Below are 72,089 nucleotides of genomic sequence, written 5' to 3'. Positions count from 1 at the left end.
AGTCCAGAATTCCAAGGAAAGTGGGGCAAAGAATATCATAGTGAAAAAATAGAACAACTGTTTTATTATTCACAATAGCATAAATCCATCTTAAATTACAAGAACTCATATTTTCAGGCAGGAAATGTGGGAAAATACAGATTGCTAAATTGTAAAATGTGAAAAGACAAGATAAATTCAATACACAGGAAATTAATAAATGAAGACAAAGTGAACCTTCTGAAATCTCTAATATAAGAAGTCCTGAATTGGATGCCTTTGTTTCACTGAAAATCTAACTTAATAAACCTGCTTTGACAAGAGTTGATATGTAAAAGTAGAAACTTATCAAAAAGTCTCGGGAAATCACACTGGTGAATATGGTCACAGATGATAATATTCTCACATATTTGAACAAGTGGCAAACAAAGTTCTATTCAAACTATTCCAGAACCTACAGAAAACATAGATGCAGATTGGTTTCTCTTCTTAAGCAGAAATGAGCTCCCACATTGGAATTTACCAAAGCTTTCCCAAAGGGCACATGAAGATGAGGTTGTGCATGGACACAGTTTGCTTCCAAGAATGTAAAAAAGGACATTCCACAACCCTCCAGCGACCCCGGAATATCATTGAGTGGCACCCTGAATCCAGCCTTGGCTTCCTTTAGGTTTAGCTGTGAAACTACACTGAAAAATAGGATCTCACCCTTCTCTCTAAATCTGCTGCTTCATTTAGGTGGTCAGGGAAGAACCACCCATATATGTTGGCCTCTTACTTTGCCATCCAGGTGATCAATAAGGACCCACAATAACTCCTCAACCTATCCATGGAATTCCAAATCTGCAATGCCTTTGTCATGGACCAATTGGCCCTTAGGAATGTTTTGCATTTTCTCTTCAAAAAGCATTTACTCCCTCTAACTATAATTGCCATACACAATACAAAGCACTTGTTATTGCTGGAACCATGTCTGCATTTTCTGCATAGATGGTACTTATTGGACCTCTAAAACCCCACAGGTAAATGGAATCCTAATTCTGAAGAGCAATGTGTGAGTCTCCACCAATACCATTCTCTCACATCTGATGAAAGGCAAATGTAGAAGACAAGTATGGGTATCCTACCATGGTGTACAATGTGTCCCAGGTAGTCAGCTGGATTCTGAGAATATTAAAAAGTGGAAGAACTAATGAAGGTGTGAAGCAGTGCAACCTGAGGGAGCCCACTCTGATTGCTGTCTGAGGATAATATATCCATTTGCCATCTTCTGTGAATATTGACTTTTGACTAATCACAGCTCTTTGACACATAAGATATTTATAGCATGCAGAAATATTCTGTCCTAAGACAAGGCTCTCTTAGAAGGCATCCAGGGACCAAAGGTGGTTAGATGTGTAGATGTGAATACCTGGACATCTGGTTTCCACTTCAGATGAAGCTGAGGGCCATGCTAGTCCTGAAGATTCCCCAAAGAACATTTAAGGCTCAGTTACAATTACACTGGAATTCACACACTCACCTGCCCAAGCCCAAGCCTGCCACAATCTCTTCCACAAAAGCAGATTTTGTCAAAGCGCACCCAGAAAACATTCTCATTACAACCTGTGGGGAGCCATTGCACCGCGCCCTAAAGATGGCGCCAGCTCCTTTCTCCCGGAAAGACTGGCAAGAAACAAACAACTCCTAATAAGGAGATGGCTGAGCTCCCTTCTGGCTTCTGCATTGCTGTACCTATCAATCCTTGCCACTTGGCTGCTTTTGATTGGTGTGCTGATGGCTATAAGAGGGATGGGAGAGGGAAGGAGGCAGAAGAAGAAGCTTGTTCAAGGTTCCTGAATAAACTGCTTGAAGAAGAGTTCGGGTTGTGTCTTCCTTGCTGGTCAAGGGACGCGACAACTGGTGGCCCGTACGGGGAACCATCTCAAACGTGAACTCAGAACTTCCTGCAGTCAGGGCAGTGCTGGTAAGTCCCCCAGGAAAATAAGGTGGGGATCCGCGATAAGAGCGGGCAGTCCTGCGACAATAGCGGGAGGATAGCTTTGCGATTAAAGCAGAGGAAGTTCTGCAACAAAAGCAGAAGGAGCTCTGACCCATGGCCAGGGAAAGAGTACAATTTTTGACGATGGGTAATTCACAGTCCCATCCAATTTTTCTGGCACTGAATGCGCTGCTTTGAGAAAATGGTTTGAAACTTAAGCCTAGTACATTGCATAGGTTTTTACGTAACTGCGATACCTTTGCACCCTGGTATGGGGTTTCGGGAAGCCTTACTATCCCTTCATGGGACAAACTAGGCAGGGATTTGGATTTTGCATTCAAACAGGGTAATCTCGAAAGGGGAGTGAGACCAATATGGAAGTTAGTGCGAGCATGCCTTGAGGATGAGCGGTGTAGTGAAACTATTCTGAGCGGTCAAGCTGCCTTGGAGGAGCTTCAGGAAGAGCGCTCCGAGAGAGCTGCCAGTGAAAAAGGGAAATCTTTGAAGGAGAGTCAGAAAAGAACTAGGAAAAAACTGTACCCCGATCTTTCCGAGTTGCGCAGCCCCTCCTTAGTAAGTAGTACTAGTGCAGAAAGTAGCTCAGAAAGCAGCAGTGAGTCTGAAGAGTGTGGCGATAACAAAGAGTCTGGTATAAAGCAAGTATGGGAATTGAATTGGCAAATGAGGATTTCCAAAAATTACAGCCGCTGAGCCATTACCAGGTGCTCCAAATATATTTATGGATGGGTCAAAAACAGGCTGTGGGGTTTATATGGTAGAGGGTAATGACCCGGTATTTCATCAGTTTCAGCCAGGCTCACCTCAAGTTGTGGAATTAAAAATAGTTATTGAAGTCCTTAAGCAGTGCTCTTTTGCCTTTAACTTGTTGTCAGATTCCTTATATGTGGTGAACGCATTAAAGATATTGGAAACCGCAGGACCGATTAAACCTTCTAGCCCAATTGCATCCCTAGCGTGAGGTGATTGCTCATTGTCTGGATGCATGGGCCGCCTGGGGGAGACCCCAGGTGCTAAAAACTGATAATGGCCCGGCCTATACATCTCAAACCTTTACCACCTTTTGCCAAAAAATGGAGGTTCAACTTGTCCATGGATTGCCGTACAATCCTTAGGGCCAGGGCATAATTGAGCGAGCACACCGCACACTGAAAGAATATCTTTTAAAATGAAAAGGGGGACGTGACAGGCCAGGAGAAAGAGAGAGGAAAAATTCCACAGGTATCTTGACCTAGAGAAAAGTCTTAATTCGATAACCCTTTCCAACTTGATGGGTTTTTCTCTTTACAGTTAATAAAAACTTAAGCAATGGGCTCATACGCTGATAATCAATTCTTTTCTGTGCTGCTGTAGCTAACTTATCTAATGAGAGTTTTCATGTGTCTTGAAGGTTTCGCATTTTTCTATTGCCAGTATGAGTCTTGATTGGAAAAACTGCACCATGAAGCTGTTTACGTTATATCTTTAATGTTTGAGTGATTACCTAACTCTGATTAGATCTAGTCCACAGCCTTGGTTAAACGTACTAATTTTTGACTAAAATGGTTTGACTCTCTGATAGTTTAAATTCTAAACTGAGTCTTTCAACTTTGGGGCTTCCAGTCGGATCCCTGGAACTCTCAAAGGATGGGACTCTAAATTTGTTAAAGTAACAGCTGTTTGAGTCAATTCAAATTATACAAAGTATATTAAAATGTAGTAAATGATGTCAAATCTATGTTGTATTCATGTTTTTGCTTTTCAGGTAGAGTAGTTTTATAAAAATGAGAGTAAATTCTGTGTATACAAGCCTTTCTGTTGTTAACTCAAGTAAGCCAATACAGATTGGTTCAGAAAATTGGGTTAATGCAAACGCCCTTTGGTTTACTTGCTCAGTTTTACATTTACATGTCTTTGATATGCTTTAAACTTGTTTCTCTTAAGGATGAAGATCTTTTTAAAGTTGTAAATATGCACTAGTGACTGTTGCTGCCCAAGTGGTGTTATCCTTATGTTACTTAAAAGCATGGAAATGTAATTTTGACTTTTAATTCAGATAATGGTGTGGTATTCATTAATAGCTCAGTGTTTTAAGTTATCCAGGCATCGGTGCTAAGTAAAATATGGAAAACATATTATGTGTACTTCTAACATCTTAAATTTGATAAGAGAGACTTTTAAGTTTGCCAGCATGTATTCTCATAGGTTGTCCATACATGATAATTCAAGACTGTAAAAGTAACTACAGGTATAAAGTTTCAGAAGGTGTGAGCAAGTCATGAAAAGTTGTAAAAAGTTTACGATTTTAAAACATTGTATACAGAGTTTTCTATAAGTTAAATGTTAATGCCAAAATTACACTAACCTAAAGTTGAAGTCTGATCTTCTGTTATAACAATGGGATTTTTTAAAATGTTTACTAATGTTAGTAATTATCTGGAAATGGTCTCAATTGTAAATCTTAAAATCTGTTGTTGCAAAAACTGTAACATCTCTTTTTAACACTACTGTCTGTTAAGTTATGATTGATAAAAATATTAAGTATTAAAAAGTTATGTTAAATATTATTATGATCAGATCTGGTCTAAAAGTGTTAAAATCACCCTGACTAAATGTTAAGGAATTCTATTTTGACCAGATACTCTAAGTTCTCTTGGCACCTTTAACAGACTTTCTGAAAATCAAAGTTCTAAATTCTCTGGAATTTTGGTATCTCCAGAGGGCCCCTGGAGATGTCAAAAGATATATCTCTCATCTTGCAGAGATAATAACCAATCGGGCTGTTTAGATTAAAAGTGGTGCCAAGATGTGAAATGATGCTAAACTTCAGCTATAAACGTGTTTCTTTCTAGCTGCTCCAGTCTCTGGCTCAGAAGCCAGATCCTTTAAAGAGGGACTGACAAAGTCTAAGAAGCATCCCATGGTCATGATTTGCATCACCTCAATGTCCAAACCTTACAATTAAGATACGGAATCACCCGGGAACAGGCAAGGCAAATTGTAAAATCCTGCCCTTCCTGTGTCACATTTCTCCCGGTCCCTTATTATGGTGTAAATCCTAGAGGTTTTATGCCTAATCAGCTTTGGCAGATGGATGTTACTCATTTTTCTGAATTTGGTAAACTAAAATACATACATGTTTCTTTAGATACATGTTCAGGTTTTGTTTTTGCCACCCCGCAATGCGGCGAGGCTGCCAAACATCTCTCATTGCCTTCAGGCCTTTGCTGTTCTAGGAACCCCTATACAGATAAAAACTAATAATGGCCCAGCGTATTCTTCCAACTCTTTTAAGCACTTCTGTACTAACTTCCACATCTCTCATCACCGGGATTCCTTATAATCCCCAGGGACAAGGTATTGTGGAACGAGCACATGCCACATTAAAAAACTATTTACAAAAAATAAAAAAGGGCAATACGGGACCATGGCATATTCCCCACAAAAATGGCTATCACATGCTCTTTTAATTTTAAATTTTCTAATACTGGATAATCAAGGGAAAACTGCAGCTGATCTTCACTGGCATCCTGAAACCAAAAGACAACAAGTCTATGTGAAGTGGAAAGACCCTCTAACTGCTCAATGGTATGGACCTGACCCTGTTTTAATATGGGGACGTGGACATGTTTCTATATTCTCGATGGTTACCTGAGCGACTGGTGCGGCAAACAGACAATGTCACAAAGCAGCCCCTCTATCTTCATTATAACATTGCTGATTGGGATCGTTACTGCAGCTGTTATAACCGCCATTTCCATTGCAGCTGTGGGCGCTACAACAGCTGCTATAGTGCTCACAGGGACAGTTCAAACTGCTAATACCCTGAATAATTTAACGGCCTCCGTGGCTGCTGCTTTGGATACTCAGACATCCTTAAATTCACAAATAAAGGGAGGCTTGATGATTGTTAATCAGCGTGTGGATTTGGTACAGGAGCAGGTGGATACTCTCTGGCAGCTTGCTCAGCTAGGATGTGAGTGGAAATTTTCAGGGTTGTGTGTGACCTCTGTTCAGTATGATAACATGACTCAGGCAGCAAATTACTCTAAACAGTTGTCTCAGATGCTCTTGCAGAATTGGTCCGCAGAATTTGACTACACCTTGAAGCAACTGTGCCTTGCCGTGGTCACCATCAACTCCACATGTGTGGATGTCTCCTTTGCATCTGGATTGTCATCCTGGATCCGCATAGCCGTCTCCAACCTGAAGGAGTGGGCGGGACTTGGAGCTTTGACGGGGTTGCTGTTACTTGTTGTGTTATTTTGCCTGTGGTGTTTGTGCAGGATGAGGACAGCTCATCGGCGGGAATTGGCCATGATAGCTCAAGCCTTTTATGTCCTTGAGGCTGGACAATCACCGCAAGCATGGCTGGCCTTCCTTGAATGCTAGGCATGGGTGCAGGGTGCGAGGCAAAGCACTGCAGAGAGAACAAGCCATTACGTTCTCTGGAAGGCAAGTCTGTCTGCATGTGGGTTGGCATCCCAGATCCCACCCCCGCGAAAAGGATGCTGTTCCAGGTGGATGCCTGGCAGTGGGGGACAGACCCTACCTTCTCCTGTAATCCTTAGATGCCTGGTTCTAAAACAAAAGGGGGAACTGTGGGGAGCCATTGCACCGTGCCCTAAAGATGGCGCCGGCTCCTTTCTCCCGGAAGGACTGGCGAGAAACAACTCCTAATAAGGAGATGGCTGAGCTCCCTTCTGGCTTCTGCTTTGCTGTACCTATCAATCCTTGCCACTTGGCTGCTTTTGATTGGTGTGCTGATGGCTATAAGAGGGATGGGAGAGGGAAGGAGGCAGAAGAAGAAGCTTGTTCAAGGTTCCTGAATAAACTGCTTGAAGAAGAGTTCGGGTTGTGTCTTCCTTGCTGGTCGAGGGACGCGACAACAACCTCTGACTGTTCTGTTTGAGAGGCAGAGAAACAGGGACAGAAAGAGAGAGAGCTCCTATTTGCTGTTTTCTCACTAAAAGCACACCTCAATAGCAGAAGCCCACCTGGTCCTGGGAAGAAACCAAGAGCCAGGAACTCAATAGAAGTTTCCAATCTAGGTGTTAGAAATCCAATTACATGAGCTACTTCTGATGCTTCCCATGGTCTGCATTAGCATCTCAGATATTCTCAATGAAGGGACGATTTCAAACAAGCAACAGTCAGGACATATCACTGCAAAACACAGAACACAGTAGCTTTGGAAGATTCTGGGCTGGATTGATTGCATTTCTAAGGTAACTCAGGTTATACTGTGGTGACACATGAACCCCAAAGTTGTAAGAGATCAATGCAGTAAAGATTGTCATTAGTCTCAGTGTGAACACATAACAGTGCTTGCTGAGAGAGGGGGTTGTGCTCCCCCAGTGGCATGGGGAGAAGATGAGGGAAATCCACTGTCTACTTTCTTCCTGATGCTACATCCAAAGTTCATGCCTTCTCAGTTGGAAATGCAAAGCATCCACAGCCTGTAGTGGTGCATTTTTTTTCTTTCATACTGTGAATGGGGAATCACTGTCCTTAAAGCACTGGGCATGTAAAATGTGATCTTATCTGTGCTCAGAATGACATACATCAGTGTAGGGACAGCCTCATCCACAAAAATGCCCCACATTTCTGCCATGATCCACACCTTACCCATGTGAAGAAGCATTTTTTTTGCAATGTGAACAATGACTAGATTCTTCATATCACCATGTAGCAGGTGCACATTTGTAGATGACATGCTCATGCTCACCTTGAAAGCAATATTATTACAATTCTGGGTGCCTTTTTTACCCTGGCTTATAGATGGATTTGTATGAAATTTATGTCTTTATAGAATGGACCATCAAAGAAGGAGGTATTTTTCTCTGAAGGGAGTAGAGAACTTCCATTTTGATTACGGCCTTGTCTAAATAAAGTAGGAGTTTGTGAACTCAAGAGGCTTCCATAGCCTTGGAAGCTCATGACAAGAGCCTTGGGTGATTACTGACCTTGGGTGATTACTGCCATAAAAAAGAGTGTCAATTGTTAAATCTCCATATTTTGGAATACTCTTCAATTTCTTTCTTTAAGATTTTGTAATTCTCATCGTAGAGATCATTGACATCCTTAGTTAAATTTATTCCAAGGTATTTGATGGTTATTGTAGCTATTGTGAATGTGATTGATCTTAGCAGTTCTTTCTCAGCCATGGCATTGCTTGGGTATGCAAGGGCTGTTGATTTTTCTGCATTGATTTTATATCCTGCTACTTTGCCAAACTCTTCTATGAGTTACAATAGTCTCTTAGTAGATTTCTTTGGATCCCCTAAATAAAGAATCATATCATCTGCAAAGAGGGATAATTTGACTTCTTCCTTCCCAATTTGTATCCCTTTGATTTCTTTTTCTTGCCTAATAGCTCTAGCTAGAACTTCCAGAACTATATTGAATAGCAGTGGTGAGAGTGGCATCCCTGTCTGGTACCAGATCTTAGTGGAAATGCTTTCAAATTCCTTCCATACCCAATTTCCTTAGAGTTTTCATCATGAAAGGGTGTTGTATTTTATCAAATGCTTTCTTGGCGTCTATTGAGATAATCATATGGTTTTTCTTCTGCAGTCTGTTAATGTGGTGTATCACATTGATTGTTTTGCGCACATTAAACCATCCCTGCATACCAGGGATGAATCCCACTTGGTCTGGGTGGATGATTTTTCTGATGTGTTGTTGTATTCTATTGGCCAGTATTTTATCGAGGATTTTTGCTTCTATGTTCATCAGGGATATTGGTCTGTAATTCTCTTTCAATGCTGCATATTTTTCTGGCTTAGGAATTAAGGTGATGCTGGCTTCATAGAAAGAATTTGGGAGGATTCCCTCTTTTTTGATTGTTCTGAATAGTTTGAGAAGAATTGGATTTAGTTCTTCTTTAAATGTCTGGTAGAATTCTGCCGCGAATCCATCTGGTCCTGGGCTTTTCTTTGTTGGGAGGGCCTTATTACTGTATCAATTTCTGTCTCAGTTATGGGTCTGTTTAGGTTTTCGATGTCTTCCTGGTTCATTTTAGGTAGGTTGCATGTGTCCAGGAATCTATCCATTTCTGATAGGTTTCCCTGTTTGCTGGCATACAGGTCTTTATAGAAACTTCTGATGATTCTTTTTATTTCTGTGGTGTCAGTTGTTACACTTCCTTTATCTCTGATTTTATTGATTTGGGTCTTTTCTTTTTTTAGTTAGTTGGGCCAATGGGGTGTCAATTTTGTTTATTTTTTCAAAAAACCAGCTCCTCGTTTGGCTGATTTTTTGGAATTTTTTTTTTTTTTTGGATTCAATCCTGTTGATTTCTTCTCTGATTTTAATTATATCTCTTCTCCTCCTAGATTTGGGTCTGGTTTGCTGCAGATTTTCTAGATCCTTGAGATACAGTGAAAGTCATCTATTTGGTGCCTTTCCAATTTCTTGATGTAGGCACCTATTGATATAAACATTTCTCTTAACACTGCTTTTGCTGTATCCTATAAGTTTTGATACATTGTGCTGTTATCCTCATTTACTTCCAGATAATTTTTGATTTCTCTTTTAATATCTTCTATGACTCATTGTTTATTCAGAAGCATGTTGTTCAATCTCCATGTGTTTGCATATGCTCTAGGGATTCTTGAGTTGCTAATTTCCAACGTCATTCCTTTATGGTGTGAGAATCTGCATGGTATGATTCTAATTCTTTTGAATTTGCTGAGACTTGCTTTATGGCCTAGTATGTGGTCAATCCTAGAGAAGGTTCCACGTACTGCTGAGAAGAATGTAAATGCTTTCTGTGTAGGATGAAAAGTTCTGTAGATATATGTTAGATCCATTTGGGCAATGGTGATGATTAAATGTGCTGTTTCCTTGTTGATCTTCTGTCCTGTTGATCTGTCTATTTCTGAGAGTGGAGTATTGAAATCCCCCTGTACTATTTGTCGCTCCCCGTCTTCGTGGAGGAGTGACACTGAACCCTGCGCTGTTCTTTTGTCTGCTCGGCCCTCCCCGGGTTTGCTGCTGGTTCTTCCCGGGTTGGCTACCGACCCTTCCACCTCCGTGGAAGGGCGGTTCCCCCTAGCCACTTTCCCCACTTCCGTGGGGGAGCGGCACACCACCGGCCAGCTCTCTTGGGGGCTGCACAGGTGTTCCTTCAGATAGATGTTCCTGGTGCATGTTGTCTCTCTCCTCCTTTATAGTCCTCTTCCACCAATCCCAACTCTGCTACCCACACGCTGAGTACGCTGCTCTCCTCCAATCAGGAGCAGGTCCTGCTGTTTATTGGTTGAACTGGAGGCAGCTGTGTAGAAGCTGCTTCCTCCCTTCTCAGCGCCATATTGTGGGAGAGCAGATGCATAGAATAAGTCTTAATTCCAGTAACTTAGTCTAGTCCAAGTTGCTCCCAGTTGCTCCCCACACTATTGTATTGGGGTCTAAGTCTCCCTTTAAGTCCCTTAACAAATCTTTTAAATAAACCGGTGCCATGTAATTAGGTGCATATACATTGATAATCATTATATCTTCCTGTTGAATTCATCCCTTCATCATTATATAGTGCCTCTCTTTGTCTCTCCTAACAGTTTTTGTGATAAAGTTTATGTTGTCCAATATTAAGATGGCTATGCCCACTCTTTTTTCATTTCTGTTGGCATGGTATATCTTTTTCCAGCCTTTCACTTTCAGTCTGTATGCATCTTTTTTGGAAAGATTTTCTTTCTTTCTTTCTTGTAAGCAGCAAATAGATGGGTTTTGTTCCTTTACCCAATCAGCCAATCGGTGTCTTTTAACTAGACAGTTCAGGCCTTTAATGTTCAATATGACTACTGATAAGTAGTAACTTTGCTCTGCCATTTGCCAAAGATATTTTCTGATATATGTTTTGAACTTCCTGTGATCTTTAGGCGTGAGGTTTCCTTCATTTACTCTCTTTCATATTGATGTTTCTGTGTTTCTGTGTGTAACACATCTTTAAGCATCTTTTGCATGGCTGGACGAGTGGTGACAAATTCTTTCAATTTCTGTTTGCTCTGAAAGGTCTTTATTTCACCTTCATTCACAAATGAGAGCTTGGCAGGATATAATATTCTGGGCTGGCAATTTTTCTCTCTTAGTACCTGGGCTATATCTCACCATTCCCTCCTAGCTTGTAGGGTTTCTGATGAGAAGTCAGCTGTGAGTCTGATTGGAGATCCTCTGAGAGTAATCTGACATTTCTCTCTTGCACATTTTAGGATCTTTTCTTTATGTTTCACTGTGGTGAGTTTGATTACAACATGTCGTGGTGAGGATCTCTTTTGGTCATATTTATTGGGGGTTCTATGAGCTTCCTGTACTAGGATGTCTCTGTCCTTCTCCAAACCTGGGAAATTTTCTGCTAGTATCTCACTAAAAAGGCCTTCTAATCCTTTCTCCCTCTCCATGCCTTCAGGAACTCCTAGAACCCGAATGTTGGGTTTTTTAATAGTATCCTGAAGATTCCCGACAATATGTTTTAGATTTCTAATTTCCTCTTCTTTTCTTTGGTTTGACTGTATATTTTCCTGTGCTCTGTCTTCTAAGTCCAATACTCTCTTCTGCTTCACCCATTCTGTTTTTAAGGCGCTCTAATGTGTTTATCATTTGATCTATTGAATTCTTCATTTCATTATAATTTCTCATCACTATCATAGTTTCATGTTCTGCTAGTTGTTTCATTTCATTTTATTTCCTCCTTAATATTTCATTTTCATGAGAGAGATTTTCTATCTTGTCCATTAAGGATTTCTGTAGTTTGAGAATTTGTTTTTGAGAACTTCTTAATGTTCTTATCAATTTTTTGAGATGCGCTTCTTGCATTTCTTCTATCTCATCATCTTCATAATCTTGAATTGGGGTGTCTCTTTCATTTGGGGGCGTCATACTGTCTTCCTTGTTCTTGTTACCTCGGTTTTTGCGTTTGTTGTTTGGCATATTGGAGATATTCTTTGTTTTTTTCTCGTTATACTGTGACTCTAGATTAAGAGGACTGTCTGCTTTTGATGGATCCTTAGAGGCTGTGATGGGTGTGGCCAGAGAGCTCTGGTTCTACAGGGTTAAGGGTGTGCCAAAGGTGATTCACCCTGATTGTTCTCTTTCTTGCTCTGGCTCTCTCCTCTCTCTCTCCTTTTTTTTTTTTTTTTTTTGACTCAGTTGGGAAGTAATTCCACACAGCTGAATGGAATTGAGAGTAGTTGATGTATGAAATCTGGCCCCTGTGGGTATTCGTTTGCTTACCAGAGTCAGGTTTTTCTGCTTGGCTAATGAAGGGCACCCGCTTTACATATGCAAAATGGTATGCACCACTTTACTTATGTAAAATGGCGCCTGCCCTTTGTCTTGCTCGGCTTTGTAAGGTGAGTGGAGAGAGAGGCTAAATGTCCCTGCAGGTTCCCCTTATTTATTCAATTTTTTCTCTCCTCCAGCCAGCCTGGTGAACTTTCCCCAATGGGGTTTCAGGCCTCGTTCTCTGTAGGCTTTTTCTGCCTTTCCCCACCAATGTCTCGGGTTACCGAGAGGTTTTTGTCTCACCTCCCCTTCCAGTGCTGGCGTGCAGACTCTGCGGCTCCGCAGGGTCCGGCGACTCAGCTTCCACGAGGTGGGTGACCTTGCTCTCCCCTTAGGTCCTCCGAGTCACAGCCACTAGATCCGGAAGAGTTTTTCCCTGATCCTTTTCCTGAGGCTACCATAACTCCACTTTTATTATACTATCTTTTCTTGGACTGTCAGTGTGCCCTCACTATTCTGCCATCTTATTTGGCAAAGTATTAAGCCTTTTTACAGTAATGTAAATATGTTATCTCAAAAACTAAAAAAGAGGGAGGGAGAAAGAAGGTGGGTGGGAGAGAGGAGGAGAAATTAAGGGAGGAAGAAAGGGAATATCAGTTTGTTTTTAGAATTATATCTAGAAAGCACATTGAATCTGTTAAAAACTTATTAATGGGGGCCAGAGCTGTGGCATAGCAGGTAAAGCTGCTGCCTGCAGTGCCTTCATCCCATATGGATGCTGGTTTGATTCCCCCTGCTCCACTTTTGATCCAGCTCTCTGCTATGGCCTGGGCAAGCAGTGGAAGTTGGCTCAACTCCCTTAGCCTCTGTACACACGTGGGAGACCTAGAAGAAGATCCTTGCTTCAGATCAGCTCCGCTCTAGCATTTGCAGTCATTTGGGGAGTGAACCAGCAGATGAAAGACCTCTCTCTCTCTCTCTTTCTCTCTCTGGATCTATATCTCTCTGTAACTCTGTCTTTCAAATAAATAAATCTTTTAAAAAAACTAATTAATGAACATCAACCAAGTGTCTCCTATAAGCTGCAAGCTATTTTTCCTACAACAAGAAGTCATAACATGTTTCCTTGACTCAGGTGATACATTAAGAAAACAAATCATGATTTTTTTTCTTTTGATGTAACAGGCAGACACTGATTTCTTGCTGAAATAAAGAGAGATGGAATGACTGTTGCTCCCATGGATTTAAAGTGATCATGCCCTAAAAAGTTGTTGTGATGAGGTTTCTTTAGCAAGTCCTTGTCTAAAATATCATTTATTTGATGAGTGAAGTTTTTTAACTTGCATTGCCGTGTGGAATTTTAAAAAGGGATGTTTTGCTGGCTGCAACAATAAATTTCACTGTGCTGTTTTAAAAAGTAATAATAATTAAAATTTTCCAAAATTTAAATATAAAAAAGAAAGTGTAAATCAGATAAAAGATTATAGTTAAAACATAAAGGGCACTCAAAAAGTTAATAGTAAGAAAAAAATAACCCAACTGAATGTTTGCAAAGGACTTGAATAGAGATTTCTCAAAAAGAAGACCCACAATGAACAGGTAAATTAACAAATGATCTGGAAAGCCAAAACAGTGACAAAAAATATCATACATGGAGGATCTCCGTGATACATCAGAGGAAAGAAAGGGTCATCAAAGAAGGATACACTCTTCTCTGAAGGGAGGAGAGAACATCCACTTTGCTTATGACTGTGCCCAAATACTGATGGGGTCTATGGTCACGAAAGGTTTCCATAGCCTTAGCAGCCCATGGCAAGAGCCTCAGATGATCAATCACTGATGTCAAAAAAAGAGCGTTACTTTTTAAAGGAAAAATAGTAGTCACTGTGGACTTGCTCCCCACGAAGGACCTCTGTCCCTAATGAATTTTAATATGAGAATCAACTGCACATTTTCTCCCCAAACAGTACTCTATATGTTGTGTATGTGCATGGGTGCAAATTGTTGAAGTCTATGCTTAGCATGGAGTTGGTCCTCTGTATATAAAGTCATGCTAAAAATACACCATAATAAAGACAGAGATGGGAGAGGGAGAGGGAGAGGGAGGTGAGGTGGGATCTGCGAGGGGGGTAAGGGGGAAAGAACTACTATATTCCTAAAGTAGTATCTAGGAAAAATGCATTCATTAAATAAATATGAATAAATGCTCATCACCACTTATCACAAGAGAGTTACAAACTGATGCTATAAAGAGATATCACCACACACCTGTTAGAAGAGTTATTAAAAAAAAAAACATAAAAAGGGGGCTGGCAATGTAGCATAGCAGGTAAAGCCACTGCCTGTGATGCTGGTATTCCATACAGGTGATAGTTTCAGACCTGACTACTCCACTGCTAATACACCTGCCTGCTAATGACCTGGGAAACCATAGAAGATGTTCCAAGTGCTCGAGCCCCTGAACACACATGGGAGAACTGGAAGAAGCTCCTGGCTCTTGGCTTTGGCTTGGTCCAGTCCAAGCTGTTGTAGCCATTAGGAGGAGTGAACCAGTGGATGGAAGATCTCTCTCTCTCTCTCTCTCTCTCTCTCTCTCTCCTTGTTCTTTCCCCTTCCTCTCTTTCTGTAACTTTGACTTTCAAATACATAAAATAAATCTTTAAAAAACATAGAAGAAATAAATGTTAACAAGAATGAAGGTAGGAAGGTAAATTAGTATCAATATAACAAAAATTTTATGACCAAAAATAGAACCTTCATATTACCCAGCAGTCCCAGTGCTACCTGAAATTATATATCTAAAGGATGTGGAATTTGCATGTGAAAGAAACATCTGCACTCCCATGATCATTGCAACATTATTCAAAAATTCCAAGTGTGGAATCAACCTAAGTGTCCATCAATAGATAAATGTATAAAGACAATGTGGTCTGTATATAAACTGCAATATTATTCAGTCTTACCAATAAGGAAAATCTTATTATTTGACAACGTGGATGAGTGTTGAGGTCATTCGGATGCATGACATACATCATGTGCAAAAAAAGAATGTATCCTTTCCTCATTCCTAGGACTGGTGTCCAAAGTCAACTTCAGAAAGAGAGCTTTTGGGGCTGTCACTGTGGCATAGCTGGTAAAGCTCCCAACTGCAGTGCCAGCATACCATATGGTCATGAGTTCAACTCCTGGCTGCTCCACTTCCAATCAAGCTCTCTGCTGTGGTCTGGGAAAGCAGTAGAAGATGGCCAAGTAAGTCCTTGGACTTCTGCAGGCATGTTGGGGATCCAGAAGAAATCTGGAAGAAGCTCCTGGTGCTTGGCATCAGTTCGGCACAGTTCCAGCTGTTATGGCCATCTGGGGAGCAAACCAGCAGATGGAAGATCTCTCTCTCTCTCTCTCTCTCTCTCTCCCTACCTTCTATCTCGGTGGAAATCTGACTTTCAAATAAATAAACAAATATTTTTTGAAATTGAACATGCTCAATTGGACTTGCCCCAAATGGTGGAGTTAGAAACATACCAAGGGATTCCAATTCAACCCCATCAAGGTGGCATGTACCAATGCCATCTCACTAGTCCCGGTGATCAATTTCTGTTCACAATTGATCATAATGATAGGACTAAGAGCCAAAGGGAGCACATAAACAAGACTAGTGTCTGCAAATAGTAGCTGATAGAATAAAAAAGGGAGAGAACAATCCAACATGAGACGTGGGATACACAGCAGACTCATAGAATGGCAGATGTCTTAACAGCACTCTGGTCTCAGAATCAGCCCTTAAGGCATTTGGAGCTGGCTGAAGAACCCATGAGAGTATTTTAGGCATGGAATGCCAAGACACTCTGGCAAAAAAAAAAAAGAGGACCTAAATGAAAGATCTCTGCAAGTGAAATCCCAGTAGAAAGAACGGGTCATCAAAGAAGGAGGTACCTTTCTCTGAAGGGAGGAGAGAACTTCCACTTTGACTATGACCTTGTTGAAATAAGATCGAAGTCAGCGAACTCCAAAGGCTTCCATAGCCTTGGAAACTCATGACTAGAGCCTAGGGAGATTACTGACGCCAAAAACAAGAGTGCCAAATTGTTAAGTCAACAACAGGAGTCACTGTGCACTTACTCCTCATGTAGGATCTTTGTCCTTAATGTGTTGTTCAATGTGAATTAATGCTATAACTAGTACTGAAACAGTATTTTACACTTTATATTTTGTGTGGGTGCAAACTGATGAAATCTTTACTTAATATATACTAAATTGATCTCCTGTATATAAAGATAATTGAAAATGAATCTTGATGTGAATGGAATGGGAGAGGGAACAGGAGATGGGAGGGTTGTAGGTGGGAGGGAAGTTATGGGGGGAAAAGCCATTGTAATCCATAAACTGTACATTGGAAATTTATATTTACTAAATAAAAGTTCAAAAAAATTAAATAGAGCTTTGTGATTGAAACACTAGGAGGTGGGAAACTAAGAACATGTTGATCACAGCAGTCAAAATTAGGCAAGACCAAGGAGTTCAAGTGAACTGTCACAAATCATGAGATAACACAGTGAATAACATGTTGTATACTTGAAAGTTTTGACACAATAGACCTTTAAGTGTGGTCAGCACAAGAAAAAATAAGGCAGTGAAATAAAGCTGAGATGCAAAACAGTTGTATTATACCACTCAACATTGTGTACAGGTATCAAATCATTCTCTGGTAGAGATACATCTACATAATTTAAAATTATGAATTTCAAAATGAAAATACACATGTAAAATTTTCTCTGAAAAGTGGGAGAAAATAACTATGGAACACAGAAAATAAGTGGTTGAGAACCAACACAGTTTCTTTCAGTTGTCACATTGAAACAACATGTTGAGAGCTTGGTGATTCTAGTGTTCTCTTTGTGGAGGGCATCAGGCTGATGGGTAGGAGATCAGCTGTGGGAGAGGAGTAAGATTGGGGGATGAACTACTTCCTCTCTCTGGAATGTGGCTTATTCACTTATTAATAAGGAAGCCCATTTTTTTGGCAGCAGGATACCGTGGCCCTGGGAGTGACATTAGGCACGATAATGATGAGCATTCCTGTGGTGTCCGAAGTCATCTGTGACTGATGTCAGCCCTTCACCTAATGTCTACAGCATCATGTGGGAAGATGCAGCTGGGTGTTTTGGTTATTCCAACACCAACTTTTTCTAACCCTGCCAAATTCCTCAAAGCTGTCTATTCACAAAACCCTTGGCCACTGTGCATACTATTTAACAGAGCTGCTGTACCAGGATGCTATGATTGCCAAAGCCTTGTTGGACTATCATGCAACCCTAGAGGCAAAGGAGGTAGACAAGTGCAAAACATGTTTTTCCAAAGGGTTTTCCCCCATAATGGAGGACAACAGGTGCAGAGCCTCAGGCAGGTGGATCCCCTGAGTTTCTGGATGAGAAAAAATGGGAAGCATTGAAAATACAGGGAACCCAGAGCAGCTCTGATCACAGGACACTAAAAGAGCCAGGTCTCAGCACTGTGACTTGCTTTGAACTCTGCATTCTGCTTCTAGCTGTGCTCTGGTCTAGCTCACCAGACTGGCACACAGGTTCCTACAGGCAGAGGGCACACGTCAATACCTGGAGTCAGCTGTGCTCTACACAGAGCTCCACTGTCACTGCTGATTGATGAGCCCTCAGACCTGATCCAGCCCTGTGTCTCCTCCTCTCAGCTGAGACTCAGGGTTCTCACTATAGTTTGGGGAGACAGTGACATGTCATTGCCTCTGATTTTTCTCTACCTACTCCTGCAGGCTTTATCTAATTCACAGGACAGAATTGTTGAGAACTGCCATGAGTATCTGAAGCCAAGTGTCTTCAGAGATGGAGACCTAGTGCTGGGAGTGTTTTTTCCCTATACATGGAACCAGAAAGAGAGATGGTCCAATTATCCTTTTTATTCAAGCCTGGGTATAATGTGGTGGCATCTTGGTAAGTTTAAGGCTGTGTGTAAGTCTTATGTGTTGTTATGACTACATGTGAGTGTATGCTTGTGCCTCCCTGTGTCCAATCACTAATGAGATTTCTGAGAATTCTGCACACAATGGTTGTTTTTTCTTCCACTATCTTTCTGCTTCTACTTGCTTCCCTACTCCTTCAGAGACCTAGGAGAGACACTAACATTTTTGTGCCTGCTTGATGGTCAAGGTCTCTCTGATTAAGCCCTGGTGGTCTTTGAGAGAGTGAAACATTGTATCTTTTGCATCCCTTTACTTTCAGTTTATGTGTATCTTTACTTGTGAGGTGAATTTATTATGGGCCATGTAGAGTTCAGTATACTTTTTTTATTCATTCAGTCAGGGTGTATCTTTTGACTGGGGAATATATTCCATTTACCTTCAAGGCTAATGTGAGAGATGAGAACTCACTACTGCAATTTTGTTGATGGCTTACTTCTTGTCTTACATAATCTATGTTTCATTCTGCCTTTCTTTTCATTCTTTGTGTTTTGGTAGCTTTCTGTCATAACGGTGGATTTTCTTATCTTTCTCTTTTATGAATTTGCAATGTTACTGAATTTTGTATTGTCATTGTGTTTTCATGACGATTGTTATGATCCTTTAATTCTTTTTGTAAGCATCTATTGATTAGATTCTTGATTCTTTTTTAAAGATTTATTTTACTTATTTGGAAGACAGAGTTACAGAGAGAAGTAGAGACATAGAGAGAGGTCCTCCATCTTCTGGTTCACTCCACAGATGGCTGCAATGGCTGGAGCTGCACCTATCCAAAGCCAGAAGCCAGGAGATTCCTCCAGGTCTCCCACATGGGTGCATAGGCCCAAGGACTTCGGCCATTCTCCACTGCTATTCCAGGCCATAGCAGAGAGCTGGATCAGAAGAGCAGCAGCCTACTCCAGAACCAGTGCCCATATGGCATGCTGGCTCTTCAACCCAAGGCAATAACCCACTGGGCCACAGCATCAGCCCTGATCCTTTAATTCTAATGTAGGTCTCCCTTCAGGATTCTTTGTCTGGTAATGATGAATTTTCCCAGTTTAGCTGGTCTGGGAATGATTTTATTTCTTTTTTTTTTTTCAGATTTTCAAGGTTTTATTCAGACTGAAACATTTCATGAGATTTAATATGCTTTAACACATAGGTGAGGTAGTTAGGTAAACAGTACTACCCATTTTAATACATACTAAACAAAAGCCTAAGAATTAGATAAATCATAGAAGCTTGGGGTCTTCTCTCTAGTCCCAAACATGAGGAAATGGAATTTAACTTTTTAATTTTTCTTTTTAAAAAAGTATTACATCATTTAAGTTTTTTTTTTTAAACACTTGTTTTCTGGTAGTATACTTTTCTGAAGTTGGCACCCTTTTCTTCAATATGATTAACTGGGCACAACCCTTAATTCAAACTAAGCCTTGCTTCTAACCTAAATTAGTACAAAATTAAGACTTTTTTAGAAAACTAAAATTGTATTTGACATTTTTATTTTAGGCTGCAAAAACAAAAACAAGCAAAACAAACAGTAACAAAAAACTTGAAATAGGCTCATCAAATGATGTAAATTCATCCTTTCCAGAGAAGCAGAAGGTAGACCCTACCACAAAGAAAAGATGTTTAGTGGGTTTAGTGGATTTAATGGAGGTTACATTTAAAAGTACAGTAAGATATCAGGCTAACTTGAAAATCCTACGTTTTGTTGACCTCCATATGGGCAACCAATAATCACTATGAATTAGAGGTTTTTGTTAAAAATTATATGCTGCCCAGACTGGCAACAATGTACACGGCACATTATGTTAGGAAGTCAACTTTGAAAAAAATGACATACAAAAATGTGGCAATTTGAGTCCTTGGATCAAAATGGATATTTCTGCAGTTTCTACAGTCTGTTTGTTTTTCCTAAGTAAATTAAGGCTAAAATAAATACATACATACATACATAATTAATAGATTGGAAGGTGAAACCCAATTTAATGGTTTAAAACACTGTTTTATTCTTCCCAAGTGGTCATTCTTATATACTCTAGTACTATTAGCCTAATTTAACAAATGGGTTTAATAGAAAAGACAGGGGCTGGTGCTGTGGCGTGGTGGGTAAGGCCGACACCTGTGGGTAAGGCTGCCGCCTGTGGTGCCCAAATCCCCTTCTCCACTTCCCATCCAGCTCTCTGCTATGGCCTGGGAGGGCAGTGGAGGATGGCCCAAGTTCTTGGGCCCTTGCACCTATGTGGGAGACCTGGAAGAAACTCCTAGCTTCAGAATGGCTCAGCTCCTACAGTTGTGGCCAACTGGGGAGTGAACTGGTAGATGGAAGACCTTCTCTCTCTGCCTTTCCTTCTCTCTCTGTGTAACTCTGACTTTTGAATAAATAAATCTTTAAAAATAAAAAAAAACAAAACCAGAAAACAACTATTTACAAATACAAAGCAATATGGCAAAATATGTTTAAAAGATACTATAACTATATAGTAATGTCAGTGTTGCCTTGGAAAAAAGTCATTTACTTTTTCTGATGAAAGTTCCATTTTCCAAAACATTTTTGAGGATTTTTTGTTTCTAAAAATATTGATAATTATCTGCAGATACAGCTTGTACTCTGACTTGGAAAGCAATTCCAAAATGTGATGACCATATAGTCTGAAAAATAACAGTACTACTGGGAAAAACATATGGGTTGGTAAGGAAATTCATTTAAAGAAAATGAATATTTATTAAACTCCTACTTCATGTGAGGCACTACACTGAAGGCATTTATATTGTTTCATATGCATAGTAACTATACAGAGCCACAGAGCAAACACTTGGCAGTAAAAAATCTGGGATCTTACTGAGACGTGTAACTTGGAATATACTTTGAATTAAAGGAGGTTAAGTACCTAGAGATCTTCTTTGGAAGTACACATCGGAGCAAGTCCTCTATAATTGCATGATACAATTCACCCTAATAACTGCAACTGAGTCAACTAGACCTGCAGTACTGGGGAGAGAACAGAAAGCCTAAACCAGATGAAAGCTGCCATCCTTGGACTGCAAAGGTTCTGCACTGACCTCAATAAGAAAAGTACCTAAAATTTCTTAAGTACTGGAATGGTTAAACCAAAAATTATTTCATAATGAAAAAACAGGAAAAGATTATGGTTTAAACAGCAAGAAGCCAATGTAACCATTATTTTATTGAAGTGAATAAACATATATAATATGGATCAGAAAAAAAAGTTATATGCTGCCTAAAAATAGAAAAGTCCATTAACGATCTAACAGCTATTGGTTGTGGTCATACTGGAAATTCTTCACCACAAATCTGGTCTCTTTTTTTCTTAAATATGAATTGTTTTAGTATAAATCATTGTATTTCTGTAACAAATTAATGAAAGGCACAGCTAATGCAAGCAGACAAATTCATTCAACTACCAACTGAAGAAACACTTTGGTTCTTCAGGAAAAAAAAAAATGAGCAAAACAAAAACAGCTGCAATTCAGAATTGTACTCCAAAAGCTACACTTCAAAAAACTTCCAGGAGAACCAAACTATGTAGCAATGAATGAACACGCATGAAAGAATTTGAGCATTCAACATATCTTGCAGGAAAACTATTGTTAAAATGCTAGGTAGAACAAATTGATCTTTAAAGTATGAATTCCTTTCCCTTAAAAAAATTACTGAATCTACCAAGGAAATACAAAAACATAAGGCTCTAAGTAAATAATAGTTGTGTTTAGGCTATTACAGTGCAGGTTATCCTCAAGGCCACATACAACCTGCTTCACTGCCGCTTGCACTCTGCTGGGTTTTGATCCTTCTTTGGGTCATAGTCTGGATCATTTTCCTCATCTCCTTCTTCTCCCCCTTCCTCATCCGCTTCTTCACCTTCTTCATCATAATCATCATCATCATCTTCAGAAATTATGGGTTGTATGGGGTGCCAGATAGATTGGAAAAAAGGAAAGAATGTCACTTTGAAAACCATTAAGAAGAAGCAGAAACACAAGGGACATGGGACAGTTCGTACTGTGACTAAAACAGTTTCCAATGACTCTTTCTTTAATTTTTTTGCCCCTCCTGAAGTTCCTGAGAGCAGAGATTTGGATGATGATGCTGAAGCTATCCTTGCTGCAGACTTTGAAATTGGTCACTTTTTACGTGAACGTATAATCCCAAGATCAGTGTTATACTTTACTGGAGAAGCTATTGAAGATGATGATTTTATTTCTGATTCACTTTTAAAAGGTAGCTTACTGGATAAAGCATTTTTGGTTGGAATTTTGTTTCTCAAGACCTGAACATATCATCCTATTCTCTTCTGGTCAAGAGGTTTTTGCTGAGAAATCTGCTATTAGTCTAAGTGAAACTTGATGTCTATGTTTCACTGTCTTTGGGATTCTGTCATTTAACTTTTTTTTTTTTTCGACAGGCAGAGTGGACAATGAGAGAGAGAGACAGAGAGAAAGGTCTTCCTTTGTCGTTGGTTCACCCTCCAATGGCCGCCGCGGCCGGTGCACTGCAGCCAGCGCACGGTGCGGATCTGAAGGCAGGAGCCAGGTGCTTCTCCTGGTCTCCCATGCGGGTGCAGGGCCCAAGCACTTGAGCTATCCTCCACTGCACTCCCGGGCCATAGCAGAGAGCTGGCCTGGAAGAGGGGCAACTGGGACAGAATCCGGCTCCCCGACCCGGACTAGAACCTGGTGTGCCGGTGCCACTAGGCGGAGGATTAGCCTGTTGAGCCGCGGTGCCGGCCTCTGTCATTTAACTTTTGACAATTTGGCTACAACATTCCTTGTAGAAAGTCTTCATTCGTTGAAACTTGTTGAGGTCCTTTGAACTTCCTGTATGTGGTTGCTCATATAAAATACAAGACTGGGGAAATTTTCAATAATTATTTCTTATATATATGTGTGTGTATTTCAAATAATATCTCAATTATTTCATTTAAGAAGTTCTCAATGACTATTCCTATGATTATTCCTGTAACACAAACATTTGTTTACTTAATGATAGCCCATACATCCCCTAGGCTATCTTTTTTTTTTTTTAAACTTCTCTCTCTCTATTTTTGCCTGATAGGATGATGGCAAAAATCTTGATCTCAAGGTCAGCAATTTTTTTCTCCTACTGTCCAATTTTATTTTTGTTCATTGTATTTTTATTTCATTGGTGTAATTTCTCAACTCCAAAATTTCTGTTTAATTCTTTCTAATGATTTCTTCTGTTTGCTTATGACATGTTTAATATCATATATTGTTTCCTTAATTGTTTTGAATTGACCATCTGTGTTCCCTGATATCTCATTGAGATTCCTAAGGATAATTATTTTGAATTTATTTTTATTTGTTCATATATCTCCTTCAACTCAGTATCTATTAATGGAGAACTGTTTCATCCTTTTGGAGCTGTCATGCTTCTAGGCTTCTTCATCTGTACTGTGTTCCTACACTGACATCTGTAAATGCAGTGGGGCAGTTCCTCTTTCTTTGTAGAGTAACTTCAGTTGGAAAACTTTTGTTTAGATGCAATGTAGGAGGTCAGTTGTGGGGTTACTTGGGTTTTGCTTCTCAGTGAGCCCAGAATTGAAACCTCTAAGTCATCTCTTCATCTATAAACAATGTCATCAGTATCCACGGGTCTAGAGTGGTCTAGTCTGTGGTAATTCATGGGAGCTGGCCCTGACCAGCTTCACTGTGGCTTTCCTAGCCAGGAATCTGCCTGACACGTTCAATGAAGCCAAGTTCCTGACGTTCAGCATGCTGATGTTCTGCAGTGTCTGGGTGACTTTCCTGCCTGTCTACCACAGCACCAAGGGGAAAGTCATGGTGGCCGTGGAGGTCTTCTCCATCTTGGCATCCAGTGCAGGGCTCCTAGGCTGCATATTTGTCCCCAAATGCTATGTTATTCTTTTAAGACCTGAGAACAATTTGAAAGACTTAAAGAAAAAAAGCAAGTTGTAAATGATTCTTAAGATTTCCACTTGATTTGCTATCAAATATTTGGAGTTTAGACCCAACAATCTACTCTGAAATATCATTCCAGAAATATGAAGGACTAAAATTGATATTTCCTTTAAAATCTACTTGTGGATTGGACATTTAGCCTAGCAATCTGAGTGCATGCATGGCATCTATTTTTGGCTCTGGCTTTGGCTCTTGACCTGGACTTCTGACTCCTGGGACCCTGGAAGGAAGTGGTGAATCTTCACATTAACTTGATCCTGGCCACCCTTGTGAAAATTTAGGTGTTTGACTACCTGTTATTGGTTGTAGCCTCAGCCCAGGCACAGGCATTGGGGGTGTAGAGGTGTGAGGCATTGAATGGGAGGTCTCTATCTGTCACTAACCTTCTGTTTCTCTCCATCTCAGAGTTTGTTATGGAATTTAGAGAAAAATTTTATACTGAGTGAAGATAAATTATGGTGTAAATGCCCATCAGGGCAACAACAACAGTGCTACTTTATTTTAAAAGGCTAGCCCTGAAATGGTAAAGACTGAATTACTTTCTATTTATTTATCAATATACAGACAATGTAAGCATTCATATTTGCTAAGACATCCAATTATACATGCTTTACATTCTGTTTTCCCTGGCTATTGAGTGCTTATCATTTCTTTGTTGACATTGTCATTTAAGTGAGATTTCTTTTCCAGACACAGGAGGTGCTTGGTCATACAGTGTTCCTCTGTAGAGATATTGCGCCTCGCCCCCATGGCCCCAGTATGGCCCCCATCCCTGCTCTCTGCCACTGCGGGCTGCTCACCCTCCTGGGGGTCCCCTTTAAAAGTTCCACTGCCATGTTCCCACAAGGGTTTTGTGGGGTTGGGGTCTGCCCATGACCAGTGGCGGTGGCAGCACTGGGGTTTTCCCCGTGTGAGGACACGTGTTTTGTGGCTGTGGTTGAGATATTGTGTTGCCCAAAAATATCTTAATAAATGCTCATTGCTAAGATTTTTGAAATGGTGCTTTTATCACACATATATGGGATATTCATTTACACATGGCACTGACTTAGTAACTGTACGTTCTTCTGTCAATGTATTGGTTTTTGTTTTGTCTTTGTTTTAAGTTTTCTTTTTCCAGTTGCACATGGGACACAAGGCTGGATTAATGTGAAATTCTCATAGCAAAAACAAACCAAGTTTAAACTGGACAAGTCAAAAGCATTTAAGTGCATGCATATTCATATTGAACATGCAGATTGTGCACAGTATGTTCACACATTCGTGCAATAGTCTTCTCTATGTGGAGTGAAGTGATTTTCATCACCGTAAAAATTGTATTATGCAGTAAGAAATCACTTTCAAACTCATATCATGGAAGCAATCATCTCCTTCAGTTTCTAAGAGTTTACCTTTTTGAATAATTCTGACAAGTGGCAGCAGTCAATATGTGGCATAAGAGTCTGGCTTCAAACCCATCCACATTGCAGCAGGCTTTATCAATTCTTTTTTCAAACTCCATCTTACTGATTTTTATCATTTTGTTTTGCAATTTTATTCTCTTTCATTGTTTTTGTTCAACCTAATATTTTATTGTTATTTTTTAGATAACATAGTTTTAGTTTGCATTTGACTCAAAGGCTTAATGCTCCACTAAATAAAGGGTTCAACAAGTACCAAGCAAAAAGACCATAGTACTGTAGGAAAATAGGCAGGGTTATAAACAATAATCCAATGAAAAGATGTTCAGCTTCCCTCATATACTGAAAATTTTAAAATTGCCATAGAATATTAATGCTAGAGTACTGTTTAGTTCTTAATAATTCATTCAACAAGGATTTAAAACAAAGTATTGCAAAAACACTGTATTTGCAGCCCAAATGGTACACACAGACATATTTCTCTTCTAAAATTTCTGTTTTTTTTCACAGCCAAAATGAATTTTCTTTTATTTCCCCAGAACCTTTTTAATTAAGGTGTCAAAACTTCATGCATTGCAGAAATATAACGTTAGGAACATTGTGATTTTTCCCACCCTACCTGCCCTTCCACCCACACTCCTACACTTCTTCCTCCCTCCTACCCAATTCCCATTCTTATTTTTACTAAGATATATTTTCAATTAACTTTATACACATAAGGTTAATTCTATACTAAGTAAGAGTTCAACAAGTAGTATGAAAAAAACAAACTGTTCCTCAACAATTGAGAAAAGGGCTGTTCAATGGCATCACATCTCCAAGTGCTTTATCAAATTTTCATATTGTGATTATTTTAAAATTAGCTCCCACATTTAAGGGAGAATTTGTGGTATTTATCTTTCTGTCTACCATATTCATTTTATCTAATAGTCAACAGCAGGACATTCATTTTTTTCCACATTGTTACTGATATAAACTGGTGCTCCACACTCTCTTATATAGCAGCTTTACCAGCTCACATTCCCACAGTGGATTAGGGTACCTTTTTCCAAACATATTACCAGCATCTGTTTTTTGTTGATTTCTGTATGAAAGCCATCCTAACTGGGGTGAGATGAACCCTCACTGTGGTTTTGGTTTTCATTTCCCTGATGGCTAGTGATCCTGAGCATTTTTTTTTTCATGTGTCAGTTGGACATTTGATTTCATCTTTTGAAAAATGTCTTGAGTCTTTTGCCACTTCTAAACTGGGTTGTTTATTTTGTTGTTAAATTTCTTGAGCTCTTTATGTATTCTGGTTATTAATCCTTTATCAGTTGCATAGTTTGCAAATAATTTCTCCCATTCTGTCAGTTGTCTTTTCATTTTGCTGATGGCTTCTTTCACAGTGCAGAAGCTTCTCGATCTGATGTAATCCCATTTGTCGATTTTGGCTTTTATTGCCTATGCCTCTAGGGTCTTACAAGAAATCTTTGTCTATGACAATGGCTGACATCATTTTTAAGACTTATTTATTTATTTGAAAGTCTGAGTCAGAGAGAAAGAGAGAGAGAGAGAGAGAGAGAGAGAGAGAGAGAGGTCTTTCATCCAATGGCTCACTCCCCAGATAGCTGCAATGGACGGAGCTGTGATGATCTGAAGCCAGAAACCAGGGGCTTCTTCTGGGTCTCCCAAATGGGTCAGGGGCCCAAGGATTTAGGCCATCTTCTACTTATTTCTCAAACCATGGCAGAGAGCTGGATCAGAAGTGGAGCAGCTGGGTCTCAAACTGGCACCCATATGGGATGCCAGTGCTTCAGGCCAGGGCATTAAACCACTGCGCCACAGAGGCACCCCATGACATCATTTTAAAATAAGTACTTGATGACTGTATGGTGGAGAAGAGGAATTGATTAGATCAAGGTACATATCCTTCCTTATCTCTGGGAGAGAGCAATGGATTCACTTGTTCTGGCTATAGCCATGCTCACTGTGACTGTGCTTACATCTTTAGTGATATCCCACACAGAAGTTTCTGCTGTCGCATGATCTCTCAGAGCTACTCATCTCAGAACTCTGGTTCTATAAGTAGCAAATGCTGCAGAAACCTAGCACCCCAACTAATTTCTCTGTTTTATAACAAAATGGATAGCAGGCATTTTAGCCTAGTGATTATGACCATGTCCTCAATGGAGTTCCTGAGTTCAATCCCTGGCTCCAGCTCCTGACCCCAACTTCTCAGATTCAGACACTGGCAGGCAGTGGTGACAGATCAAGCATTGGTTTCCTGTCATCTATGTGCAAGACTTGGATTTATTTCTTGGCACCTGGTTCTGTCCCAAGCCCAGCCCCAGCTAAGTGGGAGATTTTTCTCTCACTTTCTTTTAATAGGTTATTTCTTTTTTTATTTTATTTATTTTATTTGACTGGTAGAGTCACAGACAGTGAGAGAAAGAGAGACTTAGAGAAAGATCTTCCTTCTGTTGGCTCACTCCCCTAAATGGTCGCTACGGCCAGCACTGCGGCGAACTGATGCCAGGAGCCAGGTGCTTCTTCCTGATCTCCCATGACGGTGGAGGATCCCAAACACTTGGGCCATCCTCCACTGCCCTCCTGGGCCACAACAGAGAGCTAGACTGGAAGAGGAGCAACCGGGACTAGAACCCGGCATCCATATGGGATGCCGGTGTCACAGGCGGAGGATTAACCGAGTGAGCCATGATGCTGGCTCTGAGATTTTTCTCTCTCTTCATAGACTTATTAGGAAATAAACATGACTAGGGAATGTTTGAAATAAAAGAAGAGTAATTGTGTAAAGCTATCTTCAGCCGCCTAGCAAGGATACAAACAATAATGTCATTTTATATTGAGCAACTATCCCTGAATTTTGAAATATTGAATTAATATCTATTTTCTTAATCAATTTACCTACACTACAATCACTCATACTTGATATGATATCTAAACTACATATGCTTTGTGTTCAGTTTTCTCTGGGTCATTTGAGTTTTCTATGTCATAATTTAAGTGGGGTTTCCTTCCCAGTACCAGAGTCAATTTATGAAGCTATTATCCTGAAATGGATACTGTATTGTACACAATCTCTTGAATAATAATCATTTTCCAATTATGCATGATGGTACTTCAAAGACTTCTTGGTGCTTGTTCTTATCAACAGCACAGTAGATGACTGTGGGTTACTATTTTCTACTCTAACACCCAGCTCCTACCCCAAATTCCTACATACTGTTACAGAGAATATGCTTATGTCAAGAATCTGTTTTAATCATAATTTACAATGCTTTCTTCCTGAAGGTCACCTTCCTAGGATTTCCTGAACCCACAAAGCTGCTAACACAATCTTAAGGTGAAATAGCTGTAGAATCAGTATTTAACTAACAAACTTATCTATAATCATCCTCAAAAAATAAAAATAAGATGGTATCATTATCACACTTATATGTAGTTTTCATGAATACATACAAATGATTCTGTAATTAAATACATAGGGCTAAATCTATCCATTGACTGCTGTTTATTTTTGACCTTGCTTAGAGTTTTTTCTATAATTCCACTTGGAGAGAATGCTGTTTCTATTGACATATAATTTGCATAGCCAATGTGAATCACTTTAAACTGAAAATCTCAGTGGAACTGAAGCACATCCATACTCATACTGTACACTCACATTGTATACAGTGTGTTTACAGATTTGTGAAAACAACATTTCTATGTAGATCCAAAACCACTTCCCTATCCCATAGATAGTCTCTTCACTAAGCAGTCAACAGCAAGTCCCCAGACCACAGGGCAAGCAACCATCCATATCCTTCAGTTTCCTTTTTAAAATTTTTTACATTTGTATTTATTTATTTGAAAGGCAGCCTGACAGAGAGGCAGAGGCAGAGAAAGAGATAGAGGTCTTCCCTCTGTTGGTTCACTCCCCAAATGGCTGCCATGGCTGAAACTGGCCGATCCCAAGCCAGGAGCCAGGAGCTTCTTCCAGGTCTTCCACATGGGTGCAGGGGCCCAAGCACTTGGTACATCTTCTACTGCTTTCCCAGGCCATAGCAGAGAGCTGGATCAGAAGTGGAGCAGATAGGATGCCGACCAGCCCCCATGTGGGATGCCAGCACTGCAAGTGTTGGCTTTACCCTGTACACCACAGGGCCGGCCCCTTTCCTTCACTTTCTATAGGTTTACATATATTTGACATACCATAGGAAACATTCTGAGACCATATTATCTATCGCAAAGTGCTTGGACACCACCCTTTAAGCGTGGTCACACATAAAAATGAAAAGGATGTGAGGTAATAGACAAGATAAATAGTTGGATGGAGCCAATCCTCAATGTATGCAGTTGCAAGTCATTCTCATGGAACCATAAATTGTTACATTTTAAATAATCATATAAAAGTATTTAAGGGGGCCAGTGCCGTGGCTCACGTGGCTACTCCTCCGCCTGCAGCACCAGCATCCCATATGGGCACCGGGTTCTAGTCCCGGTTGCTCCTCTTCCAGTCTAGCTCTCTGCTGAGGCCCGGGAGGGCAGTGGAGAATGGCCCAAGTGCTTGGGCCCCTACACCCACATGGGAGATCCCGAAGAAGCACCTGGCTTCTGGCTTTGGATCAGTGCAGTGCCATCCATGGTGGCCATTTGGGGAGTGAACCAACAGAAGGAGGACCTTTCTGTCTCTCTCTCTGAGGGTCTGTAACTCTACCTGTCTAATAAATTAAAAAAAAAATTGAAAGTATTTAAGAAAATTCTACTGAGATGTTTTATATGAAATGTGAGGAAACATAGATATGATCAGGAAATCAATGTTTAATAAAGAATACAGTTCCTGTCACTTGTCACAGGATATGTCACTTATCACAGTTCCTGTGACTTGCAATTTGCCATGGTGTGTTGATTCAAGGTTGCTGGTGCAGAATACTGAATTTGAGAAGTGTGTTGGGGAAGTGGATTAATTGTTTGGAGTGGTAGATGCAGGGAGATGAGCTCCTACAGTTCTCTGGATGTACCTATTTATTTAGCAATTAGAAACTCATGTTCCTAGCAGAGTACTGTAGGTCTGAGAGTGATATTAAGATGCAGTAATGAAGACAATGGCTGGGGTGTACACAGAGCCATCAATGAGTGACACCAGCCCTTCACTTCTTTCTAGAGAAACACGTGTAATGATGCAACTTGCTGTTTTGTTTATCTGAACACCAACTCTTTCTAAAGATGCCAAATACTCCCAAGCAAACTATCTAAATAACCACTCTTGGTCCCTTGTACACACAGGTTTACAGGTCTGGTGTGTAAACCTGTGGTGGTCCCGAAAGCCCTGATTGACCATGATGAAATCATAGAGGATAGGTTGGAGGGACAGTCAAAGATGTGTTTTCTTTTTTTTTAACTTTTATTTAATAAATATAAATTTCCAAAGTGCAACTTTTGAATTATAGCTGCTTCCCCCCCCCATAACCTTCCTCCCGCCTGCAGCCCTCCCATCTCCCACACCCTCTCCCATCCCATTTTTCATCATGATTCATTTTTAATTATCTTTAGATACAGAAGATTAACTTAGTATATACTAAGTGAAGATTTCAACAGACTGCACCCACAAAGACACACAAAGTACAGAGTACAGTTTGGGTAGTAGTTTTACCATTAATTCACATAGTACAACACGTTAAGGACAGAGGTCCTACATGGGGAGCAGGTGCACAGTGACCCCCATTGTTGATTTAACAATTGACACTCTTATTTATGATATCAGTAATCACCCAAAGTTCTTGTTATGAACTGCCAAGGCTATGGAAGCCTCTTGAGTTCACCAACTCCGATCTTGTTTAGACAAGGCCATAATCAAAGTAGAAGTTCTCTCCTCCCTTCAGAAAAAGGTACTGCATTCTGTGATGACCTGTTCTTTCCACTGGGATCTCACTCACAGAGATCTTTCATTTAGGTTATTTTTTGACAGAGTGTCTTGGCTTTCCATACCTCAAATACTCTCATGGGCTTTTTAGTCAGATCTGAATGCCCTAAGGGCCGATTCTGAGGCCAGAGTGCTGTTTAAAGACATCTGCCATTCTAAGAGTTTGCTCTGTTTCCCACTTCCCATGTTGCATTGTTCCCTCCTTTTTAATTCTATCAATTTATTATTTGCAGACACTGGCCTTATTTATTTGGTCCCTTTGACACTTAATCCTATTTTTTTGATTAATTATGAACTTAAACTGATCACTTTAACAAGTAAGATGGCATTGGTACTTGCCACCTTAATGGGATTGAATTGGAATCCCCTGGCACATTTCTAGCTCTACTATGAGGTGTAAGTCCAAATGAGCATGTGCAGAACTATACATCTTCACACTCCCTTATTCCCATTCTTATATTTAACAGGGATCACTTTTAAGTTAAATTTAAATGACTAAGAATAATCGTGTTGTTTTCCAAAGTGATTTCTCCACGGAATGGAGGGTGATAGGTACAGAGCTTCCTTGCAGAATGCTTCCTTGTGTTTCCAGAATGGACACAGATAAAAGAATAAAAAGACTCAGAGGTCTGATGTGCTCTGACCACAGTGACACAAAATCTAGGTCTCTACTGTGACTGACTTAGAAATATCTCCCTTTGGTTTCCAGCCATGTCCTTGTCTGGATCATCAGACTGTCATGCACATTATATAGGCTGAGGACACAACAATCCCAAGACTTGGCTGTGCCCTACATAGAGACAAGTTCTGCCTGCAGAGGGCTGACCCTGCAGGCAGTATCTGCCCATGTTCTTCCCATTTCAGCTGAGACTCTGGTCTCTGACTCTATGCTGGGGAGATACTGGATGTCACCATTTCTGATTTTTCTCTTCCTACTCCCACACCCTTTACACACTTCATTGAACATGTCGGTCAGCAGCTGCCACGTTTATCTGAAGATAGATGTCTGTCGCTCCCCCTCTTCACGGAGGAATGACACAAAACCCTGCCTAGGCTTCATATCTGAGTCACGGCACCATTATGTCACTCCCCATCTTCCTGGAGGAACGACACAGGACCCTGCGTTGTTCTTTCGTCTGCTCGGCCCTCCCCGGGTTTGCTGCTGGTTCTTCCCGGGTTGGCTACTGTCCCTTCCACCTCCGTGGAAGGGCGGTTCCCCCTGGCCACTTTCCCCACTTCCACAGGGGAGCGGCACACCGCCGGCTGGCTCTCTCGGGGGCTGTACAGGTGTTCCTCTTAGATGTTCCCCTTAGATGTTCTTGGTGCATGTCGTCTCTCTCCTCCTTTATTGTCCTCTTTCACCAATCCCAACTCGGCTGCCCACATGCCGAGTACGCTGCTCTCCTCCAATCAGGAGCAGGATCAGATCCTGGAGGTCATCACTCAAGTTGGCAAGAGGCAGCTGCGTAGAAGCTGTTTTCTCCTCTCCCAGCACCATATTGTGGGAGAGCAGATGCATAGAATAAGTCTTAATTCCAGTAACTTAGTCTAGTCCGAGTTGCTCCCAGTTGCTCCCCACAATGTCCACAGAGATGAAGACTTGGAGCTGAGTGGGTTCCTCCCACTTTACTACATGGAATTAGAATGTGAGATGATCCAATTATCTTTTACAGTCAAGCCACGGCATATAGTGTCAGCATCTCGGTAAGTTCAAGGTTGTGACTGAGTGAGTACATGCTTGTGCCCGTGTGTGTCCTATCCTTATTGGCAATTTTGAGAAGTATACAGAGAAGTGGCAGAAATGCAGTCCAGTGAAAGTTGAGTTCTCTTCAATTCTTTTCCCTTCCACAGCAGTCATTTCCTTTTTCTGTTTGCCCCCCTGGTCCCTCAGAACAGAAGAGAGGTGTCAACATATTTAAACCTACCAATTTGGACACATCCCTCTGATCCAATCTTTGGGGTATTGGAATGGTTAAGACTGTTGGGACCCACAGATGAGTCCTGCTGGAGTCCATGGAGATGGTTCAAGTTGTCCTGATACACTGATAACCAGGCATAAGGTCATGGTTAGTTCCCAAGAGGCTCAAGCTGGATATCACAGTCAACAAGGGCATAGTTGAGATGTGCCTGAACTAGAAACCGTGAGACCTTGAGAACCACCACTCTAAATGGACTCTGTCCCACCATCAATCAATAACTCAGTTCTACCAGAGAGGAAGCGTTGGTGTTCCTGATCATCAAAATAAAAAGGAAAATAAATCATGTTTCCTAACGAGTCAATGTTTTTTTTCACTAGGATGCTGATGGTTCTTTTCCAGGAACAATACAGAAACTGCATTAATTCTGGGATTTGCACACCTCGTTTGTGCATGCTTCTAGTAACTGGGTTGCTACTTTGCTGCTTAACAAGGGGGTTTAACACCTTGTTGGTCACAACAGTGGGGCATGCTTCTCAGACATTTAAGAGATCCACATGCTCATGTGTTCGGAACAGGGTGAGGAACACACAAGTTGTTTAATTGGAGTCAGTCTGTCCTTGTGAGTTTCTTTTGGAATTTAGCACCTGTCCCCTCATCAGGTCGCCTTGCATAAGAGGGAGCTCATGGTGGGTCTCCTCACTTTGGGGCCAGAATTGCAGCCTTGCAATTTGCCTAACCTGTGCCTTCACATAACCTATCCCTTCTCACTGTTTCATTTTGATGTCCTAATCTCTTTTAGTGACTCCATTTCTAGCCAAAACTTGAATGAGACATTTTTTTGGGAGGTTGTTCATGTGTGTGAATTTCTTGGTTAAGTGACAGCTACTGACTGTTTGCATTGAGTGACAGATGTGGAGGTGGAATGTGATCTGAAGATGAAGGAATCCCTACATTCAGAGTGAGAGCCTTTATTCCAGGTACCAAAGCTGGAGGTGCACTCTGCCTTCTGTCCTGCAGCTAGGGAAGTATCTCTCTCCACCCTCATTCTATGCATAAGGGGCCAGCCATCATGTGCTTGTCACATCCTGGAATCTTCCATGCCTAGACCTGGGTAATCTTAAAATGGGCACCAGTTTTCAGTTCTGTCTTGATATCTTATTAAGAATATTTCAAAATTATTTAAAGATTTAACACAAAATAAAATTTTATGTAATTAATTAGAACAAAATAATCATGGGAAAAAAACTAAGTAATTTAATGGACTAAGATTGTTAGCCTATCATAATTTATTAACAAGGAAGCATTTTTATGTTCAAATTATGGAGGAAACTTGAGTAGTCAGAAGAGAATAATGCCAATGGAAGAAGAAAAAAATGAGAAAATGACACTAATTCCCATATAAAAATGATATGTGGGAGTTATTTTATTTTTTTTGGACAGACAGAGTTAGACAGTGAGAGAGAGAGACAGAGAGAAAGGTCTTCCTTCCATTGGTTCAACCCCCAAATGCCCACTATGGCAGGTGCTGTGCGGATCTGAAGGCAAGAACCAGGTGCTTTCTTCTGGTCTCCCATGTGGGTTCAGGACCCAAGCACTTGGGCCATCCTCTACTGCCTTCCTGGGCCACAACAGAGAGCTAGACTGGAAGAGGAGCAACTGGGACAGAATCTGGCGCCCCAACCGGGACTAAAACCCAATGTGCCAGCACTGCAGGCAGAGGATTAGCCTACTGAGCCACGGTGCTGGCAGTGGGAGTTATTTTTAAATTCCAAGAACTAATTTAGATGGCTAAGCTACTTATAAACAGCAGAAAATATTCAGGTGCAAAATGTAAATGAAGAGAGGAGAATTCATTACCAACACTGAAAATAAAGACACTTGAGGGACTAGCTTGGATTCTATCACAATAAGACATAAGTCCTGAAGTAAATGCTCATCTTTCAAAGGAAATATATTTTAACAAAGTTGCTTTCATAAGGGTTGACATATTAGAGTGGAAAATATACAAAGGGCCCAAAAATTTCCTCAGGTGAATATGGATAAAGAGACAAATGCATCCCATAGCTGGAAAAACTGTCAGGTCGGGTGGTTATTTAAAATATTCAAAACCTTATGGGAAACAGAAATGCCTGAATGTTTGTGTCTGCCTCTGAGCAGAAACTGGATTGCAAACTGGATACACCAAGTCCTTTCCAGAAAAGTCCATGAGGCTGTTTGTGTGCACAACTTTTTCACACCACTAGAGGGCAACATCTTGCTGTCTAGTCCATACATGGAGACACACCCCTACTATTTGTAGGACCTTCAAATATCTGTCCAGGAAACAGGGGTATTCTACTTCACCCCAGTTACAAAGCCTGAACATCCCTCACAGTGGTTTGGAAACACTTTGCTTCACAGGAGTCAAAGAGACATCCCCAGATCTTCCATGTCCCTGTTAATGTTACCTACCCTGGTTCCCTGTGCCAGGGCTGGCACATCACTAAGTGGCAGGCTGAGTCTGACTGAGAAGTTGTTCTGAATTCCATGGTGTGACCCTTCTCCCTGATGCTGCCCCTCTCTTTAAGTGGCTGTGGAAGAACTACCAATATGTGCTGGCCTTCCATTTTGCCATCCAGGAGATCAAAAAGGAATCTCAGCTACTCCCCAATCTGTCCTTGGGTTTCTATCTCTACAATTCCTTTGACAGTGATCAGTCTACCCTGTGGAGCACTCTACACTGGCTGACCAGAGAGCATCATTTCATCCCATACTACACCTGCCAGACACAGAACAATTCAGTTGCCATCATTGCAGGGACCAAGTCTACATTTTTCAATGAGAGCAAAGAACCCTTTTGGAGCTCTACAAGATCCCCCAGATGAATAGGCCATGAATTCTGGAAAGAAATGTTGGAGCTTTTCCCACTTCTGGTGCTAGTAGAATGTGGATGTTGACCTCACAGTCCCACATGATACAGAATAGATCCCAGGGATTTTCCCATGTTGTGAGACTATTAACGGGGGAAGGAGAAGGAAGAAAGGGAAGGAGCAGTGGAAGCTTAGAGCCTCCACCAGATTCCTGTGTAGGGCTATGCAGCCATCTTGCCACCGACTAGGAGTAGTGACAGCTGACTACTCACAGACTTGTGCCTTACTGGAAATACCCACAGCACAGAAAACTTTCCCTTTCTACTCTCTTAGGAGGTATCCAGAGGCCAATGACTCTCAGATGGATGCAGTTATCGATCTGCTGAGCATTGAGTTCCATCTGAGACAAAACTGAGGGCCAGCCAAGTTCTGAAGACCTCCAAGGAGCAACAAGGCTAATTCACAGTTGTGTTGTGGTTCAGTTGTGCTCTATGCCTTATTCTCAACAACCATAGTGGATCGTATCACAGATCTCCCAGTGAATGTTCATGCTTACAACTCTGTGTCTCAGAGATTAAAAATTAAAATATAGTATTTGTATGGGATAAGAAGGAGAGGGAGGGACAGAAGGAGGGAAAGGGGGATGGAGAGAGCATCTCTTCAAATTTGAATCAGCCCAAAAGATGGGAGCCAGGAACTCAATTCAGATCCAAATGGGTGGCAGGCGCCTAACTACTGGAGCCATCACCTGCTGCCTCCCAGGTGTGCATTAGCAGGAAGGTAGAATCAGGAACCAGAGCCCAGGAGCAGACCTAGAAACCTCCCTGTGGGACATTAGCATATGACCTAGTATCCTAAATGTTGGCTCCTCATCTCAAGGATTATTATTCACAGAGGGCTGCCCTTCACACTAGCAGCAATGAGGTCATTACTGTCAAGTACATTAGCTGATATGAATTTTGTGCTTGAAAATTCATTTTGAAGAAAATCAGAGATGGTAAAGTATTGTCTTCTTTAAAACAACCTAAGTTATGCCCTGGTAATAAATAAGTTCCAAATTATCAAGAGATCCATGCAGTAAAGATTTATTTATCTCTCAAATATTAAATTTCACAGAGGGTGGGATTTACTGGAGGTTGGAACTCTGCTCCAGAAATCACACAGGTCTCACTGCTACTAAGAGTATGTATGTGGCCGGCTCCGTGGCTCACTAGGCTAATCCCCCGCCTTGCGGTGCCCGCACACCAGGTTCTAGTCCCGGGCGGGGCACCGGATTCTATCCTGGTTGCCCCTCTTCCAGGCCAGCTCTCTGCTGTGGCCCGGGAGTGCAGTGGAGGATGGCCCAAGTACTTGGGCCCTGCACCCCATGGGAGACCAGGATAAGTACCTGGCTTCTGCCATTGGACCAACGCGGTGAGCCAGCTGCAGCACACTGGCCGCGATGGCCATTGGAGGGTGAACCAATGGCAAAGGAAAACCTTTCTCTCTGTCTCTCTCTCTCACTGTCCACTCTGCCTGTCAAAAAAAGAGAGTATGTATGTACCACTGATATAATATTATGACTAGGATTACCTTTTCATCTGCAAAGATACACATGCTCTATGGTGATGTCAAGAGTCTCATGACTGTGGACATAATGAGATTTCTTTCTAACCCTGGGGAAGATGTGGATTATGGTAGTAAAGACAGATATTGTTGTGTATGAGATGAACCACATGCTGCACTCCTTCCATGGAGAGTTCTCATTTTCACACCACAGAAGGGAAATCCCTGGCCTCAAACACTTTCTCAAGACAGTGACCCCCTCCAGGTACCAAGAAGACTTTTACTTCAATAAACTGTGGTTTCACATTTTTGGCTGTTTACCTGTTGGGTCCTTTTGTGGAAAAATTGGAGTCTGCCCTCTCAATACTTTCTTAGAGTTTCTGCCAGGAAATGTTGATATAATGACCATCTCTGACACCAGCTACCTCATCTACAATGCTGTGCATTCATTAGCACGTGCCCTTCATGAAATCCTTCTGGAGAAAATGGAAAAGACATCTTTTACAGGCTGCCAACCAGACCCTGCTCCTTCCTAGGCAGGTAAGTCTCCTCAAAAAGCAGGGCTTTGAACACCTGATGATATACATAGGTGCTTTATTATGGTCAACATATGATGCTGTTTTCTTTACTTGATCAATAAGATCTGTCAGAATGGAAGATGAGCTCCTTGACATGGGCTATTGGAAAGCCTGTAATTGCCTTCTTGTTGGGGATAATTCTACTGTTGAAAAATCTCAAATTTGTTCCCTTAAATTAGGTATTATTTTGGAAAAGATAAATCATAATGTAGCATGAAAACTATGATATATTCTAACTCAAATCATGAGAAAACATGTTAATATTTAAAAAATCACATCTATATCTGTTTTTGGAATTTTCTCAAAATCAGAATATATGGACAGAATGACTACATCTGACAGCTGCTATTTAATCTAGAATGTTGTAGAGCAATCCTCCTTGAGACAATTTTGGTGAAAAGTGAAATGGGTTCTAAGTCATATTTTAAAATGACTCTGAGAAATGAACTTGCATTAGCATAACTACTATTACAAAATCTGCAACTATCAGGCAGCAGGAACTGTGGGTCCATTGTTGAATATGAGACCACTCCCGATACACCTAAACATAAGAAATGCCTCCTGAGGTACAGATAGATTTTTCATCCTAGCTTCTCTGGATCCATTCCCTGTGTACAGAATATGTTTATTAGCCCTTGTTTGAATGCACCAGGCATAAATGAATTAATCAAATTTGTTGAATAAATTAAATAAACCTAATATCTAGGAAAGCTAAATATGTATATTTAGAAGTTAATAATTACACCTTTCCTCCAGCTTCATCCAATGTGGAAGAAAATCGAGTTTATCAATAGTGCTGGGGATGATGTATCTCCATGAATCAAGACACCATATGACACACTATGATATCCACAACATTGTGAATTTTCCTGTGGGTCTTGGGCTGATGGTTAAAATTGCAGAGTTTTCCTCCAAGAGTGCACATGTTTATGAGCTCTTGTTTGAATGTTCCCTGGATAAATAAATTAATTTAATTTGTTGAAAAAATTAAATAAACCTAATATCTAGGAAAAGGTAAATATGTAGATATAGAAAATAATAATTATAACTTTTCTCCAGCTTCATAAATTCCTGAGGAACATCCAGGTTGTTTTAAAGATTTATTTGTTTATTTGAAAGTCAGAGTTTCACAGAGAGAGGAGAGGCAGAGAGAGAGAGAGAGAGAGGTCTTCCATTTGATAATTCACTCCCCAATTGGCCACAACAGCCAGAGCTATGCCAATCCAAATCAAAGATCCAGGAGCTTCTTTTGGGTCTCCCGTGTGGGTGCAGTGGTCCAAAGAATTGAGCCATCTTCCACTGCTTTCTCAAGCCAAAGCAGAGAGCTAGATAGTAAGTGGAGCAGCAAGGTCTCAAACTGGCAGCCATATGGAATGCTGGTACTTCAGGCCAAGGTGTTAACCTGCTGTGCCACAGCACCAGCCCAGAAAATACAGTTTACCAATAGTTCTGCACATGATATATCCTTCCACAAATCAAGACACCATACGGTGCACTATGATATCCATAACATTGTGAATTTTCCTGTGGGTCTTGGGTTGATGGTTAAAATTGCAGAGTGTTCCTAGAAGAGTGCACATGACCAATGCTTGGTCCTCAATGAAGAAATGATATAATGGCCTACTGACTTCAAGGAGGTGTGGTTCCATTTCAATAGGGTTACACACAGATGGACCTGATATCCTTCTGAGATGAAATTGTGAACCTCTGAAATAAATATCAAACTTTAATTTCACTTCTTGACTATACATAATGTAGTCTTACTTACACATATTCTACATTGATGTCTATAGAAAATGAAAGTTTGTAGAAGTCATCATACTCTTAGATTGAGCATATTTGCTCCTGTAGCAGTTGAGTGAATAAAATAAATGCAGCTAATGGATATGTTTTTCTTTTTATCATGAAATGTACACAGCATTGACATTACCTGTAGCTACCTGACTGTGCCATAGAACTCCAGAACATCTAACTCCCATTGAGTGAGGGAGGGAGAGAGGAAGGGAAGAGAGAGAGAAGAGAGAGAGAGAGAGAGAGAGAGAGAGAGAGAGAGAGAGAGAGAGAGAGAATTTTCTAAACACCAATGTCCTTTCTCCAGAGATTGATTTTTAGCTTGTTTGTCAAAGATTAGTTCATTGTGTCTATACGGATTAATTTTTGGGGTTTACGTTCTGTTCCATTGTTCTACATACATATTAATATGACAATATTAGGCTGTTTTGATTTTAGTTTCTCTGTAGTATATCTTGAAATGTGGTATTGTGGGGTCTTCAGCTTAATTTCTATTGTTGAGTATTTCTTTAGCTATTTGAGTCTCTTGTGTTTCCCTCTAAATTTTAAGATTTATTTATTTGAAAGGCAGAGTTACAGAGAGAGATGGAGAGACAGAGAGGAGGAGAAAGAATCCATCTGTTGTTTCACACCCAAGATGGCCACAATTTTGCTCAACAGGGAAATATGAAGAATTTCAAACAAGGAAACATGGAGTCTTTTGCCCCTACAGATGCAGAACAGTGCATCCATGTGCAGATCATGAGTACTCAAACCAGGAGAGAAGTCACTGCCTCCCCAGGCTGGTGATCTTCTTAGCCTTTGAGGAATACCTGGGGATGTCTCTGGCCTGCATGGCTCTGTGCTTCTCAAAACAGTGACCATTTCCACCATGCTGGCCAACACCATCTCTGTGATTCTGGCCTTCTGAAAACCTAGGAGAACAATGAGGTGATTGCTGGTATCAGCTTTTAACTTCATCATTCCCATCTGCTCCTTGATCCAACTGGCTCTATGTGGCATCTGGTTGCGAACCTCTCCTCCATTTATTGAGTTAGATGCACACTCTGAGCAGGGTGTCTGGCTATTTGAAAGGATTATTAAGGGATTCAAAGGGAGATATAGACTCAAATACAATAATAACAGGGGACTTCAATACCCCACATTCAGCAATGGACAGATCAAGCAGACAGAAAACCAACAAGAAAACAACAGAGATAATTGACATTATACACCAAATAGACCTAGTAGATATCTACAGAGCCTTCTAACCCACAGATACAGAGTGTGCATATTTCTGCCTGGTGCACAGAACTCTCTCTATGATAGACCATCTGCTAAGTCATAAAGGTAGCCTCAGCATATTCAAAAAAGTGAAATTATACCATGCATCTTCTCAGACCACAATGCAATGAAGCTCAAAATCAACAACTCAAGAACCTCTGTATCATATGCAAACATGGAGAATGAACAACATGATTCTGAATGACCAGTGTGCTGTAGAAGAAATCAAAAAATCTCTAAAAACAAATGAAAATGACAATACAACCTATCAAAATTTATGGGATACAGCAAAAGGAGTATTAAGAGGAAAGCTTTTCGGAAAACTCTAAGATGGTGGAATAGGGAGGAAGCACACTGATAGTCCCGGAAAAGACAGTTTAATAAAAGTGGAGATACTATAGTCTCAGGGAAAAAACTGAGAGAAAACTCAGTTAGGGAAAAAAAAAACTGAGAGAAAACTCTTCCAGAACTAGTGGGACATGGTGGACCTACATGGAGGGCACAGGCGCCCAGGGCTTGGGACCCCAGCCACCTCATCTATGCACCAGCACTGGAAAGGGAGACGAGGCGAAACCACAGTAGCCTGAGACACTGGCAAAAAAAAGCAGCAGGAAGTGCCTAGAGGGGAGGAGGCTTGAAGCTCCATGGGGGAAAGTTCACCAGCCTAACTAGAGGAGAGAAAATAAGTAAATAAAAGGGACAAGTACAGACACGATTCTCTCCACTTACCTTTAAAAGGCAGGGAAAAATACAGCTGGCACCATTTTGGACATACATAAAAGCTGTGCCAGCTCAGGGCTGTGCCCACCCTCAACCAAGCAGAAAAACCTGACTCTGGTGGGGAGAAATGACAGGAGACTAAGATCCAGTGACTATGTGGAGCTTATGAACTGGGACTGTGAAAAAAAAACTGAGGGTGTGTGGGAGAATTCACAGTGTGCCTGAGATGTGAGTACTCTCAGTGGGAGAAGCCAAAAACTCAGTAACCTTGGCAACCCGGTGGGAGACATTGCAGGGGAATCTGATTACACTGAGGACTGCACAGATCCTTTGTGAGGTTTTTGGGACAGAGCAGATGAATATTATACCCGCTGGAGCTAGCGCTCAAGTATTGATTGTCATCAAGGAGAAGAGCTAAGCTGAGCAGAATTATTTCCCTTCTGAAAATAAAAAGAGAGAGAGAGAGAGAAAGAGAGAGAGAGAGAGAGAGAGAGAGAGAGAGAGGATTTACCACGCCAAACATGGGTGTGTCACATTTGGCACACCTTTAACTCTGAAGAACTGAACAGAGCTCTCTGGCCACACCTACCACAAGCCTCTAGAGATTCACCAAAAGCAGACAGTCCACTTAATCTAGAGTCATAGTGTAACCAGAGAAGCCACCACAACAAGGGAAGAAAAGAAGAAACCAAAGAATATTTATACAATGCCAAAAAACAAATGCAGAAACAGAGGAAACAAGACCAAGGAAGACATTATGATGCTCCCAAATGGACATGAAACTCCAATACAAGATTATGAAGACGATGAGATAGAAGAAATGCAAGATATGAATTTCAAAAAATTTATGATAAGAACATATAGAAGTTATCAAAAACAAATGCATGAACTACCGAAATCCATACTGGAAGTACAGAAAAATCTTTCTCCTGAAAATGAAATCTTAAGGACGAATCAAAATGAAATGAGGAATTTAATAGAACATGAAATTGAGATATTGAAGAGACATCAAAATGAAATGAAGAATTCAATAGAACAAATGACAAACACATTGGAGAGCATTAAAAACAGAATCAGTGAGATAGAAGAGAGAATATCAGACTTAGAAGACAGAGCACAGGAAAGTATACAGCCAAACCAAAGACAAGAAGAGTAATTAGAAATCTAAAAAATATTGTTGGGAATCTACAGGATACTATTAAAAAACCCAACATTTGGATTCTAGGAGTTCCTGAAGCATGGAGAGAGAAACTATTAGAAGGCCATTTTAGTGAAATACTGTACTTACAGTATGGACTTCTGTAGTTCATGCATTTGTTTTTGATAACTTCAAGATGTTCTATTATAAATTTTTTAAAATTCATATCTTGCATTTCTTCTATATCATCGTCTTCATAATCTTGTTCATTTAGGAATGTCATGATGTTTTCCTTGTTCTTGTTTCCTTGAATTCAGAATTTGTTTTTTGGCATTGTGGAGATATCTTTGGTTTCTTCTTCTTTATTTCCTCACTGTTGTGGCTTTTGTGGTTATACAATGACTCGATTAAGTGTACTGTCTGTTTTTGGTGAGTCTCTAGAGGCTTGTGTTGGGTGTGGCCAGAGAGCTCTGTTCAGTTCTGCAGGGTTAAGGTTGTATCAAAGGTGACACATCCAGGTTTGGCGTGGTAAATCTTCTCTCCCTTTTTTTATTCAAAAGGGAAATAATTCCACTCAGCTGAGTTCTTCTCCTTGATGGCAATCAGTGTCTGGGCACTAGCCCCAGTGGGTATAATATTTGTCTGCTCTATCCCAAGGACCACACACAGGATCTGTGCAGTCCTCAGTGTAAGCTCAGATTCCCCTGCAATGTCTCTCACTACATAGCCAAAGTTGCCCAAGTTTGTGGTATCTCCCAATGAGACTACTCAAGTCTCAGCCACACCATGATTTCTCCCACAAACACTCAGTTTATTTCTTTCACAGTTGCAATTAATAAGCTCCATATAGTCACTAGGTCTTAGTCTCCTGTTATTACTCCCAACCAGAGTCAAGTTTTTCTATTTGGCTGAGAGGGGCGTGGCCCTGAGCTGTCACAGCTGTTACGTATGTCCAAAATGGCACCTGCTCTATTCTCTCACACAGCTCTGTAAGGTGAGTGGAGAGAAAGAATAGTGTCTGTACCAGTCCCTTTTATTTTTTTCTCTCCTCTAGTTAGGCAGTGCACTTTCTTCCTTGGGACTTCAAGCCTCAATCCCTCTAGGCTCTCCCTGCCACTTTTCCACCAGTGTCTCAGGCTACTGTGGTTTCACCTCACCTCCCTTTCCAGTGCTGGTGCATAGATGAGGTGGCTGGGGTCCCAAGCCCTGGGTGCCTGTGCCCTCCATGTAGGTCCACTGTGTCCCACTAATTCCAGAAGAGTTTCCTCTCAGTATTTTTCCCTAACTCTTCCCTGAGACTACAGTATCTCCACTTTGATTAAACTATCTTTTCCCAAACTGTCTGTGAGCTCCTTCCCTATTCCACCATTTGGAGCCTTCCATCTGCAATGCATCATCTACTACTCAAATATACAAAATACTTAGATATAAATATGTTCAGTGTTGAAATTCTAGGCAAATATAACTTATACAGGTAAAGCCAGTATAGTAGTATTTCACGTGATATGACTTCATGATGACATTTCTTAATGGTTTGCTTTTTAATGAATATTTTCTTAAATATCCATTTCATAATTCATTTATTTTATATTAATTTTTAAAAAAGAAAGATTTTTTAAGAATAGGTAATTATGTTCTTTAATAATACTGAATGAGGGCGGAGCCAAGATGGCAGAGTAGTGAGGGCGCGCACCGATAGTCCGGGAAAATTTAGTTTAATAAAAGGGGAGGTACGGTAGCCTCAGAAAAAGGAACCAGGAAAATATTGCAGAGGAAACTCTTCTGGATCGAGTGGCCATGAATCGGAGAACCTAATGGGAGAACAAGGTCGCCCACCACGTGGAAGCCAAGCCGCGAGACCGAGCCGCGGAAGCCACAGGGTCTATGCGCCAGTGCTCGAAGGGGAGTGCATGCCACACAGACAACAGTGGGGAGACTTGGGACGTCCAGGGCTCCGAGTCCACACATTGGCACTGGAAGGGGAGCGGACCTGCGTGGAGAGCATGGGAGCCCACAGTTCGGGACACCAGCGGCAGACTCAACACACCAGCGCTGGAACGCGAGGTGAGCCGAACCTCAATAGCCTGAGACACTGGCAGGCAAGCGGAGAGAAGAGACTAGAGGGAACGACCCCTGGGGGGGGGGCGAAAGTTCACCAGGCTAACTGGAAGAGAGAGAGAGGAAAAAAAAGGTGACTGGTACGGACACGGGTTTCTCTCTCTCCGCTCACCTCTCAAGGGTGAGCAAGACAAAGAGCAGGCGCCATCTTGGACAGACGTCATAAGCAGAGCGACCTCAGGTCTGCACTGGCCCTGAGCCTAGCAGAAAAACCTGACTCTGGGCGGGGCGAATTAACAGGAGATTAGGACCTAGTAAATTTGTGGTGCTACTGAACTGAGACTGTGAAAAAAGAGACGGTGGGGGAGAGAACTCACGGAATTCACGTGAGCACTCTCCAGAGATGCTACAATTCCGTAACTTTGGCAACCCAGTGGGAGACTGAAGGAGAATTTGAGCCCACTCTGAGGGCCAAACAGATTCCCTGTGTGGTCCTTGGGAAAGAGCTTCCGATCTCTGGCTCCTGTGGGTATATCATTTGCCTGCTAACTACCTCCAACTTCGTTCAGCTGTGCAGAATAACTTCCCTTTTGAATCAAAAAAAAGAGAGAGAGAGAGAGGTTTACCACGCCTAACCTGGGAGTGTCACCTTTGGCACACCAAACAGAGATATCAGGCCACAACCATCTCAAGCCCTAAGGCTCCATCAAAAACAGATAGTCCACTTAATCTAGAGTCATAGTATAACAAGAAAAAGCACCACAGTGAAGAAACCAAATATCTCCAATATGCCAAATAACAAACACAAAAACCAAGGTAATAAAAACAAGGAAGTCACCATGATGCCCTCAAATGAAAAAGACACCCCAATTCAAGATTATGAAGATGATGACATAGAAGAAATGCAAGAAGCAGATCTCAAAAAATTGATAAGAACATTAAGAAGTTCTCAAAAACAAATTCTTGAACTACACAAATCCTTAATGGACAAGATAGAAAATCTCTCTCGTGAAAATGAAATATTAAGGAGGAATCAAAATGAAACGAAACAACTAGTACAACAGGAAACTGGGATAGTGACTGAAGTGAAGAATTCAATAGATCAAATGAAAAACACAATAGAGAGCCTTACAAACAGAATGGGTGAAGCAGAAGAGAGAATATCGGACTTAGAAGACAGAGAACAGGAAAAGATACAGTCAGACCAAAGAAAAGAAGAGGAAATTAGGAATCTAAAACATATTGTCGGGAATCTTCAGGATACTATTAAAAAACCCAACATTCGGGTTCTAGGAGTTCCTGAAGGCATGGAGAGGGAGAAAGGATTAGAAGGCCTTTTTAGTGAGATATTAGCAGAAAATTTCCCAGCTTTGGAGAAGGACAGAGAAATCCTAGTACAGGAAGCTCACAGAACCCCTAATAAACACGACCAAAAGAGATCCTCACCACGACACGTTGTAATTAAACTCTCCACAGTGAAACATAAAGAAAAGATCCTAAAATGTGCAAGAGAGAAACGTCAGATTACTCTCAGAGGATCTCCAATCAGACTCACAGCTGACTTCTCATCAGAAACTCTACAAGCTAGGAGGGAATGGCAAGATATAGCCCAGGTACTAAGAGAGAAAAATTTCCAGCCCAGAATATTATATCCTGCAAAGCTATCATTTGTGAATGAAGGTGAAATAAAGACTTTTCATAGCAAACAGAAATTGAAAGAATTTGTTGCCACTCGTCCAGCCCTGCAAAAGATGCTTAAAGATGTGTTACACACAGAAACAAAGAAACACGGTCATCAATATGAAAGAAGGTAAAGGAAGGAAACCAAGGAAGGAAAGCTCACAGCAAAAGATCACAGGGAATTCAAAGCATATATTAGAACTTACCTTTGGCAAATGGCAGGGCAAAGTTACCACTTATCATTAGTCACATAGAAGGTGAATGGCCTGAACTGTCCAGTTAAAAGACACCGATTGGCTGATTGGGTTAAGGAACAAAACCCATCTATTTGCTGCTTACAAGAAACACATCTTTCCAACAAAGATCCATACAGACTGAAAGTGAAAGGCTGGAAAAAGATATACCATGCCAACAGAAATGAAAAAAAGAGCGGGAGTAGCCATCTTAATATCAGACAACATAAACTTACCACAAAAACCATTAAGAGAGACAAAGAGGGACACTATATAATGATTAAGGGATCAATTCAACAGGAAGATATAACAATTATCAATGTATGTGCACCTAACTACAGGGCACCGGTTTATCTAAAAGATTTGTTAATGGACTTAAAGGGAGATTTAGACCCCAATACAATAGTACTGGGGGACTTCAATACTCCACTCTCAGAAATAGACAGATCATCCGGACAGAAGATCAACAAGGATACAGTAGATTTAAATGACACTATAGCCCAAATGGATCTAACAGATATATACAGAACTTTCAATCCTACAGCTAAAGATTTTACATTCTTCTCAGCAGTACATGGAAGCTTCTCTAGGATTGACCACATACTAGGCCATAAAGCAAGTCTCAGCAAATTCAAAAGAATTAGAATCATACCATGCAGCTTCTCAGACCATAAAGGAATGAAGTTGGAAATTAGCAACTCAGGAATCCCTAGAGCATACGCAAACACATGGAGATTGAACAACATGCTCCTGAATGAACAATGGGTCATAGAAGAAATCAAAAGAGAAATCAAAAACTTTCTGGAAGTAAATGAGGATAACAGCACAACATACCAAAACTTATGGGATGCAGCAAAAGCAGTATTAAGAGGAAAGTTTATATCAATAGGTGCCTACATCAAGAAATTGGAAAGGCACCAAATAGATGAGCTTTCATTTCACCTCAAGGATCTAGAAAACCTACAGCAAACCAGACCCAAATCTAGTAGGAGAAGAGAAATAGTTAAAATCAGAGAAGAAATCAACAGGATTGAATCAAGAAAAACATTACAAAAAGTCAGCCAAACGAGGAGCTGGTTTTTTGAAAAAATAAACAAAATTGACACCCCATTGGCCCAACTAACTAAAAAAAGAAGAGAAAAGACCCAAATCAAGAAAATCAGAGATGAAAAAGGAAACGTAACAACAGACACCACAGAAATAAAAAGAATCATCAGAAATTACTACAAAGACTTGTATGCCAGCAAACAGGGAAACCTATCAGAAATGGATAGATTCCTGGACATATGCAACCTACCTAAATTGAACCAGGAAGACATCAAAAACCTAAACAGACCCATAACTGAGACAGAAATTGAAACAGTAATAAAGGCCCTCCCAACAAAGAAAAGCCCAGGACCAGATGGATTCGCGGCAGAATTCTACCAGACATTTAAAGAAGAACTAACTCCAATTCTTCTCAAACTATTCAGAACAATCGAAAAAGAGGGAATCCTCCCAAATTCTTTCTATGAAGCCAGCATCACCTTAATTCCTAAGCCAGAAAATGATGCAGCATTGAAGAGATTTACAGACTAATATCCCTGATGAACATAGACACAAAAATCCTCAATAAAATTCTTGCCAATAGAATGCAACAACACATCAGAAAGATCATCCACCCAGACCAAGTGGGATTTATCCCTGGTATGCAGGGATGGTTTAATGTGTGTAAGACAATCAATGTGATACACCACATTAACAGACTGCAGAAGAAGAAAAACCATATGATTATCTCAGTAGATGCCGAGAAAGCATTTGATAAAATACAACACCCGTTCATGATGAAAACTCTAAGCAAACTGGGTTTGGAAGGAACATTCCTCAATACAATCAAAGCAATCTATGAAAAACCCACAGCCAACATCCTATTGAATGGGGAAAAGTTGGAAGCATTTCCACTGAGATCTGGTACCAGACAGGGATGTCCACTCTCACCACTGCTATTCAATATAGTTCTGGAGGTTCTAGCCAGAGCTATTAGGCAAGAAAAAGAAATTAAAGGGATACAAATTGGGAAGGAAGAACTCAAACTATCCCTCTTTGCAGATGACATGATTCTTTATTTAGGGGACCCAAAGAACACTAGTAAGAGACTATTGGAACTCATAGAAGAGTTTGGTAAAGTAGCAGGGTATAAAATCAATGCACAAAAATCAACAGCCTTTGTATACACAGACAATGCCATGGCTGAGGAAGAACTTCTAAGATCAATCCCATTCACAATAGCTACAAAAACAATCAAATACCTTGGAATAAACTTAACCAAGGACGTTAAAGATCTCTACGATGAAAATTACAAAACCTTAAAGAAATAGAAGAGGATACCAAGAAATGGAAAAATCTTCCATGCTCATGGATTGGAAGAATCAATATCATCAAAATGTCCATTCTCCCAAAAGCAATTTATAGATTCAATGCAATACCAATCAAGATACCGAGGACCTTCTTCTCAGATCTGGAAAAATTGGTGCTGAAATTTATATGGAGGCAAAAGAGACCTCGAATAGCTAAAGCAATCTTGTATAACAAAAACAAAGCCGGAGGCATCACAATACCAGATTTCAGGACATACTACAGGGCAGTTGTAATCAAGCATGGTACTGGTACAGAAACAGATGGATAGACCAATGGAACAGAATTGAAACACAAGAAATCAACCCAAACATCTATAGCCAACTTATATTTGATCAAGGATCTAAAACCAATCCCTGGAGCAAGGACAGTCTATTCAATAAATGGTGCTGGGAAAACTGGATTTCCACGTGCAGAAGCATGAAGCAAGACCCCTACCTTATACCTTACACAAAAATCCACTCAACATGGATTAAAGAACTAAATCTACGACCTGACACCATCAAGTTACTAGAGAACATTGGAGAAACCCTTCAAGATATTGGCACAGGCAAAGAGTTTCTGGAAAAGACCGGGGAGGCACAGACAGTCAAAGCCAAAATCAACTATTGGGATTGCATCAAATTGAGAAGTTTCTGTACTGCAAAAGAAACAGTCAGGAGAGTGAAGAGACAACCGACAGAATGGGAAAAATATTTGCAAACTATGCAACAGATAAAGGGTTAATAACCAGAATCTACAAAGAGATCAAGAAACTCCACAAAAACAAAACCAACAACCCACTTAAGAGATGGGCCAAGGACCTCAATAGACATTTTTCAAAAGAGGAAATCCAAATGGCCAACAGGCACATGAAAAAGTTTTCAAGATCACTAGCAATCAGGGAAATGCAAATCAAAACCACAATGAGGTTTCACCTCACCCCAGTGAGAATGGCTCACATTCAGAAATCTACCAAAAACAGATACTGGCGAGGATGTGGGGAAAAAGGGACACTAACCCACTGTTGGTGGGAATGCAAACTGGTCAAGCCACTATGGAAGTCAGTCTGGAGATTCCTCAGAAACCTGAAGATAACCCTACCGTTCGACCCAGCCATCACACTCCTTGGAATTTACCCAAAGGAATTTTAATTGACAAACAAAAAATCGGTCTGCAGCCTAATGTTTATTGCAGCTCAATTCACAATAGCTAAGACCTGGAACCAACCTAAATGCCCATCAACGGTAGATTGGATAAAGAAATTATGGGATATGTACTCTTTAGAATACTATACCGCAGTAAGAAACAACGAAATCCAGTCATTTGCAACAAAATGGAGGAATCTGGAACACATCATGCTGAGTGAAGTAAGCCAGTCCCAAAGGGACAAATACCATATGTTCTCCCTGATCGGTGACAACTGACTGAACACCAAAAAGGAAACCTGTTGAAGTGGAATGGACACTATAGGAAACGGTGACTTGATCAGCATAGCCCTGACTGTTAATGAACAACTTAATACATTATCCCTCTTAGTAGCTTTTTTGTCTGTTCTACTTAATATGACTGGTTTAATTCTGTAATTAATACACAGTTATTCTTAAGTGTTGAAAATTAACTGAAATGTGATCCCTGTTAAACATAAGAGTGGGAATAAGAGAGGGAAGAGATGTATAATTTGGGACATGCTCAAGCTGACTTGCCCCAAATGGTAGAATTAGAAACATACCAGAGGATTCCAATTCAATCCCATCAAGGTGGCATGTACCAATGCCATCTCACTATTCCAAGTGATCAATTTCAGTTCACAATTGATCATAATGAAAGGACTAAGAGTCAAAGGGAGCACATAAACAAGTCTAGTACCTGCTAACACTAACCGATAGAATAAAGGGGAGAGTGATCCAACATGGGAAGTGAGATACTCAGCAGACTCATAGAATGGCAGATGTCCTAAATAGCACTCTGGCCTCAGAATCAGCCCTAAAGGCATTCGGATCTGGTTGAAAAGCCCATGACAGTATTTCAGGCATGGAAAGCCAAGACACTCTGGCAAAAGATCTCTGCGAGTGAGATCCCAGTGGAAAGAACAGGTCTTCAAAGAAGGAGGTACCTTTCTCTGAAGGGAGGAGAGAACCTCCACTTTGACTATGACCTTGTCTAAACAAGATAAGAGTCGGAGAACTCAGAGGGCTTCCATAGCCTTGGAAACTCATGACTGGAGCATAGGGAGATTACTGATGCCATAGACAGTAGTGTCAATTGGTAAAGTCAACAACAGGAGTCACTGTGCACTTACTCCTCATGTAGGATCTCTGTCCTTAATGTTCTGTGCATTGAGATTTAATGCTATAATGAGTACTCAAACAATATATTTCACTTTGTGTTTCTATGGGGGTGCAAACTGTTGAAATCTTTACTTAATGTATACTAAACTGATCCTCTGTAAAAAAAAAGAAAAAAGAAATTATCAACTCCCAACTTGACTCTCACTGGGATTAAACATTACAATAGGTCTGATCTGATTTCATCATCATTTAAAAAAATCATCTATTATTTTTCACTTTATGTTTCTGTGTGAGAGCAAACTGTTGAAATCCTTACTTAATATATACTAAGCTGATCTTCTGTATATTAAGATAATCAAAAATGAATCTTGATGTGAATGGAAGGGGAGAGGGAGTGGGAAAGGGGAGGGTAGTGGGTGGGAGGGACGGTATGTGGGGGAAGCCATTGTAATCCATAAATCATACTTTGGAAATTTATATTCATTAAATGAAAGTTAAAAACATAATAATACTGAATGATGATAAAATACTCAAGCGATCTAAGGGCTTTGCTAATGAGTACACCCATCCCAGATTCTTTCACACATATCACTGCCAAACATAGAACACAGTAGCTTTGGAGGATTCTGGGCTGGAAATTGATTGTATTTCCTAGGTAACTCAGGTTATGCTATGGTAAAATATGAACCCCAAAATTGTGAGAGATCAAAGCAGTAAAGATTTACATTAGTTTCAGAGTGAACATATAACAGTGGTTTCTTAAGAGAGGGGGTTGTGTCCAGCGCCATGGCTCAATAGGCTAATCCTCTGCCTGTGGCACAGGCACACTGCGTTCTAGTCCTGATCGGGATGCCGGATTCTGTCCTGGTTGGCCCTCTTCCAGGCCAGCTCTCTGCTGTGGCCAGGGAGTGCAGTGGAGGATGGCCCAAGTCCTTGGGACCTGCACCCGCATGGGAGACCAGGAGAAGCACCTGGCTCCTGGCTTCAGATCAGCATGATGCACCGGCTGCGGCGGCCATTGGAGGGTGAACCAATGGCAAAGGAAGACCTTTCTCTCTGTCTCTCTCTCTCTCCCTTATTGTCCACTCTTCCTGTCAAAAAAAAAAAAAAAGAGTGGGGGGTTGTGCTCCCAGAGACCTGGAGAAAAGATGAGGGGAAGACCACTGTCCTGATGATGCTATGTGCAAAGTTCATGCCTTCTCAGTTGGAATCGCAAAACTTATACAGCCTGTGGGAATCTTGCATGTGTTCTTCCATGCTCTTAGCAAGGAGTAACTCTCCTTAAAGCAAGGGGCATGTGAAATGTGATCTTATCTGTACTCACAACAATGGAATGCAGCATGGGGATGGCCTCATCCACAACAATGTTCCATGTTGTTGCCATGATCCACACTGTACCCCTGTGAAGAAGCATTTTTCCACAATCTGTACATTGACAAGACTCTACATCATCATGTAATAAGCGCACATTTGCAGAGGAAACTGATGCTCCTCTTGAAAACAATAACACTAGTTACTGGGGAAGCCTTTTCTTCACACATTATAGATGTATTTGTCTGGATTTTATCCCTTTATTATCTGAATACATCACTAACATGTACAATATATTTAGGACTCGTATATGCATGTACATAGCACAAACTCATTAATTAAGCTAGTTGGAAAAATTAAAGTCTAGGAAAAAGGCAAATAACCATATGTAAAAATTAACATCAGAAATTTATTTCACCCTCTAATTTTTTTCTATTTTTATTTATAGTAATAGGACTTGAAAATATCTGTGTCCCTACTTATAGACAGTCCTTAGAAAACAAGTGAATTTTTCAAGGGATTCCAAAGATATATTCCTCATATATCCTAAATTAGAAATCATATGACCCAGAAGGCAAGAGTTAGATCAAACTATAAATAATTTAAATATAGTCAGAAGATTTGGAAGTTTTATTTTTGGTCATACCCAGATTCTCATAATATCAAAGAAAATCACACTCTCATTAAATAGTCCAAGGGTAGAGATGTAAAATAATATAAGTAAATATACATACAATTGCATTTATAAACTGTATACATTTTTGTAAGTTTTGACCTACCAGATAACACAAGGTGTCTTTAAACAGAAATTGTGAACTCTGATAATCTGTGGATCGACTTGTATTTGTTGAATCAAAAATTGACCTTGAATTTCATTTATTCAACTTAAAAACAATTTTTAAAAAACCTACACAAAAATCACAGTAACCTATCCATCCATGTTTTGCTTATGTTATTGAAGAACTACGATTAGCTTCCATAAAGATGCATCCAACCATTGCCACTCTTGCAACTACATTTATTGATCGAGTTAAATCAATCACCAATTTGTTGTAAGGGTGCATGGACAAATGTTTTTCATCATTTGAGCTCATGTCACAGTGGCTACCATACTACAAACACAAAAACTCAGCTTCTACCAAAAAGAAACCTTGACGATAGGGAGATTGAGGGAAAATAAGGACTGCTGAGTACACTTGCATCCCCCACATCTCATTGAGTGCTCTCTCTCTTTCCAGTTATGACTGTCCTACAGCTTCAGCACTTCCAAGGAAAATCCAATTTACAAATAGTGTTTGGGATGATATATCCTTCCATGATCAAGACACCTTGTGGCAAACCATGATATCCAGAGTGTGTGGATTTTCCTCTGGGTCTTGGGTAGTTGGCTAAAACTGGAGTTTCTCTGCAAGAGTGCATATGACCAAAGCTTGTTCATCAGTGCAGAGATGATAGAATGGCCTACTGCATTTAAGGAGGTGTCGTTCCGTAAGAAGAACCAGAAACAGAGGGAGGTGAGAAGAGATGAAGTATGAACCTTTACTGTATTTTGATGCACTATGAACACAATTAGTTTACACAAGATGATGTATAATGGTAAGTTCAGGGATGACCTACTGCCCTTCTCTGGGTGTGTTGACTTATTAGCAATTCATGAAGCCCGTTTCTCTGTTAAAGTACTATGGGCTGAGAGATATTAGGCAGAGCCATGAAGAGACTTTTGGGGTGCACATATGGTCATCAGTGGCAAATGTGACCTTTCACCTTCTTGATGAATGGTCATGTGGAATGATGAAACTGAGTGTGTTTTTTTTAATTCCAATGTTAATTCTTTCTACAGTTGCCAAATGCCTCAAAACAGTTGACTGGCCTAACAATTCTTGGCCCCTGTGCACACAGCTTTACAGAGCTCTGTCCCAGCAATGCCCTAGGGAGCAATGAGAGTCCAAAGCATGTTTTCCAAAGCTGTTTTTCCCCATAATGGAGAGTGGCAGGTGCATAGCCTCAGGGCAGGGTGATGCCATGAGTTCCTGGATGGGAAAGAAATGAAGCAATAAAATATATAAAAGCCAGAGCTCTTCTTATCAAAGGGACATTATGGCAAGGCCTCAGCCCTGAGACTCTTTTGATATTTCTTCCTTGTGATTCTGGTTGTGTCCCTGTGTGACTCAGTAGTTAGCACATATTGTCTACAGCTTGAGGGCATACAGAAATACTTGCATCAGTTGTGCCCTACATAAAAATCTGGTCTCCCTACAGGGGTTGAGGCAACAGACATAATCAAAACAATTTTCTCTTAATATGAGCAAAGACTTCAGCCTTTAACTTTATGTTGGGTTCACTTGACATGTTGTTTTCTGTGATTTTTCTCAACATACTCCTGAATTCCCCATACAGTTCACAGGACATACCTCCCAGGAACTGTTATAATTCCATGAGACCAAGTGTCTACAGAGATGGAGTCCTGGTACTGGGTGGGTTTTTCCCCCTTTACTTCCTAGAACCAGAATCAAACATGATCCAGTTATCTTTTTTATCCAGGCCAATGGATAAAATGGAGACAAACAGGTAAGTCCAACATTGATTTATGTGTCAATTGTGGTTCAGACTGTGAGAGAGTGTTTCCTTCTATCTGTGAGTGGTTGATTGCACTTAAGAATTTTGAAAAAAGAAATCATATACAGAAGCGGCAGGAATGCAAATCAATGAATCAATGAAAGCTGAGTTCCTTCCCTTCTTTTGCTTTTTGCAACCTTCCCTTTCCATTTTCTGCTTGCTCTCCACTACTGCAGAGTGTGAGAAACAGACATTTTGTATTCACTCTATTGATCTCACCTCCTGATCAGCCTCCAAGAGTCTTGAAATTAATGTGCAGGGACTTAACTTAAGACCCGGCAGCCTTCTATATGGGGAAAGAAGAAGTAAACTCATCAGCTTGCAGCTGACAGCAAGTGCTATGAGTGAATAAAAATCACCTTATAGGGGAATTAATTGCAATTAAGCAAAATGATAAAAGTAAGAAACACTTCAAAATGTTTCAAAATGTAATGTTCTTATTTTTCATTCAGATAAGTTAAACTAAGTATGGAACAGTTTTCAGTAGCATATTTTTTGATGGTTATACTTAGTGTTTTATAAGTAAACACTGTTTCTATATAAAAAGCTTTTGAAATCAACCATTTACTGAATGGAACAAAATTTGACTATTTTTTGGTAAAAAAGCAAAGTTTCAAATTCTGTAAGAATAATACAAAATTGTGTGAAACTTGAGAAAAATGCACTTGCCCTAAAATCAAACACTGCCATTTGCAAAATATGTAGACATAGTGCATGAATGTAAATCATCTTGAAATGACAATCTAACAACTTCAACATTCAAACACATGAATCAATGCACCTAAACAGCAGATAATCGCATAAATTTATTTAATCCCACATAATCTATTGACAAATATGTATTTTATTGACACTCAAATTACATTTGAAATATAGAAGTAAGGAAAAATTTCAAAGAAGAGTCAAAAAGCTATCCACTGTGTGAAAACAAAACATCTACACTCTTGTTCAGGTAACATTTGAGAGCCATTACTAATACCAACAAATTATAATTCTGCATAAGTCATGCAGAAAATGTTAAAGAATAAAAAAATGAAATGATAAAATAGAATTCAGTGATGTGGAAAACAGTGTATAAAACTAAGGTGAACATTGTAAATATTCTGAAATTTCACATTCTGAAAAAAATGCTCTTTTTCAAGGCAAATATATTTGAACAAAATTGCTTCTGTGAATGATGATACAGGGAAATTACAGAAAGGGCTCATGAAAATGGCTTTGGTGAATAGATTAGAGATGTTCCCAAATGATAAAATGACTGATAAGCCAGATGGCATTCAACTATTTCAGAAGGTACTGAAAATAGAGATGTTTGCCTCTTGGGTTCCACCCCTAAGTAGAAGTGAAATCCCATGTTGGGACACATCAAGGCTTTTTTTTAAGGGATTGAGTAGATGAATGTGATCATTACAAAATTTGCTTCAGAGGAGTCCAAAGGGGAATCCCACAATTTCCTAGAGCCCTTGGAACCTCACTCACATTTCCTCCAGTTGCCAGAGCTGAGACACCACTCAGTAACAGTCTGAGTCTGACCATTGCTGCTTCACGGCATGGCTGTGGTGTTGCTCTGAATTCCTTGGTCTCACCCATCTCCCTGATGTTGCTCCTCTCTTTAGGTGGCTGTGGAAGAACTACCAATACGTGCTGGCCTTCCGCTTTGCTATCCAGGAGATCAATAAGGACCTCCAGCTCCTCCCCAACCTGACCCTGGGTTTCCAACTCTACAATTCTGTTACCAGTGGCCAGTTCACCCTGAGGAGCACTCTGCACTGGCTGACTGGAAAGCACCATCTCATCCCTAACTACACCTGCCAGACACAAGGCAAGACGGTTGCCATAATTGCTGGAACCACATCAGCATTTTCGGCTGAAATTGGGACAATGTTGGAGCTATACAAAACCCCACAGGTAAATGGGTTGTGAATTCTTGTGAGAAATGCTTCCATCTCCCACCAGACCTGTGACATCTAAGGCAAGGTCCTGTGGAAGCCAAGTGACATAATCCAGTATTAGTTGAAACAGACTTTGGGGAATTCCTTGGATTGTGAGAAAGGGAAGGAGCAGTGGAAGGTGAGAGCCTCAGCCCAGATCCACATCTAGGGCCAATGTATCCATCCCCACCTGCTGGGAATGTTGATTGTTGACTTTCAGAGAAAATACACACAGCAAAGAGATATCCTAGGATGACTGCATGTTAGATATGCATATATAAAGACCTAGGACAGTACTGTCCATTTGGAACCCACTTAGGACAATGGCAGTACCAAAGATCATCAAAGAGTGTTTGGGACTGAGTTAGATTTAGATATTTCACTCTCTCTCTTTGCCCAGTCCTTCCTTCCTCACATTCAGCAGATTCCTTCACAGGGCCTCCAGTTCACTTTCCATGTTCTACTCAGACATTTCAATCTTAGTGTGAGTTTCATGGACGGAGAAACGAAGACGTAGGTAGACAGTGTACACCCCTTCACTAGTTTAATCACCAAATACTGACTATGGTGCTGGTGCTGATTGTCCTTCGAAAACCGAGGGGCCTGGGACTCAATTCCAATCTCCCAAGTAGGTGTCAGGAACCCAATTACATAAGCCAATTAATCTTCTACCAAGGGTCTGCATTCACATTCCCAGGACTTTTAAAGGAGACCCACTTCAAACAAGTAGCAATCTACACACATCACCAGCAAGCTCAGACAGGAACGGTATAGAAAAATTCTTTGTGAAAAGCAATTTTAACAAAACTCTGAGATCATAGGTGAGTGTATTCTTCAAGGCAATTTAGGTTATGCAAGCAAAATTAATGAAATTCAAACTATCAAGAAATCAACACAGTAAAAATTATCTCAGAGGTAACATATAACACCAGTTTCAGGGGGAAATTTTCCACATATGACATGGGGTGAGAAGTGCGAAGGACCAATGTCCTGGTCCAAAATCCATGCACTCTTCTTCCCTCAAATGAATATGAAGATTTACAGGTATCTTACACATTTTTGCATGCTGTGAATGAGGATATCCATTCTCATCCTGAAAGCAATAAGCATTGAAGCATGGATTTCTCTGAACTCAGATGATAGAACGTGGTCTTCTCTACCCACAAACCTCAGATCATCATGATTTTCTTTCCATTCAGATCACATACGGTCCTTTTGATCCCATGCTAAGTGAGAGAGACAAGTTTCCATCACTCTATCAGATGGCCACTAGTGACAGCTCTCTGGCCTATGGAATGCTCTCCTTGCTGCTACATTTTGGCTGGATTTGGGTGGCGATCTTTGTATCTAATGACATGAAAGGAGAGCAGTTCCTCCAGGATATTGAAGCTGAGATGGTAAAGAAAGGTGTCTGCTTGGCCTATTCAGTAAAGCTCCCTGACACTAAGTCAAGGTATGAAGAAACTGAAATCTCTTTCCTAGAGGGGATCCGAATTGCATCAGCAAATGTGCATATTCTATATGGTGATGTGAGGGGCCTCTATACCGTGGAATTTCTAAGCAAATACTATTTAACCCTGGGGAAGGTGTGGATCATGGCTACAAAGTGGGAGATAGTTGTGAAGGAGACAGACCACATGCTGCACTCTTTTCATGGAGGCTTCTCATTTTCACACCACAAGGAAGAAATCCCTGGCCTCAACCATTTTGTCAAGACAGTGGACCCTTCCCACTACCCAGAAGATTTCTTCCTCAGTCAACTATGGCTTCATGCTTTTCACTGCTTACCTCCTGGGTCACTTTGTGGAACAATTGGAGTCTGCCCACCAAATGCTTCCTTTGAGTTTTTCCCAGGACGCATTGACATGCTGACCATATCTGACTCCAGCTATTTCATCTACAATGCTGTGTATGCAGTGGCCCATGCCCTCCATAAGATGCTTTCAGAACAAATAGAAAAGAGTTCTCCAGGAGACACATCTCAACCTAGTATTCTTCCATGGCAGGTAAATGTCTCTCAAAACAGGATATGCATTGCACTTCTGATGGCATTCTCGGGTATTTCTATTGTAGTACCACATGACCGTGTTTTCATGCTGAGATTGGCATGATGATTAGTGGGCTCTTTCACACCACACCAGGCATAGATACACCTTTAATTGTTGTCTGTGTGTGGAGGAATTTTTATCTGCTATCGAACACTTAAAAAACATTTCCTGCTATGGAACTTGCTGAAAATATTTAAAAACAGTATACATACTTAGAAATGCACTTAAGTCTACAGATAAATAGTTTTGGTCATCTGATCACACTGATAACCAACACCCAAATATACAACATAGTATTTCTAGTACCCAAATGAGCTCCGTATCCCCCCCACTCAATTTCTTTTTTTACATGTGAAAGAGGAGCATATTGTCATTAACAAGATATGATCCAGTGAAGCAATATTAAAATTACATAGCCAATGATCTGACACCACAGAATTTTATACTCTATATATTAACTAGGACAAATAAAAGAAACATGATATTTTTGTAGTTCAGGCTTATATAATTTACTGTAATGACCTCCAGTTTTAAATGTCAAGATTTCATTCTGAATCATGTCTGAGTAATATTCAAATATATATCACAATTCCTTCACCCAGTCATCAGTTGATGGACATCTAGATGGTTGCACTTCTAAGGTATTGCACATTGAGCTGCTATAGAATTCTGAGTGCAGGCGACTCTTTCATGTGTTGATGTCATTTCCTTTGAATACATTCTCAGGTGTGAGACTACTGGGCCATGTGGTAGAACTAGTATTGGTTTTCTGAAAAATTCCTCTCCTGTCTTCCATTATGGTTGTACCAGCTTACAATCATTCCCATAAAATGTACTGGGGTATTTTTTCCAGACCCTCAGCAGAATTTATTTTTCAAATTTTGGATAATATTCATTCAAAGTGGGGCAAGTGAAATCTCACTTTAGTTTTTATTGGCACTTCCCTGATGGTTACTGGTCCTGAGCATCTTTTCATGTTTCTCTTGACCATTTTTATTTCATCCCTTGAAAAATGCCTGTTCATATCTTTAGTTCACTTCTTAACTAGATTGTTTGTTATGTCGTTGTTAAGTTTTTTGAACTCCTTATACAATCTGGACATTAATACTTTCTTGGATCCATGTTTTGCAAATATTTTCCCCCATTCTGTAAGTAGTGTCTTCACTTGGATGAGTGTGTCTTTTGCTGAGCAGAAGTTACTTAGCTTAATGTATATTGTTGCCTTTATTGCCTTTATTTCTTGGATTTTATCCAAGAAATTGTTGCCTAGGTAAATATCTTGCAGTGTTTCCCCTATGTTTTCCTCTTGTAATTTGATGGTTTTGGTTTAAAGCTTAAATCCTTGATAAATTTTAAATTGATATTTGTATAGGGTGTAAGGTAGCAGTCTGATTTCATATCTCTAGATGTGGAAATCCAAATTTCCCAACACCACTTGTTGAAGAACTGTCTTTTTCTTGGGAATCAATTTAGCTCCATGTAAAATTTTCAATTCATACTCAATAATGACAGATTATAGAAGAATAACATTATTCACTGTAGGATGAAATGCTATAAAATACCTTAATAAAGCTCATTACAAAGACTTGGAAGAAGGAAATGATTAAAACTACTCTTTTGTTTGGAAGGATTGCAAAGCTAGGAAATATGGACTATCATGTATCCCACAGCAGCTAAAAATCTATTTGGTTATAATATAAATATTCCCTGTAATCTCAAAAGGTAGCTGTATTCTCAACAAAAAATAGTCAAAGTGCAAAGAGAGAAATAAAAGCCATGGAACAATAAACTCTACTGAGGTAAAAAATGTTATATAAATAAACTACACATACACAGCATACGCATTTTTGTAAGTTAAGAACTACCAGCGGCAGCCAGAGATGTACAAGCAGATTTGGTAAAATGTTTATTTAGAAAAATTATGCTTGGATTTCTAATTCATTGAATTTAATTCAACTGATATTATTTTCAGTTTTCTTAAACTTTTAAAAAATTATTTCAAAATCAGAATTACTATGAGAAAGAGAGAGGCAGAGAAAAGAGGAGACAGATCTAGCATCTGCTAATTCACTCCACAATGGCTGCATGTACCAGGATTAGGCCAGGTCAAGCCAGGATGCAGGAGCATCAGTTGCTCTCCTACATGAGTGCAGGGTCCCAAGCACTTGGAACCTCAAGTGCTGCTTTCCCAGGCACATTAGCAGAAAGCTGAATCAGGAGTAGAGCAGTTGGGGTTTCCATCGGCACTCACAGGGGTGCTGGGAATTGTGGAAAGTGGCTTGACCTGCTGCACCACAAGATCAGCCAAAATGTTGTTAAATTAAAACAAAATTTACTGATATAAAAGAACAGATTTCATGTATTTCATTGATACAATTTTAAGAAGATAACCATCCTTTCTTCCTTTCCCTTCTCAGTCCCCCCTTCTTCCATTCCTTTTTTCCTTTTAATTTTTGCAACAACGTAATTTCAATTTACTTTAAATCACAGAGTTAATGCCTCACTAATCATAATGTTCCTCAAATGAAAAGTAGAAAGATAACTGCTCCAAGGAATTTACACAAGGGTGATAAACACAAATCAAAGCCTGAGATGTCAGTTTCATTTTTATATATTGTGTTTTTTTTCTTCTATTCTATATTATATAGTACCCATCACCAAAACACACTTATATATTCTATTTAAGGAATTGGTATATTTCACTATGCATAATGGTATCCATGTGAATCTATTTTTTGCTAAAGAGAGAATTTCACTTTTTGGTGGGGAGACAGGGTCAAAATTTTAAAAGTGCACACAAGTGCACTCACAATAATCAAGATATTTTGCATATAAAGTCATGCTATAAAAAAGTCATGCTATTCTCATGTGGAAGAAGTAAGATGAGCTTTCCTAAACCAATAACCAATCTTTCATGGTCAGCAACCCTGTGGGACTCATCCTGTGATTTCTCTGTTTAGAATCAGATGCTCCCCATCACTTTAATAGGGGGGAGGCAGAATTCCCCACACTTGAACCCATGATTTTTTTAATGTATTTCACAGGTAGAGTTATAGACAGTGAGGAGACAGACAGAGAGAAAGCTCTTCCTTCCATTGGTTCACTCTCCAAATGGCCGCTATGGCCGGCACTGCATAGATCCAAAGCCAAGAGCCAGGTGATTCTTCCCGGTCTCCCATGAGGATGCAGAAGCCCAAGCACTTGGGCCTCCTCCACTGCTTTCCCGGGCCACAGAAGAGAGCTGGACTGGAAGAGGAGCAACTGGCACTAGAACCCAGTGCCTATATTGGATGCTGACACTGCAGGAGGATGATTAACCAAGTGAGCCATGGCGCCAGCCCCAAACCCATGATATTTTGATCAGTCAGAAAAAACAGCCTCCGCCCAATAGAAACCCTGAGGATACACAGGAGGCAAAAGAAGGATTTCTAAGTCGTGTGCACCTCCACCTCTAATCTGAATGTTCTCTCTCTTTCCAATTGTGCCTCCCCTCCAGCTTCATCCACTTCTGAGGAAAATCCAATTTACCAACAGTGCTGGGGAGGATGTTTCCTTCCATGAAACGAGACACCATATGCCACACTATGATATCCACAACATTGTGAATTTTCCTGCTGGATTTCGTTTGCTGATTAAAATCGGGGAGTTTTCCCCTGAGTGTGCACGTGGAGAATCCTTGGTCCTCAATGAAGAGATGATAGAATGGCCAGTTGCATTCAAGGAGGTGTGGATCCATGGGAATATTGGATACATACAGAGGGCTTGATGAAAGTGTGGGAGGATATTATGTGTGAGAATTTACATAAGCATTCAATTCTCAATTCACATATTGGCTTCAAAAGATATGGTGTTCCTTACACATATATGAACCAGTGTGTATTAGAAGTGCATGTTTGGATTAGATATTGTTGTTTTTCTCTGGGCATGTTAATGCATTCCTAGGTTGAGTGACTAGAAAGAATGTTAAGAAATAGAGATAGAGATCAATACTTAGACATAAAATTACTAAATGTATGTCACTACAAATTCTAAAATTTTATTTCAACTTTTTATTTATATAATGTGAAAAACTGCATGTATTACATGTATATTTATAAAGATAGTGATATTTTCATCATTTAGTGAGTCATTATTATGTTTTGATGCAGTACGAACACAGTAAATTATGAATTGACCATTTGTAGAAAAATTTCTGATTTTCCTTTGTCATTGTGGGTGCTAATCAGTTCAGTTTTTTTTTTTTTTCTGAATACTACCTCACAGCTGTGATCAAAAATTTTATCATCATTGTGCTGTTGAAATACCCCAGACAGTTTTGCGGGTAATATTTATAACTATTGTGTGTTATATAACAAATGCATTGGCAGTATCAGGAATTGATGCCCTCCCTGGGTATAGAAGTCCAGAAGTAGATAGATGCACAATCAATGGATTATTACATTTGTTCACCTTTTCTTTGCAGGCTTGTCTTTTTCTTAGTAGTTACTATCAGAAGTGTATCTAGTCATCAGGCTTTTTGAATATTTTTCTGGCATATAAAATCTTCTACTCAATCAAAGAAAGAGGCGTGTAAAATAGTATCAGACATACACATTCTAGAAGAATTACCACATAAAAAGTTAAACTGAAAATATTTCAGAGGAAGCAATTCAATAAAGAGACAAATGCCCAGAAGCATAGATCCAGTGATGAGCAAAATTAAACCCATCAGGTGGCCTCATAATATTTGGTAGGCAGTTGACAAACCTGGAATGAGCATCTTAGAAACTCCAATTGGATGTCTAAATAAAATCAATAAGATACAGCCTGAGGAAGACATAGTGATGACCTTGGGGTGAAAAGGCAATTAGAGACATCCTATCACAGTGCCTAATGTCATGCAAAGCAATGACCATCACTTCTCTTTCCCCATCAGACTCCTCAGTCTTTGTGTAGCCAAAGGTGTGGTCCAGGATTCAGGAAAATGCCACAGGAAGGAAAACATGTCTGCTGCTATACTTGCGTTGTTTGTCCAGAGAGAGACATTTCCAATCATACAGGTAGAATACATATAACTTACCTTGAGAACTCTACCATCTTAACTATTTCTTGATAAAAAGGAAACCAAGAATATTTGCGATGAGATAATAGTTTTCACTCACTATTTCCATACCCTTGTTGTATGCTCACTATTGCCATCTCATTATGTGTAAGCTGTTTTCTGGAGGTGCTAATCATCTCAAGCTCAACTGTGACACTGATTTGATCTGGTATCCTTCTTTTCGATCCAGCACTGAATGAGACTCTCTCAATCTGAAATCTAAAGAAGAAATATAATATTTGTATTTGTTAAGGCTCTGTATGGTTATCTAGAAGTCTTGAATTCAAAACTTTTTCATAGACAACTGAAAAACAGGGAGCTAATCCACATGAATTGTGATGGGAATATTGTATTACTTTCTGTGCTACATCTTTGACATGGTGCATGCTGTTCAGTACACAGAATGAATGACACCACTTGTCCTTTATGGATATACAAGAAGAAGAGAAAAAATAAGCTGAAATATAGACACAAATATCAAATTATATATCAAAGCCAAATGTTTGAGAAATGTAAAAGTGTACTAAGACTCATTAGTAAATAGTTCCACTGTTCAATGTATAATAAATATGTTTATAATAATTTGAATTCTTCCAAAATAATGTTTCAATTCACATCATCTTAGCTCTAGAGATATTTTGATTTCAGTATCTTCAAACATTCTATACAGAGTTTCCAGTATGAAGAAAAGAGAAAAATGACTTCAAGTTTCAGTGAAAATATTCAACATGCAGTAATTTAGTGAAAGAAAGAAAACTAAAATATCATGCACTGACCCATTGTACAATATACACTTGCCTATATATTCCTGGTGTATCTCCAAGATAGGTGCCAGATGTACCTACAGATTCTATGAAAAGTAAAGGGAACACATTGAAAAGAATTGGAGGAGAAAATTCCTCTAAATTTTTGCAAATATTTATATTCTATTTTTTTTACAAAATAATTTATTTATTTGTTTGAAAGTCAGAGTTGAAGAGAGGGGGAGAGCATAATAGAGAGGGAGAGAGGATACAGTGAGGATCTTCCATCAGGTAGATTCACTCTCCAGATAGCTCCAATGGCCTAGACTGGGCCAGGCCAAAGTCAGAAACCAGGAGCTTCTTCCAGGTCTTGCAGAGGCCCAAGCATTTGGGCCTTCCTCTGCTGGTTTCCTAGGCACATTGGCATGGAGATCGTTTGGAAGTGCAGCAGTCAAGACATGAGCAGGCACCTGTTCAGATGCCATCATTGCAGGCAGTGGCTTTAACCACTACATCACAACTCCACTCCCTGAAGCTTGTACTCTTGCATGAGTACCAAGGATAAAAACAGAGTAGGACTCTTACTGCAAGTATAGCTCAACTAACACCATTTTCTTTCTTTCTTTCTTTCTTTCTTTCTTTCTTTCTTTCTTTCTTTCTTTCTTTCTTTCTTTCTTTCTTTCTTTTTTTTACAGGCAGAGTGGACAGTGAGAGAGAGACAGAGAGAAAGGTCTTCCTTTGCCGTTGGTTCACCCTCCAATGGCCGCTGAGGCTGGCATGCAGCGGCCTATGCACCGTGCTGATCCGATGGCAGGAGCCAGGTACTTCTCCTGGTCTCCCATGGGGTGCAGGGCCCAAGGACCTGGGCCATCCTCCACTGCACTCCCGGGCCATAGCAGAGAGCTGGCCTGGAAGAGGGGCAACCGGGACAGAATCCGGCGCCCTGACCGGGACTAGAACCCGGTGTGCCAGCGCCGTTAGGTGGAGGGTTAGCCTAGTGAGCCACAGTGCCAGTCCACCATTTTCTTTCTTTTTAAAAAAGGTTATTTTATTTGAAAATCAGAGAATCAGTGAATGAGAGAGAGAGAGAGAGAGAGAGAGAGAGAGAATCTAATTGTTCACTCCTCAGATGGAACAATGGCCTGGGATGGGCCAGCAGGTACTGGGAGCCAGGAGCTTCCTTTTGGGTCTCCCACATGGGTGTTGGTGTCACAAGTGCTTGTGGAATTTTCTGCTGCTTGTTCTAGGTGATTAGCAGGGAGCTGGATTGGAAATTCATCAACTTAAACACAAAACAATGTCCATAAGTGATCTGGCATTGCAGTTGGTGGCTTTACCTACCATGCGACAACACCAACCCTATTTTGGTTTGTACAATTGAAATTTGATTGAAAGAAAGAAATATTTTCCAACTGGCCTGTTCTTAATGACTTCTTTCATGCTGTAGCAGTAGAAGTGCATTATTTCAAGTGAGACAATGTGGTGTCTAACATGCTGTTCACATGAGCTATAATGGTGAACAAGCCATAATTTCAAGTTAACAAGAATGCCTAGTTGTCTTTGAGTAACATGATGAAAATACCACTTATTTCCATAGAACCACAGAATGACAATCAGCTACAGTTCCCATCTATTCAACCTCAGTATCACAACATTTATATGGAAACATGGACAAGATGAATCCATGTAGGAAATTAGGAATGGAGGTCCCAGGAATGAAAGATCATTTATATAGGTCATTTCCATTTGAGGATAAGGAAGAAAATCCTTAAACCTGATGATCCCAGATAAATATTCTAACCCATGTGAACAAAGGATTTCTCCAGAAATGACACTGAGGACTGTAGAGAGGAGGGCTGGGAAGAATCCAAGCCCATATGAAATATAGAAAATTCCTCATTGTTTAGAAATTAAACACTGAAAAAAATCTCTGACAGATAGGATGAGAACACAGAGCCCCATGTGCTAAGGAGCTAGTTTGAATGAGTTTCCTCCACCTGCAGATGAGCATTCTGCCTTGGTTAGGTGCACAGAAATACTTTAGTGTTTCTTGGTATACATCACCCCAGGCTGAATTCACCATGAAATTGCAAAGGTGAGCTTTTTCCTTAACAGGGAAAAAGGAGCAAATTGTTAAATGGAAACACAGAGTCTTCCTTTTCCCCACAGATGCAGAGCAGTGCATCCCATGTGCAGATCACGAGTACCCAAACATGGAGAGAAACTGCTGCCTCCCCAAGCTGGTGACCTTCTTAGCCTTTGAAGAATTCCTGGGGATGGCCCTGGCCTGCATGGCTCTGTGTTTCTCTGTCCTAACAGCTGCCGTCCTCTGGGTCTTTGTGAAGCACCGAGACACTCCCATCGTCAAGGCCAATAACAGGACCCTCAGCTACATCCTGCTCATCGCCCTCCTCCTGTGCTTCCTCTGCTCCTTACTCTTCCTTGGCCGTCCCAACACAGCCACTTGCCTCCTCCAGCAAATAACATTTGGTCTTGTGTTCACAGTGGCTGTTTCCGCTGTGCTGGCCAAGACCATCACTGTGATTCTGGCCTTCAAAGCTCTGAAACCTGGAAGAACGATAAGGCGGTTATTGGTATCAGGCACTTCTAACTTCATCATTCCCATCTGCTCCATGATCCAACTGGTTCTCTGTGGCATCTGGTTGGGAACCTCTCCTCCCTTTATTGAGGTAGATAAACATTCTGAGCACGACTACATCATCCTGGTGTGCAATAAGGGCTCAGTCACTGCCTTCTACTGTGTCCTGGGCTACCTGGGTTCCTTGGCCCTGGCCAGCTTCATTGTGGCTTTCCTAGCCAGGAATCTGCCTGACACATTCAATGAAGCCAAGTTTCTGACCTTCAGCATGCTGGTGTTCTGCAGTGTCTGGGTGACCTTCCTGCCTGTCTACCACAGCACCAAGGGGAAGGTCATGGTGGCCGTGGAAGTCTTCTCCATTTTGGCCTCCAGTGCCGGGCTCCTGGGCTGCATCTTTGCCCCCAAGTGCTACGTTATTCTCATAAAACCTGATAAAAATTCTTTGAAAGCTTTAAGGAACCAATGCACTTGTAGGAGACCCTAAAATATTTTTCTCAATGGTTTCTCTACATTTTCAAAGTTTGTAAACAAAAACCAAATTGGTAGTAGATTTCCAACATTGTAAAATAAGCAAAACTAAAAAAAACATTTTTGTTTAGGTATTTGGCCTAGCAATTAATTAATCTTGTCCCACATGACAGTAGCTAGGTTTGTGATTTGGTTCTGACCCCTGATATCAGATTGCTAGGATATTAAACACTTTGTGTCCCTGTCAATTTTTTTCCTGGCTCCTGGCTTCTGGACTCAATCCAAGATAAACCACTATGGGAAATGAGACGTGAAGTAGTGAAAGGTTGGACTCTCAAACATCTCTCTCTTTCTCTCTGCTTCTCTCTCTCCCTCTCAAAAATGCAAAGCAGGCTAGAAATATTTTCATATAACTAAAATGAATCACTGTTTAAAACCTAAACAAAGCTGAGCATCAACGTATAAATAGCAATTACATTTCATATGATAGGGCTATCCCTGAAAATATGCAGAGTAATTAATTTCATCTTTGTTTATTACGTAGATACCATATATGTTCTTATTTGTTGTTTTAACTTTTCTTTAATTAATAGAAATTTCCAAAGTACAGCTTTTGGATTACAGTGGCTTTTCCCCCCATAACTTCCCTCACATCCACAACCCTCCAATTCCCAGCACCTCTCCCATTCCATTCACATCAAGATGCATTTTCAGTTATCTTTATATACAGAAGATCAATTTAGTATATAATAAGTAAAGATTGCAACAGTTTGCACCCACACAGAAACACAAAGTATAAAGTACAGTTTGAGTACTAGTTATAACATTAATTCACAGTGTACAACACATTAAGGACAGAGATTCTACATGAGGAGTAAGTGCACAGTGACTTATTGTTGTCTTAACAATTCACACTCTTATTTATGGCGTCAGTATTCACCCTAGGCACTTGTCATGAGCTGCCAAGGATATGGAAGCCTTTTGAGTTCACCAATTCAATCTTATTTAGACAAGATCATAGTCAAAGCGGAAGTTCTCTCCTCCATTCAGAGAAAGGTACCTCCTTCTTTGATGGCCCATTCTTTCCACTGGGATCTCATTCACAGAGATCTTTCATTTAGGTCTTTTTTTTGCAAGAGTGTCTTGGCTTTCATTCCTAAAATACTCTCATGGTCTCTTCAGCCAGAACCAAATGTCTTAAGGGCTGATTCTGAGGCCAGAGTGCTGTTTAGGACATCTGCCATTCTATGAGTCTGCTGTGTATCCTGGTTCCCATGTTGGATCGTTCTCTCCCTTTTTGATGATATTAGTTAGTATTAGCAGACACTAGTCTTGTTTATGTGATCCCTTTGACTCTTAATCCTTTCAATTTGATCCATTGTGAACGGAAACTGACCACTTGGACTAGTGAGATGGCATTGGTACTTGCCACCTTGATGAGATTGAATTGGAATTCCCTGGCACGTTTCTAACTCTACCATTTGGGGCAAGTCAGCTTGAGCATGTCCCAGTTGTACATCTCCTGCCTTTCTTATTCCCACTCTTATATTTAACAGGGATCACTTTTCAGTTAAATTTAAACACCTAAGAATAATTTTGTGTTAATTAAAGAGTTCAACTTATAGCATTAAGTTGAACAAAAAACACTAAAAGGGATAAAGTATTAAGTTTTTTTATGTTCATACTTGAAAACATGTCTCAGTTATAACTGCTTTATGTTGTTTCTCTAAATGTCATGGAAAATTTGTCATTTTGTGGTTATAAAGTGGAATTTGTTTCCAAATACAAGAGTCAACTACTCCATGAGCATTCTTCTCTTTGAACACTGTATTGTTCACAAACATCTTAGTTACTAAGTATTTTCTAGCTATTTGGAAATGGCATTTTTATTTTTACCACATCTGGAGGTGTTTTTCATGATTACATAGGAGTGATTCTATAACTGTCTCATCTACCATTGGACTGCTATCATTTTGGCCTTTGCTTAGAGTTCTTATTCCAGGAGACAATGATGCTATTATTGAGGTGAAATTCACATACCCAGTAAGAACCACTGTAGTATTTGACAAGGATGTGGTATTACAGTACTTTCACATTCAAATTCTACATTGATTTTCTATAAAGTATGTTCAAAAGTTTGAGCAATAATCATGTCTGTAGATTGAGCCTTTTGCATCACCCTGTAATCAAAGCCTTTCTGCATTAAGCAGCCACTTGCAAGTTTCCATGAATGTTGTTTATGCAACCATTCATCTCCTTTAGTTGCTATGTGTTTACCTACTCTGAACAGTTGCTGGCAATGGAGTGAGATAATATGAGACCTCTTAGATCTAGCTTCTTTCCCATGGCATTACATTTTTGATTCACCCAATTATAGCAGGTACCCTTCATTATTTTTATAGCTGTATAAGATTCAATCTTATGGCTTTTCCACATTCAACGTATTCAATCATTCAAAGATGGTGATTTGGGTTGTCTGCAAACTTTCATGTTATGAACAGATTGTTCTGAGCATTCTTGTAAAAATATATATTTGGTACGCACCTTCAGCTCTTCTGAGTGCACAGGATATTTCCAATGGTTCTGAGAAAAATGCAGTGAATATATATGTTTATTTCAGTAAAAACTTTTAGTTTTTATTTATTCATGTTTTAGACAAGTATCTAAAGCTGAAAGCAATTAAAAACACACATCCCAAAATAATTGACTTATAAGTGAAAAGTTTTAGAAAGTAATGAAGATACTGAAGAAACAAAACTTTCTATTATCCAAATATATGAAATACTTAGATATAAATATGTTGAGTGTTAAAATTTTAGACTAATATAACTTATAAAAGTATAGTCAGTATGGTAGTATTTTCTATCATATGACTTCTTCATGACATTTCTTAATGGCTTGCTTTTTAATTAATATTTCTTAAATATCCATTTCATAATTCATTTATTTATTTTATATTAATTTTTTAAAAAGGAAATATTTTCTAAAACTAGCTAATTATGTTCTTTTTTGTAGGCTCTTTGAAGATTTTATACTCGAATATATCAACTCTTGTCAAATTAGGATTCTTAAGTTAGATTTTCTTTTTTTTTAAGATCTATTTATTAATTTGAAAGAGTTACACAGAGAATGAAGGACAGAAAGGGAGAGAGAGAGAGAGAGAGAGAGGTCTTCAATCCACTGGTCCACTCCTCTATTAGCCACAACAGCCAGAGCTACACCTATCAGAAGCCAGTAGTCAGGAGCTTCTTCCAGATCTCCCATGCAGGTGCAGGGGCCCAAGGACTTGGACCTTCTTCCACTGCTTTGCCAGGCCATAGCAGAGAGCTGGATCAGAAGTGGAGCAACTGGGACTTGAACCAGCAATCTTTTGGGATGCGAGCACTGCAGGCATTGGCTTTACCCGCTATGCCACAGTGCCAGCCCCAAATTTAGAT

General features: G+C 40.2%; 1 protein-coding gene and 1 long non-coding RNA gene across 2 annotated transcripts; one reads left to right on the top strand and one right to left on the bottom strand.

The window, feature by feature from the left end:
• Positions 1-19,631: 19,631 nt before the first annotated feature.
• Positions 19,632-22,031, bottom strand: LOC138847820 (uncharacterized). Its single transcript, XR_011385735.1, has 2 exons — positions 21,893-22,031; positions 19,632-19,758 (listed from the first exon to the last, which is right to left on the bottom strand). It is a non-coding gene; the product is annotated as an uncharacterized lncRNA (long non-coding RNA).
• Positions 22,032-22,070: 39 nt separating this feature from the next.
• LOC100347629 (vomeronasal type-2 receptor 116-like) lies at positions 22,071-68,668 on the top strand. Its single transcript, XM_070067614.1, has 6 exons — positions 22,071-22,392; positions 55,669-55,735; positions 57,400-57,691; positions 58,914-59,720; positions 64,678-64,801; positions 67,755-68,668. Exons 1-6 carry the CDS (start codon positions 22,071-22,073, stop codon positions 68,666-68,668), a joined length of 2,526 nt encoding a protein of 841 aa, XP_069923715.1.
• Positions 68,669-72,089: the final 3,421 nt, after the last annotated feature.

Source organism: Oryctolagus cuniculus (assembly GCF_964237555.1).
Source record: "Oryctolagus cuniculus chromosome 16 unlocalized genomic scaffold, mOryCun1.1 SUPER_16_unloc_1, whole genome shotgun sequence".
NCBI lineage: Eukaryota > Metazoa > Chordata > Mammalia > Lagomorpha > Leporidae > Oryctolagus > Oryctolagus cuniculus.
The sequence above is the reverse complement of the archived record's forward strand: the minus strand, read 5'-3'. Positions and strand labels throughout refer to the sequence as shown.

Excerpts from the sequence above, each read along its gene's own strand:
- LOC100347629 (XM_070067614.1), top strand. The coding sequence starts at position 22,071 with ATGGGTTGTATGGGGTGCCAGATAGATTGGAAAAAAGGAAAGAATGTC. Across the intron at positions 22,393-55,668 it reads TTCTGATTCACTTTTAAAAG|AACCAGAATCAAACATGATC; the intron begins GTAGCTTACTGG and ends TTTACTTCCTAG. Across the intron at positions 55,736-57,399 it reads GATAAAATGGAGACAAACAG|GTGGCTGTGGAAGAACTACC; the intron begins GTAAGTCCAACA and ends TCCTCTCTTTAG.